Raw genomic sequence first — 72,089 nt, 5'->3', positions numbered from 1 at the left:
TACAGTCGAGTTTTTCGATAGGTATCTTGTTTAGTTTTTGAGAAAGCCGCTCTTGAATGTCTATAATTTTGCATTAAATTTCCATCAATAATATTCACAGTGCTCACGAGGAAAGGAACCCGAAAGATTTTAACAGTGTAGCAGATCTGCGAAATTGACTCCACACTCGCGTTCGCGGCTTCGTGCACGACTGCACGAGTGTGGAGGGCCCTATACAAGCCCCTCTTCAGACTATTGCGCGTGAATCGCGGCTCGACTTCGCGGAGCGAATATATCGCGACGTTAACGTATGACTCCACACTCGCAAAGTTCTCGGTGATTTCGCAGTTTAGTTCGCGCCAAGATGGCTGAAAAGCATCAGCTGATTGACTTAACTGTAATTTATCTACGGCAATGATTGCTGATGCTTATGATATCGAAAAACTGTACTAAATAAAACTTGTAGCAAATTTAATCAGCTTTCATTTTGTACAATGATCAGTCGTTAGAACGCATAGTTTCCGAGATAAGTATAAGCGAAAAACCGAAAAATGGGACCTTCAAATCTCCCTCTTTCCCCGGCTCATTAGCTACGGCCGGGAACTTTTGATATGTTGACCTCCTAAGTAGTTCAAACAAAGTTACGAAGTCAAAAATTGTGTTCCAAGCATTTCTCATTAAGGTCGGCAACGCGCATGTAACACCTCTGGAGTTGCAGGCGTCCATAGGCTACGGTGACTGCTTACCATCAGGCGGCCCGTATGCTTGTTTGCCACCTATGTGGTATAAAAAAAATTCTCTCTATACCTTTTTAGGGTTCCGTAGCCAAATGGCAAAAAACGGAACCCTTATAGATTCGTCATGTCTGTCTGTCTGTCTGTCCGTCTGTCCGTCTGTCTGTCCGTCCGTATGTCACAGCCACTTTTCTCCGAAACTATAAGAACTATACTGTTGAAACTTGGTAAGTAGATGTATTATGTGAACCGCATTAAGATTTTCACACAAAAATAGAAAAAAAACAATAAATTTTTGGGGTTCCCCATACTTCGAACTGAAACTCAAAAATTTTTTTTTCATCAAACCCATACGTGTGGGGTATCTATGGATAGGTCTTCAAAAATGATATTGAGGTTTCTAATATCATTTTTTTCTAAACTGAATAGTTTGCGCGAGAGACACTTCCAAAGTGGTAAAATGTGTGTCCCCCCCCCCTGTAACTTCTAAAATAAGAGAATGATAAAACAAAAAAAAATATATGATGTACATTACCATGTAAACTTCCACCGAAAATTGGTTTGAACGAGATCTAGTAAGTAGTTTTTTTTTATACGTCATAAATCGCCTAAATACGGAACCCTTCATGGGCGAGTCCGACTCGCACTTGGCCGCTTTTTTTGAGAATTCGTTGCCTATATATGAATAATTTTGTGCTATTTCTTGTTATCATCAGCGATTTTTTGCCACAATTTGCGCCCCTAATATCTCGCCGCCCTAGGCTCGAGCCTACTATGCCTTATGGGAAATCCGCCACTGCCTCCGATGTTACTTATGTCTAGGGGCAACGGTGATCGCTTGCCATCAAGGAAGGTGTCTGCGTGCAGATGTCCAGCAAACGCATATGCATCGCCCACACTGTTAACTGTACATCGGTGGACCTTATGCTTTTTGTAATAAGATCCACCGATGTACAGTTAGGAGTGTTGCCACAGAATAAGTAGGTAATAGTATGTATTATGAATATTATGATACAGAACGGCCACGCACCGCCCCGCCCCGACTCGAATTACCTCGCCCCGCGACATGAATCTGGCGGACTTCTGACGTACTCTCGGTAAAGCGACTTACCCACACATACACAATGACGCGTGTACAGACGTGCCATGCACACATATAAACGCAAATGATTTTTGATATATGGCGTGTCCACCCTGTGGTGTTGCTGTTTGTACGTATAGATATTAGGTAGTACTATATAGCTATACACAGCAATGTTAAAGAGTATTTCTTATAGTTATTACCTATCGTTTCAGAAACGGAATACGACCGTCTGCCGCCATTGTTCAAACTAGACGAGTTCTACCCGTGCCTGCGCAGACCGGGGGACCGCTACTGCTACGTCAGTGCCAGGCTGACTGCCAATGCCAGCAACCATCTGCTTCATGTCATACAAGTATGTCACTTGCTACCTACCGGGTCCTTGTAATGTCCCAACACTAGCGTCTTTTGAGCGTCGGAGTCTAGTCAGCGCTATAAAAAGTGGCGTAAACGTTGCGAGCAGCAAACATGGAGTGTAGGGGGTCCCTTAAGGGAGTCCTTTGGTGAAAAGGAGTACAACCATTAGCCGCTATACTTGATGAGAACCTCGCCAGATACGTCAACGTTTAGACTAAACATAGCAAGGTTCTTCATGCGATAAGTAGGTAATTCTCTACTTAGCTCATGAAACTGGCAATGTAAATTTGTAGACCAACGATCTGGAAAAGGTAGCGTTCTAGCGTTTCGCCCTATCCGGGTGTACAGTCAGCAGCAAATGTTGCTATGCGGGCGAGATTTTCAAAAACTTGGCCGGTTTTTAATCCTCCTGTACGCTGTTTCAGGAATATTCAGCCAACAACATCACACATTACGATCATACCTTAATACATTGGGGCGTCTGCGTGACGAAGACATGTCGGCAGTACCTCGGCAACCACACAGTTCACAAGGCCGTCGAGGCCTGCCTCAACTCCTCGCTCCAGCAGACCCACCAGCTCCAAGCGCGGCTGGTGGAGGACCAGGTGTACTGCACCGAGTTCGGGGCAACCATCCCCATAGACACCGGGGACATCGTTGTGGCTACAGTTTTGATTGTGATTCTTGCTTTAAACCTTCTTGGGAGTTTTTACGATTTCTATTTTGTCCGGAAGAAATCTGTAGGTAAATATTTTTTTATAATAATTTGTTCCATAATTAAATCTAGAGTCAAATCGAGAAAAGTCTGCAGCGATTTTGATATCCCAGCCCACGCAGTGCAAGTGTCATTTTAAACGTCAAGCTTCTATGAATTTATGACGTGTAAATAACACTTGCACTGCGTGGGCTATCAAAATCGCTGCAGACTTTTCTTGGTCTATATATATCTGTGTTAAAAATCTCGATCTGTGTTAAAAAAAAAAAAATACAAATACAAATATATAATTTGCCAAAGGACTGTCTCATTTGAAACATAGACAGAGAGAATCATACTATCTTTGTCTTACACTAGTACTAGCACCCAAAAGAAAACGATGAGTATTAGTTTTCCTGGTCTAATGGCTCCTCTACACGATAGCCCAGCGCTGAACCAGCGAGCTGGCCATGTGATGGTTATGGCTCCTCTACACGATGGCCCAGCGCTGGACCAGCGCGATGGCCATGCTATGGTTGAGAGCACGCACTATAGAATGGGCCACGTGTAGATGAGTGTTGATGTGCGGCCGAAAAACCGACACCGCGGCCATCCCACGCTATCCCGCCGCGCCATAAGCCGTCCGACACCACTACCCTCTCTACACGCTGGCCCATCTTAGTGGGCCAGTACCTATGATGGGCCATCGTGTAGAGGAGCGGAATTTCAAAGTTTAAAATGTTCTAATCTGATCCCGGATTGATTGAGGCTTTTATTTTACAGGTAGAAGAGTGCTGCTATGTTTTTCTGTGAAACGCAACTGGAAGCGCCTGTGTTTGCCGTCGGGGGAAGGCCCGGAGCCGCGGCTGCGACGGCTCAAGATGTTTAACGGTGTCAAGTGAGTGGTCTAACAACTTCATCTGTGGGTATAGTATGAATCGGTATATGTACTTACTAACAATTTTATGTGATTTCTCATTTAAGTGAAGTTTTGTTATATCTTCTTGAGAAATAAACATTCTTAAACCTGTGTGTATAAATATGTGGGTTTGGGTATTCCCAGCTGCGGTAGCACGATTGCATTTTTATCGCTTGTCACCATGCCTGTCACGTTCTAACAAGTGCGAAAGTGACGGACATAGTGACAGGCGATAAAAATAGAACCATGCTGCGCCCGCAGATTTGAATAAATCAGTCTTTGTCTCGAACTTGTTTTGACTTACGTGTCTCAGTGCATAACATGGCGCAGCCGGTAGGACGAACCTACGCTCCCACAGGGATCATTATTTTGTCATCAATTCTATTTTTGATACAAGTTTTTATCGCTGACTGTACTTCTGTTTCAACCGGCAAGTAATAATCATCGAGACAATTATAACAAACCTCAACACAATAAAGTTGCTTTGTTTTGTCACAGAGTTCCTGTTCCTAACTATGATCACCTGTGTTCATCATCAGATCAGCTCGATGATACCATTATATTTTATATTGCAATGTCACCCACGTATGTATTTGAGGTTACACAAGAAATGAATAAGTAGGTTTTATTACACAACACAACTCAATCACCTTACCCTGTTATGAAATAAGTAACCGAGAAAAGATATGCACTGCCTTTTGCCCTTAGTCTCGTCCTGGCGAGGGCACAGCCGTGTACATTCAGAAAATTGTTTACGTACCTACTACTTTTTTTTTAGATGTTTCACAACCTTCCTTGTAGTGTTGGGACACTCGCCAATGGCGGCGCTCATTACCTCAAATAACACACACTACATAGAGTTGGTAAGAAAATAAGTTAATACCTATACTGTCATTTTGTCCCATATATATAAAGAAGAGTACAGCAAGCTGCAAAATTGCATGGACAAGTCTGGTGTTTTTATAATTTCGGTACACAAATCCATATTGAGATTGAGACCGGTTGACGCAGACGTCATCACATTCTCTAGAAACGTTGTGTTTTTTATATACTTAGAAAACAGAGAATTGGTCAGCAGGAACTCTCGTGAGCTGAGGGCGAGTAGTATTAGTATCTATTTCAGTTTATAATTTATGTTCAACAGTAGTTTGACTACTCAAAAAACACAAATCAAAGTATTTGATAAAAATAATTTAGTTAGGTAGTTCCCAAATCTGACCAATGGCGGTACGGTCGCATTTTTATCGCTTGTCACCATACTTGTCACGTTATAACAAGTAAGTATGTAAGTGCGAAAGCGACGGGCATAGTGACAGGCGATAAAAATGGAACCATGCTTGCCCCACAAATCTATTTCTTCACTTACTGTTCACGGAAGACCAGCGTCAGGTACTACTCCAGTAGGACCCGGCATCATGCTGAGTGTTCACCTTTTTCAGTGTAGTTACAGTGTACAAAGTTAGTTATAAGTCTTTTCTTTCTTCCTGTGTATACATGTATTGTATAGTCTATTCTATACTTACAGACGTACTACAATGCAATATACCACATATTCCACAACGGCAACCTGATCGTGCAGAGTTTCTTCTTGATGTCGGGCTTCCTGCTCGCTTTCAACCTGCTGGTGGTCGAGGAGAAGGTTACACTAACCTGGAACAGGTTACCGAGGTGGACCATGCTGAGGTGGATGAGGTAAGATTAAAAATTTAATCTGATCGATGTAAACCGATATAGGGCCATCCACACTAGCGTCTCCCGAGCGTCGGCGTCTAATATAGTCCGTTAAACTAACCTGGAACAAGTTCCCGAAGTGGACCATGCTGAAGTGGATGAGGTAAGATTATAAATTTAATCTGATTGACGTAAACCGATATAGGGCCATCCACACTAGCGTCTCCCGAGCGTCGGCGTCTATAGTCCGTTAAACTAACGTGGAACAGGTTCCCGAAGTGGACAATGCAGAGGTGGATGAGGTAAGATTAAAAATTTAATCTGAATGACATAAACCGATATACACCCATAGTCCAGTCTAGTCAACTCTATGGCTGCTGCTCGACCTCGACATTTGCTGCCTTATCTTTATCTTTTATCATTGCTGCAGGAAACGTCTGAAAGGTTATTTTTATCGAAAAATATATATTAAATTCTCCATTTGCGACATCCGCTTGTTACATGTTACAAGCTTTTGAGAAACTGGCCCCTGGTATTTTTATTTATTCCATTGATTCTGGTTTTGCTTTTAAAAAGTGCGTCGTACTTAATAGAAATAGTTTGATCCAAAAACGCCGTGTCATGGAATGTTGTAAAATTTAATGGTGGTATGAATAAATTGTGATGTTTATTAGGTACAAAAAAAATAATGGATTATTATTCATGTTGTCTGTTAAATAAATTAATAATAATAATTTGCACAAACTTGGCGGTAAGAATGCACACATATACATACCTACTTAAGCTCTAACGGCCCAATTCGAAAAATGCTTATACGATGTCATTACGATACGTTTTTGGTAGAAAAATGTCACTTTTGACACTGACATATCGGTATCGTATCGATGTGACATCTTAAGAACATTGTTCTAATTGGGCCGTTAGCGCGGTCCGACTAGAGTCGAAAGTAGATTTTTTTGACCCTCTATTAAGAAAACACAAATATATAATACACGAAGGTCGTAATATTTCTGTTACTGTCCGACCCTGCGGCCGGCACAATTTTGAATTAGGATAAAAACTGGTTCAATGGTGGATAACTTGTTGAATAAAACGTTGATTTCTATAAAATGCACATTGTATTTCACTTTTTCATATACTTTTTGCTATGAATAGACATTATAACTAATTTTACTGGTTTTGTATAAAGAATTGCAACTTGCACGGGCAGCCATTTTTGGTAGAGAGAAAAACATAGATAATATATCTTTGACATAAACCTAGGCCGAGCTGTTTGAGGTATCAAAATAAACTATTTCGACAATGAATGGCAAATTACTCATAAATCTTATCGAACGAGCGAGCGAAGCGAAGCGAAGTTCTTACATTCAACTTGGAGCACACGGCTGGCTAGGGGCACGTCCCGGCATTTCGATGTTTTTAAGCTGAACTATCAGAGGATAGTTTGATACACAATAACTTAAGTAAATTTGTTCTAATTTAAATGAAATTGGGTAAACGTGTAGTTGAGGGTATTATATTTTAGTCATTAAATTATGAGCAGGCTCGATCCAGGGGTTATTGAGCTAGAAGAGTTTAGAAGGCTAAAACGCTATTTGTGAGGGGTCTTGCTATTCTGGTCATCTTTTTTGCAAGAAAGTATGGTCGAGTTTGGTATCAAATGAAAGTGCTCGGCTTATACATTTATAATATAGTTTTTAAATTTACAATTTTAAAATAATGATCTAACATTTTGGCGAACCGCGAGTTCTCAGTTCGGGGCGAACTACTAGTAATAATACATATAACGCTCAAACATCCCGCCCGCCAAGAACAGAATGTTCTTCTTACCGCCCGCCATGACATCACATCATACAGAAATAATAGAAGTACATACTTAACAAGGTTTAGGCATTGCACATTACTAAGTTAATAAACTAAAATTATTAACAAGAGTCAACATAACATCAATAGATAACTTTGAACTCTATCTAAAATTTTAAACAAAACAATACAAGTTAAAATGTTCACTAGTCTATAAGTAAGAGATCATGAACATCTTTGATAACAATCTATAGAGATAGAGATCACAGGCTTAACTAAGGCAAGTTACATTGTATGCTAAACACTTTTTAACATTCACTACTATACCCGTACAAAGTGAGTATCATCAATCATTAGGGGCTTTACCCTTTTATAACAACATAACATAAATGAAATTAAAAGAAAAACATTTATAATTATACCTATTAGGCACAAACAGTACTCTTTCCTATCAGTCATTTTGAATAAGTACACTAGCAGTTTTTTTTTTACATAACTAGTAGAAATTAGAAGTATAAATAGGAACTTTAGTGACAACCTTGTAGGAACTTCATTAAGTACCTAACGTTATACAGTAACAGTATGAACCATATACATTTGCTGTACCATTTGGGTACCTACAACTATATTAACACATTAATAACATACTGTTAGTCTTGCTCTGACTGGTAACAAGATAAGAATACAGAAAATAAAACAATAACTAGATTACAAATAATACTAGTTAGCAACCGGCAACACTATTAACTTGGAAACAGGTCTCACAAGTGTGGAATGTTTACATTTTAAGGTAACGACTCTTGTGACATTATCTGGACCAGGGTGTTTTTCTTGCACTAACCCGTATAACCACTTCGAGGGGGGGAGATCATCCTCCTTAACTAATACTACGTCACCTACCTGTGGCTCCGGGGTGACCTTAGTCCATTTGTACCTTTGATAGAGCGTCGTTAGGTACTCCTGAGACCATTTTCGCCAGAACTGCTGCATGAGCTTCTGGGTGAGCTGCCATCTATGTAACGGGCTGATCTGAGAATCTTCATAGTTGCGATCTGGAGCAATTACCAGAGCTTCGCCAACTAGAAAGTGACCTGGGGTGAGTGGACTCGTGTCCACTTCACTTGACGGCAGCTGGTACATGGGCCTACTGTTTAGGCAAGCCTCAACCTGGACCAAAACCGTTGATAATTCCTCGAACGTGAGAGTGGTGCCATCTAGGACTCGTTTCAAATGGTATTTAGTAGAAGCGACACCCGCCTCCCAGAGTCCGCCGAAATTAGGAGCACGCGGGGTGGAATAAAATGCCATTCGGTACCTTCATTCGCTAAGGCCTCGGCGACCTCTTTCATGACAGAAGACTCGCCCTGCTGGAAGAGGACTCGCAGTTCCTTGGATGCACCGACAAAGTTGGAGCCGTTGTCGCTCCAAATCTCCTTACAGGGTCCCCGACGTGCAACGAACCGTCTGTAAGCTGCTAGAAACCCTTCAGTGGTAAGTGAACTTACTGCCTCCAGGTGGATACAACGTGTTACCATACATACAAACAGTGCTATGTAACCTTTATAGCTTTTACATCCTCTACCTTTGGATATTCTAATATTTATAGGGCCTGCATAGTCGCACCCGGTGCGGTGGAACGCACGAGCAACAGTCACCCTTGTACTAGGTAAATCAGCCATGAAAGGTTGATTTTTGGTGGCTTTGTACTTAATGCATCTCACGCATTTACTTAGAATATGCCTAATCAAGCTTTTGGCACTGATAATTAGAAACTTGGATCTTACATAATTTAGGGTGAGTTGGGGCCCTCCATGGAGAGTCCTTGTGTGAGCGTCACTCACAATCAACTTCGATAAGTGATGGTCATGAGGCATTATTATAGGGTGTTTAACATTATAAGAATGATCGCTATGCTCTATCCTACCTCGAGTTCTCATAATGCCATCCTCGTCCAAGAAGGGACACAGTGATACTATAATGCTTCTCCGGGGGATTGGATAAGAATTGTTCAAGTTAGTTAACTCCCGAGAGAAAGCTGAGGATTGACTTGCTTTGATACCTACCTTTAAGGCATTATCGAGCTCCCTTGCGGTCAAATAGGATGGAAACGATTCTCCTTTCAGTTTTCTACAAAATCTGAGACAGTATGCTACTACTCTTACCGTCTTGGATAAAGATGAGTATTTCGTCCAAACACTCAACTCTTCGGATAGCTGATCAGCGGATAAAACAGTACATACATTTACTTTCATTTCTTGGCTTCAAGCTCAGTGGATACAGTTTCGGATGTTGGATGCTGGTAGTTGGGGTCTTGTAGCCATGCTGGACCCTGGACCCACAACTCGAATTGGATAAAATCGGCTGGTGACATTCCTCGACTTGCACAGTCTGCCGGGTTGCTGGTGGATTCTACATGCGCCCACTGATCATGGTTTAGTATGGATAGAATATCAGTGACGCGGTTGGCAACAAACGTTGTCCAGCGGTTCGGCTCCCCTTGAAGCCAAGCTAAGACTATAGTCGAGTCTGTCCAAGCCCTGCAATGACTGACTGGGATGGATAGAATAGCGGATACTTCTCCCAGCAGTTTGGATAAAAGAACTGCCCCGGACAGTTCAAGTCGGGGTATGGATATTTGGCGGATAGTTTGAGGAACATTTCAAGCGCTTGGCTCCGAAATTGCTGGCTGCAGCCGGAGCGCTTGGGCGGATCCTTCCAAATCTGGGCGGACCAGGAGGAGCCTGCAGGCGGCTCTACATGAGTGTGGTGCGCTCAATGGCGCTCTACGGAGCGCCAATATGGGCGGGCACCCTGGGAACTCGAAGTGCGGCCCTATTGCGTCGGCCGCAGCGGGCCATAGCTCTCAGGGTGGCTAGAGCGTATCGCGATAACTCGCACGCAGCAGCTGGCCTGCTAGCCGGCAGCCCGCCTTGGGACCTTGAAGCCAAGGTTCAGTCCGCGGTCTATTGGCGGGTGCTAGCAGCAAGGAGGGAGGAAAACTGGCCCGCCCCTCAAGAAGTTCGCAAGTGGCGGGAAGAAGCACGAGAAGTGCTCTATGAAAAATGGTCGGAGCGTCTGGAGATCCCGGGAGCTAGCCGGGACCTGGTGGCCGCTGTTCGGCCTGTTCTGAAAGAATGGGTCGAACGCAAGCACGGTGCACCCTCCTTCCACCTCACACAGCTCCTGACGGGGCACGGCTGCTTCGGCTGGTACCTGTGTGAGAGGGTGGGAAGAGAGCCGACGACAGCGTGCCACCATTGTGATGGAAGAGCCGTGGACACGGCACAACACACACGCGAGATATGCCCTGCGTGGGCGGAGCCTCGCGCTGCCCTATCCGCGGCTGTAGGAGGAGACCTCTCACTGCCGGCGCTAATACGCCGAATGATTAGCAGTGAAGAGGCATGGGCGGCAGTGGCTTCCTTTAGCGTCACCGTTCTGACACAAAAGGAAGCCGCAGAACGATCGCGCGAGGACGACGCGAACTCGCTCCCTCAGCGCCGAAGGAGGCCAGGTAGGCGGAGAAGAGCCTTCGCAGCAAGGCTAATGCCGCCTTAACGGGAACCTGCGGGTGATGGGTCGGGAGTTCCATCACTCGCCTGAAGAGGTTTCGAGCTGGAAGACCCTCAAGTGTTCCGAGGTGTCTTCAGCGGAGTAAGCTGCTAGAGCAGCCCCATATGGTGAGCTCGCAAGAGCATCGCCGACGGGGTATCGGAGGTCTACAATAGAGTTCCCGAAACCCCGCCTACAAAGCGCGCGGCGGAACACCCCAGGGGGTTTAGTCCGTGGAAGTCGGACATACCCACAGGGCTTCTCTCGGGCCAGTGGGATCCATAAGGGATTCCCCCTGGGTCATCAAAAAAAAAAAAAAAAAAAAAAAAAAAAAAAAAAAAAAAAAAAAAAAAAATGGATATTTGGCGGATTGGAGAAACCTTCGTCCTGGCTGCGACTAAATGGACAGTGACATTACCTTCATGATCCACTACACGAAGGTATACGACTGCTGCATAAGCGTCGTTGGATGCGTCGCAATAGCCATGTAGCTGGATATCACTCGCGTCTTGCCGGACACCGACCCATCTTGGCATGACGAAGCTGTTGAGAACCGGCAGCTGCTCCCGGAACTCGTTCCACTCCGTCAGCAAGTTGGAAGTTACTTCCTGGTCCCACGAGTGACCTGAAACCCACAGTTTCTGCATGAAAATCTTAGCTCGGATAATAACTGGGGAAATCCATCCCAGTGGATCAAAAAGACGTGAAATGTCAGACAAGATGTTTCGCTTAGTGACGGGGGTTGGTTGTGGAAGTAAGTTAACCTTATAGTGAAATGAGTCAGTCTGATGATTCCATGACAAGCCAAGGATTTTGATCATGTCATCCATTTTTATGTCTTTGTCAGAGCTAGTAACTGGGCGTGGATAAATTGTTTCCATTAATTTTTGGCTATTAGTTGCCCATTTTTGTAATTCAAACCCAGCTTTACTTAGCAAACTGACCATTTGTGAATAGATTTGGATGGCTTCATCATCAGACTCACACCCACTCATGAGATCATCCATATAGAAATCTGTCAGCACCCTTTCTGCAGCCAATGGATAATCTTTACCATCATCTTTAGCCACTTGCTGTAAACTTTTGACTGCAAGATAAGGAGCTGACGAGACCCCGAAAGTTACACGTAACATCCTGTAATCTTTTACAACATCATCAGAACTCTCACGCCACAGCAGGCGTTGGAAATCAGTATGTTTGTCCACGACTTTAACCTGCCTGTACATTTTTATAATGTCCGCTATAAAGCAGATTGGATGAATACGCCATCTCATAATGATATGACGCAGTTCTGGTTGTAGTCGTGGACCAACCAAGAGATCATCATTCAGAGACCTGCCGTTGACACCTTTAGAAGAGCAGTCAAAAACCATCCGAAACTTGGTTGTGGATCTGTCGTTGCGAATAACAGCATGGTAAGGCATGTATACACAACCTGGCTTCGCAGCTTCTTGCTGATCTTGGATAAGTTCCATGTGATCGAGTGATAAATATTCATTAATCACTTTGGTATATTCCTGCTTTAGGAGTGGATCGCAATTCATCTTTTTCTCCAAGGTGAGAAATCTCCTTAAAGCCACTTTCCGTGAATCCCCATACTGACATAACGGGTCATCATCACGAAATGGAAGACTAACAACATAGCGACCTGTACTGTCCCTAGTTGTAGTGGATGCATAATACTCCTCACACGCTTGGTCTTCCTTAGACAACAAGGTGCGAGGCTAATCAGTTTCAATTTCCCAGAATTGACGGAGTGTATCATTAATGGAGCTATCCAGAATATGTGCAGTTATAAAGCTATTAGAATGGTTACTCACTTGTGTTCTTCCTGAAAGGATCCAGCCCAAAGCGGTGTTTTGTGCTATCAGAGTAGACTTCGGATCCCGTACAATACCATCCGTCAGGGTCTGTCCATACACCTCAGCACCCAGCAACATGTCCACATGGCCTGGAGTCTCATATCCTGGATCTGCCATCTTTAATTTCTTCAATTGTGGCCAATCATGAATCTCAACTTTCTGTGAAGGAATGGGATTAGTAACCTGACTTACCACATATGCCTGAACAACACAACTAAAAGAGCCACAAGTGGATTGTATTACGAATTGAACCTTGTGCTTAATTGCTGTTGGCAATGGGACTTTCTCCCCGCCCAGTCCTGATGGATCAACACTACCATTTACAGGTATCTTGTGTAACTGAAGTAACTGAACAGTATGCTCAGTCACAAATGATATTTGTGAACCCTGGTCAAGAAATGCCCTAAGTGTATGACAATTGCCCTTATTTTCTACCTTAACTAATGCCGTAGTTAACATTACCTCACTATTGGAAGTATTGGATTCACACAAACCTTCAGTAGCATGCGCTACAATGTTACTAGGTACAGGTTCCTTCTGCTCTGGCTTCTCATGGATAGCTTCACGCTGTTTGGTGTGGATCTTTTCCCCTTCACTGACTCGACTCGATGGCACTGAAGGTGGTTGCTCACTATCCAGATGCAGCAGGGAATGGTGACGACGGCCACAACGCTTACATGATGTGTCGCGCTTGCACTGTACTGCAGAGTGCTTTGCTCCAAAGCAGTTGAAGCACAACGCCTTGTTTTTGACAAAGTCCCGCCGTTGTTGTACCGAGTCCTGGCTAAACCGCTTACATTGATACAACAAGTGAGCCTCTGCACAGCATGGACAGGATACAGATGACGCCGTTGTAGTAACACTGAACACTTTAGGACGCTCTGTTTCTTTGGGTCTTGTTTCTCTCTTGTTACTTGGCTCTAGGAACTCTAATGCTCTGAATCTGGATTCCAGGAACGTTGAAAATTCACTAAAAGTTGGTAGTGAATCTGAGTTATCACTGATCTTGTGTTCCCATTCTTTCCGGGATTCCTGATCAAGCTTCTGTATGATCAGGTGGATAATGATGAGATCCCAGGTTGAAACGTCAACATTCATGTTGGTGAGAGCACTTAAACATTCATTTGTTGTGTCTAATAACTGCTTGACTCCATAAGAAGATGCAGTGGATAAGGTCTTTTGGCTTATTAATCGGTTGAGTATGCATGATGAGATATAGCGTGTGTTGCTGTACCTTTTCTTTAATAAAGCCCAACATTGTTCATAATTAGCATCAGTTATAGGTGTGTGTCGGATCAATTGCTCTGCCTCACCTGTCAGGTGACCTTTCAAATAATGGAGCTTCTGCACAGGTGCTAAAGTTTGATTGTTATGGATCACAGATTCGAATAAGTCATGAAAGGTAGGCCACTCTGCATACTTGCCAGAAAACACTGGGATAACAATTCTTGGTAGCTTCACTGCACTGGATACGTTGGATACATTAGATTCATTTTGCATATTGTGTGAGTGAGCTGTGGATGCTGTTGGCAAGCTTGCTTGAGGGTTGATTTTGTCCAAAGCCTCTTTTAACTGACATTTATATTCGATGTATTTTTCTTCGACTCTATCATAAGTTTCAGCCGTGAAGTAGGTATTGTTAGGATCCTCGGCTTCTAACACAATAGCCTGATGATTGTTCTCGAAGCATTTCCAATAGCCTTCTAACAGTTCTAACCTTGTTTCTAAGTATGTAATTGTAATCCGCGACTTGGGTGATTTTTTGAGGTTAGAAGCGGCTTTATCAATCTTCTCTTCTGTATTTTTCTGTAATTTTATGTATGAGTCGACTTCCATCTTGATATTGGTGGTGAATTTTCACTGATTTCAATTGTTTCATAAACATCCGGTTCGAAGGACCAAATGTCCGACCCTGCGGCCGGCACAATTTTGAATTAGGATAAAAACTGGTTCAATGGTGGATAACTTGTTGAATAAAACGTTGATTTCTATAAAATGCACATTGTATTTCACTTTTTCATATACTTTTTGCTATGAATAGACATTATAACTAATTTTACTGGTTTTGTATAAAGAATTGCAACTTGCACGGGCAGCCATTTTTGGTAGAGAGAAAAACATAGATAATATATCTTTGACATAAACCTAGGCCGAGCTGTTTGAGGTATCAAAATAAACTATTTCGACAATGAATGGCAAATTACTCATAAATCTTATAATAATACATATAACGCTCAAACAGTTACTTCAAATATTTGCAACGTGTTCGTTGCTAAACTTATGTTTGTTCCGATTATACTAAAAACTAAAACACAAGTATTGAAACAGAAAAAGGTAAATCAATTAGCGGTGTGTATTCTTTTAAGTACATATTGTGATTCTGTTTAGCTAATTTACATAAATAGGTGATTCATGTTACACCGAGTACCGGTTTAAGTAAAGGTGCCGTTCGAATTTAGACTACACCAGCATTACGGCCGACTGCATTACTGCCACTTACTTTACTTACTGCTGTCGCGCAACGACCCGAAGTGGATCTTGGCCTCCGACACTAAATACCGCCTTGCTACTACAGGTCCAAAGCCGTTTCTGTCCAGTCGACGGCGCCGATTTCGCAAAGGTCTTTCTGCACCCAACACACACCTTTTTGCTGCATTACTGCCACGAATGTCTAAATCGATGTTGCTGCCCGGATTTGGCTTTTGCGGCCGCAATACAGTCGGCATTACTGTCGCGCTGCAGATGTCATTTTTAGACAGTTTTTGTTAGAAATGGACTTCCACTTGTATTACAACTATTACAAGTTACAAGCTTTTGACAGGGTACTTACAGGGGCCCGTTTCTCAAAAGCTTGTAACTTGTAATACAAGCGGATGTCACTTTTTGACAGCTTTTGTTTGAAAGAATAGAATAGAATAGAAAGCGGATGTCACTTTTTGATAGCTTTTGTTAGAAAGGGACTTCCACATGTATTACAACTATTACAAGTAACAAGCTTTTGAGAAACAGGCCCCTGGTCCAGTTTAATAACTAAGTATTTTATTATCTTAAGTAATTAAATAAATATTCACTTTATTGCACAGAACATAATTATTATTATTGATAAGTACCTATCTAAATAACAACGTAAAAAGCAGAGATACATTTAACAAAATCTTTATTGTAATCATATTTGCACCTTAGTACCTATACTCGTAACTCGTAAGTGTATCCGTAACTACTTTTAAGTTATTTCGCTTTTACTGAAGTTTGACGCGGTGGGCAAAGTTATGTTAAGGGGCAAAGTTTTATACTTTTACGGTACCTATTTATTATTCCAGATTAACCCCGCCGTACGCCGCAGTGCTAGCTGTAGTAGCTACTTGGATGAGACGTTTTGGGAACGGCCCCATGTGGCAGGTACGTCAGTGGAACCTTACGGTGTCTTCGTGTCATATTAGAACATTACATTCTAACATTTTGACCGGCAAAGACGTCTTCTGACGCGTGCGGTTACAGCCCAATATCAACCATCGTGCATTCCGACAAGGTTCACGTTGACAAACGCGATAGGCGTGGCGTTTAAAGGACTAAAGAAGACAATCGTTTATATAATACGCCCAAAAAATGTACGCATGAATAAATAAATAAACTTATTTTTGGGTGTGTGCTCATGAATAATATTATTTTTATTTTATTCTAGAGTCTGTGCGGAAAGAGAAGAGTCGTGGAATGTATTGGGCTCCATACATTCCACGACTCTTCTCTTTCCGCACAGACTCTAAATACAACGGAGCGCTAGAGCACGGGCGCATTTTTATCGCTTGTCACCATGCATGTCACGTTCTAACAAGTAGGGAAGTGACGGGCATAGTGACAGGCGATAAAAATGAAACCATGCTGCGCCCGGTTAACGAAAAATAGTGTGAGTAACGCTTACTGGCACGAACGCGTGCGACTGATTTCACCTAAAATGGCGCCCGCTCCGTGTACCCGCGCCAGCTAGCTCTAAAATCGATGTTGCTTTTTTCAGACGGCTGTGGGCGTGGAAGTGGACGCTTGTCGTCGGGACTGGTATTACCACTTGCTGTACGTCAACGACTACGTGGACTACTCGCAGTGCATGTCACACACGTGGTTAGTAAATAAAGATTCGAGTTAGACTCTTTTCGGAGCGATTTGTATGTATTCGGTCCTCTGCCTTCTCCTTGACAATTTTATAGTGTCATAACAGGTATCTTTTCTTTTCTCTCCTCCTTTATTTACTATCTTGTGTATATGTGAAGTAATTAGTAACTATAAAAATAAATAAATAATAAATAAATATTATAGGACATTATTACACAAATTGACTAAGCCCCACGGTAAGCTCAAAAAAGCTAGTGTTGCTGCTTAAATATTTGAATGATATTAAAGCGATTGGACCAGTGATCCAAAAGGTTGCGAGCTCAAATCTCGCCTAAAGCGGCGAATTTTCCCTTTAGTTTAAAATTTAGGAAGACAATTAGAAGTACCTAGTATATTTAGCAAGGAAACCTCATATTTTCAGGTACCTGGCAGCTGATTTCCAACTAACCATTCTTGGTCTTCTCCTCTTCTGCTGCCTGCGAAGTTGGCGCACCAGGAAGATCGCCATTGCCGTGACGTTCGCAGTGGGCGTCGTCACGCCCGCGGCACACACTTACTTCCAGAACCTGAGTCCTATACTCATACTTGCGCCTGAGTAAGCATCCTAGCCTTACCACGACTGCCTTATCACTGTAGAGCTGACATATTCGCTTACGTCTGCGTAACTTACTTTCTATACTCTGTGCGGAAAGAGAAGAGTCGTGGAATGTATGGGGCCCAATAAATTCCACGATACTTCTCTTTCTGAACAGAAAATACATCCAACCTTACTCAACGGCAGGAACAGAACATGAGCATATTTGGCTGCGGTTTTCTGTAAGATGATATTAATTTTGATATATTACCTATTGTTGATTAGTCTGGAACTCTGCATTGGATCTATAAATGTTTCAGAGTCGCTCGCCACTATTTCGTGGAAGACCCCACCTTCAACAACCTGTACAAACGTGGCCATACTAACATCGTCTGCTACGCCATGGGCCTGGCGGTCGGCATGTGGGTCTACAAGCTCATAAATATCAACTTTGACATCACCAAATATAAGGTACGTAAATATAGGTGAAAACGCGGTTTTACTAGTTAAGACTTTCTGAAACGCCTTGGTGAAAATGGCTTTTACTAGGACTTTTGTCAAAACTTGTTGTCGAAAAAAAATTTTTACCCCTCAGCTGTGATCGGACCCCCTAAGCCCGAGGAATTTTGAATTTTATATATGTCAAAGTTGATCGAGCCTGTCGGGCTTTCCCACAGCTTACGCTTGTAAAAGTATGAAATGTTATAAGCCAAGCTTATAACAACCTAACCTAGCCTTCTTTGGAACAGACACTTTATTTCTATAAAAAACTATGGAGGCACTTTATACCTCGTTCCAGAAATACCGCATCATCTACTGGTCCACGTTCCCCGCCGGGGTGCTGCTCATCATTTGCGGCGGCATCTTCTACATCGACGGCATCAGGGTCCCGCTGGCCGTGCGCGTCGCGTACGCGCCCATCATCAAGATCCTGTTCGGAATGGTTGGATTCATCCTGACGTTGGGGACCATTTTCAAGTTGGAAAGTAAGAACTATTTCAACCTTGGTCATTCTACAAATATTTTGTTCCCCTGGCTATACATATTCGCATATTCCCAGGAAATTCTGCTTTATTGGCATCTCATTTTTGATGACTGCGTAACTCGTGCCAAGTTCAACAGCTCAGCGGAATCTCTTGGGAATTTGCGAATAGATATAGCCAGGAAAATGAGAGTAGGTAGAATTACCCATCTAGACTTTGACAGAAAACCGGGTAGATTTAACCAACTTGACGCTCGTTGTTCGATAGTTGTAATTCTAGTTAGTTAAAAATTTATAGTTGTGTCCTGGACACTGACATTGGACTGGACATTGTCCAATTAAAGGTTAAGCGTGATCTTGAACCAAATATATATTATGATATCAATGTACCTACATTCGAATCTGCCTAAATGACTATTAATAATTTCTTCAAAGAAAAATATTTTGAATCCCTGAATGTTTGTTTATAATAGCCCACTTATCTCGCTAAGCTGGCCCTACATCCCATCAGCGTACACTGCGGCATTGTTTAAGAGAGGTTTTTTGAACACCAAGCCTAAAAACCTTGAAATACCTTGTTTCAGCGGTGTACCGCGGCCTGCTGGAATGGCGCGGCTGGGCAGTATTCGGCCGCATATCTTACTGCGCTTACTTAGTCCACGTGTCCGTGATACGGTACAGCGTGGCCAACCAAACATCTTTGCTGCACTCCAATTTCTTCCAAATTGTAAGTCAACTTCAATCCGGGGTCCAAGCGTCGCCGTACAATCGCCATCCGAATGTCACCTTTAAGCAACCCCAACCAACCTCAGGGTGTAATTTATGTATGTATACCTATATTGTATGTTCGGGTCAAATCTTGCAAGCTAAAGACCTACTTCCCATTATTTGATTGAGCTGAATCTTCACATTAAGGGATGACTCACGTTAGACCGGGCCGTGTCCGGGCCGGAGCTTCTAGAGCTTCGTTTTCTATGGAAAGCATCACGTGATCACCTGTCATTGTCATAGAAAAGTTAGCTCCGAAAGCTACCCGGTCTAACGTGGGGTTTTTAAGGTACCATCGACTTGATCTGATGATGAACACTGGAGGTGGTCATAGCATAGGAACTCTGTCATAAAACAACGCAACCTAATTATGTTTGGGTTTGTTAGAAGAATCCCAAGTATGTACCTACCTATTAGTTGCCCATTGAAAGAAAATTACAGTCAGTGATAAGAGTTGAACCAAGAAAAGTCTGCAGCGATTTTGATAGCATACGCAGTGCAACTGTTATTTTAAATGTCAAACTTCTATGACTTGACGTATAAATAACGCTTGCACTGCGTATGCTTTAAAAATCGTCGCAGACTTTTCTTGGTCTAACTCTAACAGCTTTTTTTAATTATAAATGGGCTTACTCATGGCCACAGACTAGCCGAGGCGAAGACGTGGCCTACGATGGAGCGAGCCTGCCCAAAAGGTGCCTGTTCACTCTTGTTTGTTGACCTAAAACTTATAATTCCAGCTCTTGACTTACTTCGGTCTGCTGCTGACGACCTTCGTAGTTGCGTTCCCCTGCTGGATGATGATCGAGGCTCCCTTCAACCAGCTGGTGAAGGTCTGCTTCTATCCAGCTCCCAAAGAACAAAAGGAGTACAAAGAGACGGAGCTGATAGGGACAGCGCATGTTATGGTTATCAACAACAAATAGATGATTTTGCAGACATGTATCTTAACAAATGCGGGGTACAGACAAAAGGATTTACAGTTTTACCTTACTCTGTACATATTTTGGGAATGACAAAGTTAGAAGTGTCACGATAAACTTCAGTAGGGCTAAGATGGCCGGCTCTTTATCATTTGTCACCATGGCTGTCACGTTCTAACAAATATGTAAGTGCGAAAGTGACGCATAGCATGACAGGTGATAAAAATGCGACCATGACAGCTGGTCAGGTATCCACTGAAAACGATGACTCACGCTAGACCGGGTCGGGGCCGGCCCGGAGCTTCCGGCGCTTCGTTTTCTATGGAAAGCACACGTGATCACCGATCTGCCGTTAATAAAATTACTTGTAGGACGCCTCGGCCTGGGCCCGGCCCGTTCTAGCGTGAGTCATCCTAAAATCAGCGCTGTAGTTTGCTGTGGCAATTATATGCTGAGTGAGGATCCTGTTTTAGCATAGCTAGTTTCTGTTGTGTGTTATTTTATAGTACCTATTGTCAGAGATGTGAAAAATACTTTATAAAAAGTATTTAAATACAAAATACAAATACTTTCTTGATATACTATTTCAAATGCAAAATACAAAATAGTTTTTGAATTTGTATTTAAAATACAAAATACGAAATAGGTATTTTCAAAATACATTTTAAAAATACAAATACTTTGCGATAAAAGGTACTCTGAATAGTGAATACCTAGTCTGAATTAAAAAGTAGGTATTACTCAGAATATCCGAATTGAAAAGACTCTCTTTATTCTTTGAAAACAGTGTGTCAATCAGTCCTCTATCTAAAGTGCAAATTTCTAGTTGTTTGCTCGTATTAACCGGAAGGATGGATGGATGATGGTTTATAACGAACAATTTTTAAAAGCATTAATTTAGATTTGTAATGTTTTACAGCTAGTATAATGCCTCTCGTTAGTGTGATGAAAACGTCTCGTTTGTGTTTCATCAGGGCAGAAAAGTTTGTTCTCCTCTCGTACCTTGAAACCCTCGCAACACTTAAGATTCCACTTTTTTAATGATGAGCGACGTTACTAAACAGATTCAACAGTTCCATGTTAAAAGAATGAGAGAGTTGCCAGGATTGTAACATCAGAAGAGATTGTAACTCCTACCAACATTACCTACTATAATAGTAGTTTATGCAACAGTGATATAATAAGGGTTCTTAAAATTCAAGGGTCGAAGTTACAAAACGAGACGTAGTCGAGTTTTGTAAAAAAAGACCCGAGAATTTTAAGAACCAATTATGAGCTGTTGCATACATTACTTTTTCTATGACAGCTGCAGCAAAAAAAAAAAAAAAAAAAAAAAAAAAAAAAAAAAAAAAAAAACAGAGTTATTATTTAAAAAAAATTGAGTTATTATTTAAAAAAAAAGAGTTATTATTTAAAAAAAAAAAGAGTTATTATTGTAAATGAAAACATACCTCTTTCAATCAAGATGATCGGAACTTGTATCTTTAAAAAAAATAAAGCAGTTGTATTATACTCATAAGATGACTGCTAGCAGTCATCTTATGAGCCTATAGACAAAGCATTCAAATGACATTGCTTTAGATATCACTGTCAGTCATTTAATTGACACATTTAAGTGCTGGAGTAGAAAAAGTATTTTGTATTTTGAAAATAGAAAATAGGTCTCAAAAACTATTTCAAATAAAATACAAAATAGTTTTCTTCAAAAGGTATTTAAATACAAAATACAAAATAGGTATTTTGCATTTTGTATTTGCATTTTAAATACAAGTATTTCAAATGTCACATCTCTGCCTATTGTCAAATTTTTGTACACAAATTATGATGTTAAATATGATGTGTATTTTTCTTTCTTACATACGAAAGCATTTTACCCAAGCTGTAACAGACACCTTCGCTAACGCTCGCTCAGTTACGAATTTCTAATGTCAAACGTGAATCGGACACATGACTGGGGGCCTAGCCAAGTTGATAATCGTATATCGACAAACGTCAAAGGAAAGAAAAATGTATCCGGATTACGGATGCTACAAAAAGTCACGTGACGTACCATACTATCAAAAACCAATATTAATTAATTATTTTATAAGCAGAAAACCGGATTCATTCTGAGGGTCGCGAAGTTGGAATCTCGACACAATGCGAATCTTAATTCGTTTGTGGTGACCGTTCCGACTGAACATCTAGCGACCTTCACCAAGGAGGAGTTTTGGCCGAAGGGTGTCAAGTTTCGGCGGTTCCGCGGCCGGCTCCCTGACACTGCGGGGTTGCGTAATGCATCGCAATCATAATGTTATTTTTAGTGTTTAGTTATATTTTTATAATATGTATGCTAGTTTTAAGGTATTTATGTATGGAAGTTACAAGTTGCCTGAAATAAAGATTTCATTTCATTTCATTTTAATTATTTATTTCTATTGGCGTTTTTCATCTACGATTGTCATGTTGGCTAGGTTCCCGTAGGGCAGAAACCTACAAAAACAAAGAAACATACAAAATGGGTGATACGATGCCATCGGGCGTTTTCTACCACCGCACCGCACTGTTTTACCCTCAATCCTTGGGGTTTTGGCTAACAAGCCTTCGAGTTTTAGTTATTCGATCTGTTTCCGATGATACTGATCTGTCAGTGTCAAAAGTGACATTTTTGGTTTAAATCAGATCAAATACTCTAATTGGCCTGTTTGTCGACCATGTAAATTTACAATGGCTGAGCGTAGAACGAAACACGTGGGGCAAAGTTAGTGTGAAGTGACTGCAGCTTGAATGAGGAAAAATTTCAATTTATTGATATAACTAGCGACCCGCCCGGCTTCGCACGGGTTAACAAATTATACATAACTCTTCCTCTTGAATCACTTTATCTATTAAAAAAACCGCATCAAAATCCATTGCGTAGTTTTAAAGATCTAAGCATACATAGGGACAGACAGCGGGAAGCGACTTTGTTTTATACTATGTAGTGATAATTATAATTCCTGATCAAAAAACTCCTTTTTAGGATTTCGTAGTCAAACATCAACCCATATCAGGGCCGATACAGACAGACTGCAACTCGACTGCAACTTGTATAGGAACTACACGCCGACTGCAACGTCAGGCTGTAAGACTTTTGACCGTAGTCAATTTATTCAGAGTGCCTTATATATATTTTTATTATAATATATCCCTTAGTTGGGTGTGCCGTAAGGCATAGCCCTCCTCCAACTGTCTCCATTGGGCTCTGTCTGTAGCAACCCTTATCGAGTATGGCCCCAGAGTCAGACGGATGTCATCTTTCTATCTTGTGAAAGACATTTTATTGCCTATGAACTAATCCTGCTAGTTCAAAATTATACCGACCTTAAAACTGATAAATCCTGATTCAAATATTGTAAAAAATTACACTGCTGTCAGGGACGTTCGTATGATTATTGGAGATATGGGCCAACAACTCAAAACTTTGCCACAAATGTGGATAAAATACAATTTTCTTATCAGTGTTTGAAGTAGACAAAGAGAGCCTTTACGAGCTGGGGCCCGTTTCTCAAAAAGCATCATAAATACCGTAAACATATAAAACTTTGCCTCTTAACATAACTTTGCCCACCGCGTCAAACCTCAGTAAAAGCGAAATAACTTAAAAGTAGTTACAGAGATACACTTACACTAAGGTGCAAATATGATTAGGTACAATAAAGATTTTGTTAAATGTATCTCTGCCTTTTACGTTACGTTGTTACTTAGGTACCAATAATAATATGTTCTGTGCAATAAAGTGAATACTTATTTAATTACTTAAGATAATAAAATAGTTATTAAACTGGATCAGGGGCCCATTTCTCAAAAGCTTGTAACTTGTAATACAAGTGGAAGTCCCTTTCTAACAAAACTGTCAAAAAGTGACATCCGCTTGTATTACAAGTTACAAGCTTTTGAGAAACGGGCAGGGTGTGGTGAAAATTAATAAATACTCTTGAATTCCATGAATCATGTCTCTATACAACGAAACCCTTTATTAAGCTATGATCTATAACCATCATAATTTTAATCAATTATTACCTACTCATGTATTAACAGTGAAACTTATCTGAACATTGTTCAACCTTAATAAGCCATCGCAATAAGGTTTAAGTTTAGTAAGCTTTGTCGGCACTGGGACCCATAAACTGGTTTGGTTATCATGCTATTCATGCTTTTTAAACGAAGATTTATCAAAATCTTTTTATGCAAATTAGACATTGATTTGATACACCATGTATTCACTACGATTGTGACAGTATCTAGTGAACGATAGAGTGAGGAAGAACTAAAAAAAAAGTGAACATGAAATTTTTTATATTGCTATGTGTGTGTTGGTTGCACCAGACTTCAGGGGTTATTTACAATTTGAACGGTAAAGTGTTTATTAATAAATAAAATAAAGTCGAAATTTCAAATAGAAACCAATCGAATATGAATTGAAAAATAAATGTAACTTGCTCATCAATGTTTGAAGTATGAAAAGTGCCTTACCAGCTAGTGGTGGAAAAAAAATTGAGGGTCTGCTCATAAAGTGAGGGTGTTTTTTTTTCACTTCAATAGTAGTAGTAGTGACTAGTAGGTATAACAGGTTACACACAGGTGTAGGTAATAGGTATAGGTACACTTTTTCCTCAAACTTGTAAATTTTTATGTTTTACATAAACTCCTACCTACTCATAATCACGAGCTCTTTCGATCCTAACAGGAGAAAAAAAGTGTCCCAAAATTTCAATACATTTTTTTCCTCCATTCCGTTACTGTCATACAAAATCTTTAAAAAATGGTAATGGAATGGAAATCACAATCTTGGGACACATTTTTTTCTCTTATGCTTGAAAGAGCTCGTGATTTTCCAACTTTGGGAACAAATCAAATAAGTTTTTATCAAATGTTATAATATTATGTGTTATATAAAGTAGTCATACACTGTCAAAAAGTGACGAAGCCTTCCAGTGGTGGAGCCCTACGCGGGGTCTGGATTTCGGCCTCCGCATTTAGACACGTATTATTGACAGACAGACACATTGGTGATTTGACTGGAACACCCTATTACAGATACAGAGTATGACCGTTTGCCGCCGCTATTTAAGCTGGACGATTACTACCCGTGCCTGCGCGGGCCCGGAGACCGCTACTGCTACGTTAACGCAATACTGGTCGCCAACGGCAGCAGTGAACTGCTTCATTTCATACAAGTAAGACCAAAAAACCTTTCGGGGATCTTGGTCCCCGAAAGATTGGTATCAAACTTAATGGAGCCATTTAGAGTGATACTTAAAATTTGTCATAAACAGAATCATTTCTTTATTGCATTCATGCACAACATATTAAGTAACTACAAAGTAACATATAATATGTGAAACATGAACCCTGAAAGGGCATGTTTTAGTTCTAAGCAAAGCAAATCAAAGGTTCTAAGCAAGAGGTGAAATTTGGGATAATAACGTGCCCTTAGTATGATATTTACCTAATCGAAACAGAGATGGCGCTGTTTGGGTCATATGTTTAGTGCTCACTGAATTATCTAAAGTCAACTGTGGACAAACAGAGAGACTCCATAATTTACGAAGCTGTACAGCTCCATCTCATTTAGCCTTCGAGCAACATCGGCTTCCGACGTATCGAAAGGTAGGAGCCCAAGCGATATCTTACCGTACAAATCGTTCTGCAGCCATTTTTAGCGGGGGGGAAACGTTATGCACGTTTCACTCACTACATAGAAAAAACTTTTGCTTCTAAGTAATCAGTATTATAAGCGTCTTGAATCCTGAATACATTTACTTTCTTTTTTTTCTTCTACTTCTAAGTGAGCCAGACCACTGATAGAGTCTGTGCGGAAACAGAAGAGTCGTGGAATGTATGGGGTACATTCCACGACTCTCCCTTACCGCACAGACTCTAGATGAGCTTATTTGCACGAGCGCTCCACAATGTTAAGCAAAATTATTGTGGGCCTAAATCTTCGGCTTAAATTAAATTATCCTCGTGAACTACAATACATATTCATTTCAGGAATATTCCGCCGCCAACACATTCACACATTACGACCACAATTTAATACATTGGGGCGTCTGCGTGACGAAGACATGTCGGCAGTACCTCGGCAACTACACAGTTCATGAGACCCTCGAAGCCTGCCTCAACTCCTCGCTCCAGCAGACCCACCAGCTCCAAGCCAGGCTGGTGGAAGAGAAAGTTTATTGCACTGACTTTGAGGAGAATGATAACGTAGAAACTGGGGAGATTGTTGTGGCTGTAATTCTTATAACTATCCTGATGCTTAATGTCCTGGGAACTTTATATGATGTATGCTGCGTTTCCAAATCTGTAGGTAAGTGGACGTAAAGGACTGCTAGTGCCATAATACATATACACCAAATACAATTTTATATATGTACCTACTTGAGGTATATAAATCACAATAAAACCAAAAATACATATAATTATACTTTATTGAAACTATATATTGGACACGCGTACGTAATGGGTGTTAATTAAGAATAGAATAGAATTTCTACTGAGAATCACAAGGAGGAAAAAAGTGTTACAAATTTTTCACATTTTTTCGTTCCTTCCATTCTGTTCCCGTAATACAAATTAAATTAAAATGGCATCAAAATGGAAACAAAAAGACACTTTTTTTCACCTATTTGGGTCGAACGAGCTCGTGATTCTGAGTAGAAATACGAAATACCATAAAATTTTTAACATTTCAAAAAACTAGTCTACAACATTTTAACGTAAAATGGTCCAACTGTGTTTTGTAAATCGCCCACACTGTGAACTGTCCATCGTTGGACCTTATGCCTTTTGTAATAAGGTCCGCCGATGTACAGTTAAGAGTGTTGCTGTTTGTATACAGGTGGAAGATTTCTGCTATGTTTTTCTGCGAAGAGGAATTGGAGACGACTTTTTGCGCCCTCGGGGGAGGGTAGCGAGCCGAGACTCTCGAGACTCAAGCTTTTCAACGGTATCAAGTGAGCGTTCGGCCTTTCACAAATTGATTTTTTCAAAAAATAAAAATTTCTTTGAGGTCAATGTGAAGAAGACGGGTATTTAAAACTCTTAGAGCCAATTGCACCATTCACTTAACCCGGGGTTAACCGGTTAAACCTGGAGTTACCATGTTAACCCATGGGGTGAATGGTGCAAGTGGCGCTTAGTTGATGGGCTATTTATATTTTTTTTGTCAGATTTTGATAAAAATTTACAAGGAACTTTTGGTATATTATTATTCGACTTTTAATTTCAGGGCTTGCACTACTTTCTTGGTCATACTGGGCCATTCGCCGTTAGCAGCGGTCATATCCTCCAATAACCCCCACTTCCTTGAATTGGTAAGGAAATAACAGTTTTAAAAACGTATTAATATTTAAAATATTAAAATTAACTATACCTACTCGTAAACTAAGTAAGATTAAAACTAAACTCAAACAAAGTCACAAATACAAAACCTAGTGAAACAACCCTTTCCGCGGCCCTTTCGGATACAAAGGTGCCCATCACGTCCGCCGCGTTGCCACGCTGAATCACGATCGCGATAGACAGTCGCTCCCGCGCCCTTCCGGACGCAAAGGTTCCCATTACGCTCGCCACGTTGCCACGTTGAATCGCGATAGACAGTCGCTCCCGCGCCCTTCCGGACGCAAAGGTTCCCATCACGCTCGCCGCATTGCCACGCTGAATCACGATAGACAGCCGCCACATCAGGAACGAGGGTCATGTCCTCTCTGTTTCTCTCTATGTTTAAAATAATATTATTTCTAGTTTAATATTTTTCCTGAGGAAATGATAAGCTCAATATGAGATTGAAAATTAACATTAAATAATTTAGGAATGGCTTTATTTACCTAAAAGTATATATTTTACGTTTACATATTTATGTTTCAGACGTACCACGACCCGCTGTTCCACATATTCTACAACGGCAACCTGATCGTGCAGACTTTCTTCGTCCTGTCTGGCTGTCTGCTGGCGTTCAATCTTCTGCTGGTGGAGGAGAAGGCGCAGCTGACGTGGCCGAGGTTCCCTAGATATGTCGCGCTCAGGTGGATGCGGTAAGTCAAAAAACCGGCCAAGTGCGAGTCGGACTCGCGCACGAAGATTCCGTACCATTACACAAAAATAAGCAAAAAAACACGTTGTATGGGAGCCCCACTTAAATATTTATTTTATTCTGTTTTTAGTATTTGTTGTTATAGCGGCAACAGAAATACATCATCTGTGAAAATTTCTACTTCCTAGCTATCACGATTCATGAGATACAGCCTGGTGACAGACGGACGGACGAACAGATGTACAGACGGACAGACGGACAGATGGACAGATGGACAGACGGACAGCGGAGTCTTAATAATAGGGTCCCGTTTTTACCCTTTGGGTACGGAACTCTAAAAAATACATAGGTAAAGTCAATGTAAAATTACGGAAAAGACCTTCATAGAAAATAATTGTATACCACATTTTCTGTGTTGTATACTATATCTAGGAGACCGAGCTTTACTCGGAAAACATATAAAAATACAAAAATGGGACAACGGGACAACGCGCATTTTTGAATTTTTGAATTTTTATATGTTTTTATATGTTTTATAAGATCGATTTTTCGCCCCCGAAAACCCCCATATAGCAAATTTCATCGAAATCGTTAGAGCCATTTCCGAGATCCCCGAAATAAATAAATACCTATACAAGAACTGCTCGTTTAAAGGTATAAGATGAGATAATATAAGATATATCTACCTACGTCTATCACTCAGACACAGAAAGGAAACGCTTCGTTCCTCCTGTTCTACCAACCTCCTGTGTAGTGGAGTATATAAACGCAAGTTAAAAGCGACGTTGGTGGCAAACAAGCATACGGCCTGCCTGATAGTAAGCAGTTACAGTAGCCTATGGACGCCTGCAACACCAAAGTCTAACACGAGTACGAGTAAAGTATTGCGTGCGATTGGCGTACTTCCAACCTCGATCTTATTGATGTTTTCCTTCAGCGAAAAGCGACTGGTGAATATCAAATGATTCAAAAAACTCGTTGGTACGAGCCTGGGTTTGAACCCGAGACTTCCGGATAAAAATCTCACGTCCTTGCCGCTCAGCTACCGCTTCTAAAATTATCTTACGTAATATATTGAAACCTCCAAGGTTACTTATTATATTTGCACTGTCATTCGGCCTGATTCGAACTTTAAGATACTTCAATCATTTGCTAAAGATACGATTCTTCAAACAAAAACGTCACTTTTGACACTGACATATATATCCGATCCATGTCGTATCTTTTGCGAAATTATTATTTTGAAGTTTGAATCAGACCCAATGTCACAAAACTACAAGGTGTTTGTTTTTATGTGGGGTCCAAACTTTATGTTATTATACATATTTATGACATGGGGCCTCACGAGGTTCGTGTTCGTATGTTATTAAATTAGCACGTTATATAACAATACCAATAAATGTAAATATAATGAGAAACTTTATTTGCAAGATTTGCATAAATCCGCCAACATTTGCTTGTGATTTATACGTTGCGTTATTTATTTATCAGCGGCACTCACTTGTAAAAATGAATTACAATAATAGTAATTACTTACTTAATTCATATACCAAAAAAAAAATATTGGACATTGTTACACAACTTGAGTAAGCCCTACCGTAGAGTAGAAGCCTTGTTGTGGATACTCAGACAACGATAAATACAGTCGTGTAATAATATATAAATACATACATACATAGAAAACTCAGGAAAAAATATCAGATTTTGATATTCAGGATCACAAATAACCCCAAAATCACCGAGTATGTCCGTTATCACACTGGTGGCATATCCTCTGTCCCGTAGCTGGATATTACACATTTGTCGTGTCGTGTCGTGTTGTTTTGTTTTGTGTCGTGAACTCATCAGAAAGGTAACCGGGGAGCCCAGCGGGCGCAGCATGGTTCCATTTTTATCGCTTGTCACTATGCCCGTCACTTTCGCACTTACATTCTTGTTAGAACGTGACATGCATGGTGACAAGCGATAAAAATGCGACGGTGCTACCGCCGCAGGCCACGCCGCAATGACCTTCGATCTGAATCCCTTAGTTAATGTTTTTGTAGCATATCATATTAATAGCAATGGCTTTAAGCAATTTAATATCCCATATTCCAGTTCACTGTCTTCGAGATATTTGGCATCAAAATTGAACAATTTTAGGCCCATAAACTGGTTTTCTCGTTATAACTTTTGTGTTAATTAGATTAAAATAAAAACCAGACCAGTTTTTAGAGACGTCAAGGACGAACCCAAATATGTAGATTTCGCATATAAATATGTAACATCATTCACAGCAATCGAGATACGAAAAAAGTGTTTTTTTAGAAAATGTTTTAAAAAAAAATAAAAAAAAAAGTATTCATTTCTTTCAAAATCCGGTGGACAAAGCAATGGAGATAAAAGATTGAAGAATCGATAGCTGTTTGTCTTATACATACCTAATTCTATCTGTAATGCAAAAGTAGGAGATACGATCGATTCAAAACTTGTCAAAAATCAATGAAAACCTCGAGTAGCCCCTTAATAGTATGGGTGTGTTGATGTGTTCACATTTCTGTGATTCAGCGTCTGTGAAAATGTGAACTGTTGACAACCACCTAATGTGATTAACTCCCTGTCTTTTCCCAGGTTAACCCCACCTTACGCTGCAGTGCTGGCGGTGATCGCCACTTGGATGAAGAGGTTCGGAGACGGACCTATGTGGAAGGTACCACCATAACCACCATACCATACCGTACCATGCTTCCAAAACCCACTTTAAAGCAATTAGGAATCGTCATCATCATATCAGACCTTAACCGCCCACTGCTGAGCATAGGCCTCTCTTCTAGTACGCCACTCGTCCCAGTCCTGAGCTAATCTCATCCAGAAGTGACCCATTAGTATTAGCGTAGTATTGCCCAGTTGACCCAGTAACTAGAGATTGAAATATGACCCCCTCTTCATATTTAATTTAAAAAAACCACAGACATGAGTCTTCCAGACTCGGTTTATGACTATTCCAAATTTCAAATCGATAGCTTAAGTAGTACTCGAGATATGTGCAAACCCCTAAAAAACACTACTGAAATTCCGCAACATGGCGATGGCCAAATAAAATCTCGTCAGGGTATACCTGTCTGCTAAATCGCGCGTGACCTTTCTATCGCGAGACTGAATGACGTAACGGCACGTGTCTTAGGACAATGGCCCTTAGGTATATGATGCCTATTATATAAAATTAATTTTGTATTAAGCAGAAACCTCTGCGAACGATGCTATTAAGCTTCGAAATAAATTAAAAGTGGAAAAATTCACTGTCTTGGGACTTGAACCCACGACCACTGGATCACTAGTACAGTGCTCTTCCATCTGAGCTACCAAGAGCGTACCCAATTCATTGAATATTTCCACCATATATGACCCTAGGGCCTACTAAGCAGAAAAGGCCTATTTATATACTTATGATCAGCGTTTTATTTAAATATTATTGATCAGGTTTTTAGCAGACGGACGCAAACCGGAATAACGGAGAGGAGTATGGCAACAGGAGTTACGCTCTTTATAATACTAATTGACCGAGTGAGGAGAAGGTTTCCATTTCATCTTGGGCCAAAATGCTTTCGTATGTCCGGATGTTCTCTACAGCTCGCATTTCTCAACAGATTCTCGTGAAATTTTGTGAGCAGGTTCAATAAAGTAAATAATACTATTGTTCTGTTACAGCCCGTGGTAGGCATAGAGACGGAGGCCTGTCGTCGTGACTGGTTCTACCACCTTCTGTACTTAAACGACTACGTCGACCACTCACAGTGCATGGCGCATACCTGGTGAGGCTTGTTATTGTCCAGCAAAGAAAGCTAGGCAAAGTTTTGTCATAAAACATGTATAAAATACTTATATCTACTCACAAGTTGTAAACATAATATATAGAGTGAATTTTATAGTAAACCTATTCCTTAATATTTACGCAGGCGAACAACACACGAACGTGAAGCGAAGCGATGCGATGCGGGGTAAATCAATCCTTTGATACCTATTAGAAGTGTCCTACGTGGGCGATCTCGTTGAACGCGAACGCCGTGGACCCGCCGCGCCGCGCCGCTTCGCTTCGCCACACTGCATTCAAATTTTTGATCAGAAACCGCAATGTAACGAAAATTGCATCCAAGTTCTTACTAGTCTACCTTCTAATCTTCGCTTTAAATCCCTATTTGTTCCCAGGTACCTTGCAGTAGACATGAAGCTCACAGTCTTGGGGCTGCTGGTGTTCTACCTGATGAAGAGTTGGCGTGCGCGGAAGATCGCGATTGGCGTGGCGTTCGTTGTTGGCGTCGTCGCGCCCGCGGTCTGCACCTACTTGCAAAACTTGAACGCTATACATATCGTTTCGCCTGAGTAAGGACCACCCCACACTTAAGCGTCTCCCGAGCGTCGGCGTCTAGACAACTCTATGGCTGCTGCTCGACGCAGCGTTGACGCAACTGCGCAGCGACGCCGTGTTCCATAGCGCTGATTAGACGCCGACTCTCAAAATTAAATTAAAATTATGTTTGAGTTTGATGAGTATTCGTTGCCTGTTGAATAAAAAGTATAGTCAGCGTAGTCAACCTACCTACCAAAAATATTTTTTTTTTCAGAGTCGCTCGCAACTACTTCGTGGAAGACCCGACCTTCAATAACTTGTACAAGCGGACGCACACCAACATGGTGTGCTACGCCATGGGCTTGGCTCTCGGCATGTGGGTCTACAAGAGGATGCAGATGGACGTAGACGTTACTAAGTATAAGGTAACTTCAGACCGATGAGACCGACCATCAAACCTCCCAAGAAAAGAGCTCACATCGGCAACACAATAATAACAACCCCTCTGGTTTTATTTTTTTTTACAAGCAGAAACGTCTGCGAACGATGCTATTAAGCTTAGAATAAATTTAAAAGTGGAGAAATTTACTGTCTTGGGTGAGACTTGAACTCACGGCCTCTGGATCGATACTCCAGCACTCTGCCATCTGAGCCACCAAGACCTCATTCAAAGCCAGCAAATCATTCCACCATATATATGGGTCAAGGGGACCCTAGCGACATCTACCGGAAGAGCTTTACACTTCTTAAACGGCAACTTCGTTTTTTATTACTTTTAAATTTATTCTAAGCTTAACCCCTCTGGTGTTGCGCGTGTCCATGGGTGACGGTAAAACCATGACGTAAACATATTATAACGCCTTATAGGGGCACATTTTTTTCTTAGACTTACCTCTTCCACAATCAGTATCTTTTTAATATTCAAAAAATTTCGAAAACTCGTTAATGACAGTGTAATGTTAAAATCTGTCAGAAATACCGGCCCATCTACTGGGCAACGGTCCCCATCGGAGTACTGCTGTGTGCCCTCGGCGGCATCTTCTACATGGACGGTCTCCAGGTGCCCATGCTGGCGCGCGTGCTGTACTCGCCGGGCATCAAGCTCATGTTCGGGATGTTGGCGTTCGTGCTCATTACTGGGACCATCTTTAAACTGGAGAGTAAGTATGAGTGGACACTCGAGCGGCAGTTACCAGCAGGCCGTCCAGCCCGGCGTCCATGTTAAACAAAAGAACACATATGCGAGTAGTCTCAACGCACGCTGGTCAAAATTAAAGCCCTTGGATATTCGACGCACAGCTGGATGCCATACCAAATGCGCCGCTGGTCGCTCGCCACTGAGGCTGTTTAAAGTAAGAAGACAATACTAAATAAAGTTAGCTCTGTTTTTGTAACCCAGTAAACATTTTAATACAAAGCTTGAAAAAAATAGAAGTACTTGGTTTAAAACATGGTAAGGTTACAAACTAAACTCTCACTTCCTTCTGTTTCTCGCTCGCTAGACTATCTCTTAGTTGCAGTTCAGAGCAGTCTTAAGCCGAGCTTACCCAAATTATTGAGCTGAGTATACCTATTAAAGCAAATCGGGAAACACAATTTTAAATTTCTTTCCGCTGATATCTTTCTCTGAATTTCCAGCCGTGTACCGCGGCTTTCTCGAGTGGCAAGGCTGGGCGGTGTTCGGCCGCGTCTCCTACTGCGCATACATCGTGCACGTGGCTGTCATTCGGACGACCACGGCCAATCACGCCACCTTGCTGCACACTAACTTCTTACAGATCGTGAGTACAGTTAGATAATATTTGTAACTTCAACTTTCAATGTTCACGGTAGCCTCTTTAATGTAAGTATAATAATACTTGCAGGTTTTGACATACTTCTCCCATCTCGTGACATCCTTCGTGATAGCGCTGCCCTGCTGGATGATAATCGAAGCACCCTTCAACCAGCTAGTCAAGCTCTGCTTCTACCCTGCCCCCAAGGATGAACCCCAAGATACCCTCAAAAATATGCCCCGAGAAGTTACCCTCAAAAATATGTCCCGAGATATAGACACAACAGATGTGAAACCAGTTTTTGTGGTTAGAAACAAAGAGAAAGACTTTGATGGAACGGTGGTGTTGAAATTATAATTTTATGAGATTTGATTTACTAATGTGATTATATTCATATTTCCGTTTTTTTAAACCACGACGCAAAAAGAGGGGTGTTATACGTTTGACGCCAATGTCTGTCTGTATGTGGTATCATATCTCTCAAATGGTTGAAAGAATTTTGATGCGGTTATTTTGAGGCGTCTCTTACCTATATTTGATAAAAATTTATCTAGCAGTTTGAAGAGTATCAGCTGATTTCCAAAATGATGTAAGGAGTTTTCGGCATAAAATGTTTAAACCGTTTTATGATTAGATTAAATCTTACGATTAGTGTAGGTCTTAAAATGAATAGTTTGGCTGCCATATTACCTATATATCTATTTGTCAACTTTTAAAGTGTACATGTTGTGTTTATGTGTAATTCTTGTATGTTTATTGTTTTGTATATCTATGTGTTTAAACCACATGAAATAAATAAATTTGAATTTGAAGAGTATTTTTTTAATATTGACCCGCGCGTTACTATCTCTACGCTGCGTCTTACGTAAGCGAACAACTCGCGAACACGAAGCGAAGCGGCGCGGCGCGGCGGGCCCACGGCGTTCGCGTTCGCGACGAGATCGCTCACGTAGGACACTCCTATAGGCATCAAAGGATTGGTTCACCCCGCGCCGCATCGCTTCGCTTCGCGTTCGCGTGTTGTTTGCCTACGTAGTACGCTGCGTAATGCGCGCGCATAATTATATTGCTGCTCCGCCCATGGTGCGGGTTGTCGTGTCACTGTGCGAGCTTGAACTTGACAGCAAAATTATGCACGTGCAATAGAAATAGTAACAGGCGGCAATGTACGAAAACCTATGTCGAAAGCGTGTCTTCTTTATAAGCGATTATTTACAGAGCGACTATGTGTATGGGCCCTATTCATACAATTTGACAATGTCATGTCTACCTACTGTCAAAAAATGAATTGGGCGAAAGAGGCTGACTGCCCGATTCGAACTTTAAAATACGTCAATTAAAACCGCGGCTGCGCCCGCGATGGATTGAAAGCTTCAGTCAATAAATTACTAGTTAACGTATCACACGTGTGTTTCACTATCTCCGAACTCTATTGCAACCTTCAATATTAGGCCTTGAGACTAATTAATATACGTACACAGTACTTAGTACGTACACTAAAGTTTTCTGTAATGGATTTGTGATACATAACGATTTAGAAATGTAACAGACTTTTTTAAATAAAAAGCATCAATCGTAGTATTTATTTTATTTATTTACTTTTTTTCTAAACATTTAAACATAAATTATTACTATTACATATATTAAAAAATCGTATGGCTACAAACCTGCAAGTGGCGGAAAATTTCTTAAAAGTTGGAAACATTGACATATATATCTCAGGACTAGCCTTTTACGGGCAATAAGAATGGAGCATGAATGGGGCCAGTACAGCGGTGTGAAAACGCTGCAACGCGATCGGTTGATGAGTTCGCATCACGCGCGCGCAGCCGCGTGATTGGTCGCAACTAGTTGCGTTAGACTACACGATTGGCTCGAATTCGTGAGTGACTCCGCTGAACTAATTCCTTTTTAAGTGCACGTAAGGCCAGTCCTGAGATATATATGTCAATTTTTGGAAAAGTTAAAGTCGGGGAAATTTCACAATAAACAAAAGATCCAATTTTTATAATGGATAACTTCTTACCCCAAAAAAAGTCAAAAGTGATTATAACTTGCAGAATTTGGCAGTTTTGGAAACTTCACTTCAGTAAGTATAGCCATTCAAAACAATTGAGTATATTTATAACAGTTTTAAATAGATAGTGACCGCCAAATTGACCAAATATATATCGCTATATACACATCCTAAATTTAATTAGCACTAGCTTTTGCCCGCGACTTCGTCTGCGTGGAGTTAGTAATTTGGGTAAGTAGCTTATTTTTACCCAAACTGCTTTTTATCGATTCCCCATACAAACTTCCACCCCCCTTTTCACCCCCTTGAAGGGTGATTTCTGGGATAAAAACTATCCTATGTCCTTCCCCGGGACTCAAACTATCTCCATACCAAATTTCAACTAAATCCGTTTAGCGATTTTTTAAGCGTGAAGAGGTGACAGACAGACAGACACACTTTCGCATTTATAATATTAGTATGGATTAAATCTGCAAACGATACTATTAACCTCCTAAGGCCAGCCATACAAATGATAAACCCAAAATTTGCCACGAAATTTGAACCTATAGTGCAGGGAATAGAGTTGATTTTAAACTAAACAAATGAAATGCAACTCTGTTCCTGTTGAATATGGTTTAAATTTCTTCGAACTAAAGAAGTAAGTACTATAGGTAGGACCTTGGGCCTTAGGAGGGCTAAGAAATAAATTAAAAGTAGAAAAATTCACTGCCTCAAGCGGGGATTGAACTCTCGACACTGGATCACTAGTCTATTCTCTACAAATGGTAGGTACACATTTTAACTTCTATGGTAACAAAGGTGTGTTACTATGTATTTGGTCACTTTGACAGTCACTATCTATTTGAAGCTGACCGTACCTATTGTACCGTCATCCAAACTGTTAACTGGAAATTAAAATATTATTTTGAACACCTTGGTTTTAATATATCGACTAGGAAGTATTAAATCAGTTACGCGCTATGAGACATAAAAATCATTGTTACGTAAGAAACGGTCAAGGAATTTAATTTCAGTACTTTATTGTACCTTGTCACAGTGACAATAGTATGAGGTCTCTAGCGACTTTCATATTGATTGTCACTGTGACAAGGTACCTACGAAATGGTGCGGAAAATAAATTATTTGACTGTAGGTACCTACTTCTTTTGAATAATATTACTCACGTATAAAACTTATGTTAAATATATTAACTAACCTATAAATAAGTATTTACATAACTGGTGAAATCACTTCGATTTTTGTCCTTAGTAAATTATATGTAAGGGCAATGTGGCTAATTCCGTCATAGGGACTATTCCGTCCACGAGTGTATATTTCTTTGATTTTCAATCGTAGGAAAAAACCCGGCCAAATGAGAGTGGGACTCGTGTTCCAAGGGTTCCGTACATTAAGTCCGACTCACGCTTGACTGCACATCTCTAATGGTCGGACAGACAGACAGACGCACGAGTGATGCTTTAAGGGTTCCGTTTTTTCCTTTTGAGGTACGGGACCATCTGATTTTGATTACTGAAACTAAGCAATCGCTGCTTTGTCGATGAATTAATTATCATTTTTTTTCGTTGTTCGAGAAAAACGTTAATTTGACTTAGGAAGTTTGAGTAAAATATATTATCAAGCGAAACTCAAGCAATCTCAGCCCGTTTGGTGACCACAAGGCCCAAGTCCACCGGCGCTGGTACCCGCTCCTTCTCCGTGAAAGCCTTAAACAGCTCTATAGCCGGCAACTCAGCCAGCAGACACAGAGGAACAGCTGCCAGGTGCGACAACACAGATGCAGTTATTAGCAGCGATATCTGAAATAGAGCAAAGGATTTAAGAGTCAAAGCCTTGAACAATTCGGTAGCTGGCAGTTCAGCCAGCAGACACAGAGGGACAGCTGCCAGGTGCGACAACACAGATGCCATTATTAACTTATTAGCAACGATATCTGCAAGAGAATGAAGGATTGAGTATCGTTCTAAACTCTGCACACACTTTGTAGCGACAGAGTGTGGACGTGCCATTATAAAAACTGTCTCCCGGGTGTCCAGAAGCTTCGCTACACAAACATGACCAAAAAAACAGTATCTTACCAAAGATAGTGTAGTAGGGTGACCAAGCTGCGGGTTACTGGTGACCAGGACACGTAGGATGACAAAGTACGTCAGAAACAAGCGATAAGACTATCTCTCAGGTGTACAGAAACTTCCCTACACAAGTACACATGCATCGACCTTAGGACCAATCTTAGAACATTATCTTACCAAAGATAGTGTAGTAGGGTGACCAAGCTGCGGGTTGCTGGTGACCAGGACACCCTCATAAAACCAGGACACGTAGGATGACAAAGTACGTCAGAAACAAGAAACAGGTGTACAGAAACTTCACTACACAAGTACACATGCATCGACCTTAGGACCAATCTTAGAACACTATCTTACCAAAGATAGTGTAGTAGGGTGACCAAGCTGCGGGTTACTGGTGACCAGGACTCGTAGGATGACAAAGTGCGTGAGGAACACGCAGTAGGACAGTCTCCCGAGTGTATGGAAGCCTTTCCACGCAAACATGGAGCGTAGAGCCGCTGAAACAAGGTCACACTGTTAACTGTAGCCTTACCACGAGCTTGTCACTGACATGACACTGACATATGAATCGCTAGTGTGCGTGTACTTTCTATGCATCTCGCTCGTACTGGCATATTAGTCTACACATTATATTAATATTATTACTCTATCTCACTGGCGACTGGTCTGGCCTAGTGGGTAGTGACCCTGCCTGCGAAGCCGATGGTCCTAGGTTCGAATCCCGGTAAGGGCATTTATTTATGTGATGAACACAAATATTTGTTCCTGAGTCATGGATGTTTTCTATGTATATATGTATGTACTTAAATAAGTAGGTACATATGTGTATCGTCGCCTAACACTCATAGTACAAGCTAAATATGCTTAACACATTAATTGCCACCCAGCCAAACAAGACATCCGCACCAGGCCACAACAATTTCGTCATATAAAGCTGTAGTACCACGATCCCGACTATCGGGTCGTCCGGAACGAAATCATGAAATACCCGATAGTCGGGTTTTCTGCACTGAATGTGTTAATTTGGGGCTAGGTTGATCAGTGTAAGATGTCCCCTAATATTTATTTTAGCTACAGTCCAAAATGCAGACATATTCGCAGACAATTAAGTTACCGTCCTTACAACATAGTATCAGGATTTTTTTAAACCCAACCTATGTAAATTAGTATGTATCAGGTTTTTTTTATCTATACCTATGTAAAGATAAATAAAGATCCTAAGAGATAGTTATGTATTTACTATGTTATTAACAGTATAAGTGTTTTGGCATAATTTATTTTACAATACATATGGTGCTACATTCCCGAACTAGTGCGGAGCACTTCGTATGTCAAAAGTTTAAAGTGCCATATGTACTGTAAAACGTTGTACGATACACGTGCGAATAGGAATTTCTCTTTTCCGCACGTGTATCGTAAATAACTATTTACTCACATTTGCATTTAGTGACACAGCCAAGCATGAAGATAGCGAAGCAGATGGCGACGAGCGGACGGTCGAGCGCGCTGTAGGCGATAGCGGCCCACCGTGGTGGGGTCTCTTCTCGGAGGAACGACACACCCAGCCACACGACCACTGTGCCCACGGGTAGGGACAGGTGGAAGATTAGGTTGAAGAGCTGGAAAATACCATCTTATCAAGGTTTTAACTAGAACAACCCTGAGACGAGTTCGTGTTTGTATAATTTGACTGACGATTTAAAAATGATAATATAATTTAACTAGCGAAACACCCCAGCTTCGCACGGGTTAACAACTTAACAAATTATACATAAACCTTCCTCTTGAATCACTCTATCCATTAAAAAAACCGCATCAAAATCCTTTGCGTTGTTTTAAAGATCTAAGCATACATAGGGACAGACAGACAGCGGGAAGCGACTTTGTTTTATACTATGTAGTGATTTTAACAAGCAGAAACGTCTGCGAACGATGCTATTAAGCCTGTCTCAAGTGGAAAATTACTGTCTTGGGTGAGACTTAAACTCACGACCCTTGGATCGATACTTACTCCAGCGCTCTGCCATCTAAGCCACCAAGACCTCATCCATAGCCAGCAAATTCTTTCACCATATGTGTCAAAGGGCTAGGGTCCCTTTTTTTCCACTTTTAAGTTTATTCTAGGCTTGAATGTGTTGAAATCTTACAAAAATCTATTTTCGTACTGCATATAGGTAAAATTGAGAGGAGATTCCGAAAATTTTGCAAATGCAAAATTTCGTTATTATGGAAACTTTTCACACCTGTTTCACACATGTTGAACACGCATTGTCTCATACAAACGCATGTTTTCTTCATTGAATTGTTACATTTATTATGATCTTAAAAACTATTGAAATATCAAAACATATCAAGCTATAGCCCTATTTCAATATGTTCATATTATGTCTTAGTAGTTAATGTTTTCTTGTCATCGCTACTAATCGAAGCTTTGTGTTGTTTTATTTTGATTAATCATTAGCGGACATGAATGAAAAAAATAATCCAAATATAGAGATTGTAACTGAGATTGATTGTACAACTAACATCTTGATTGAAAATAAACAGATTTTTTTTTTTTTTTTTTTTATATTTACGAGTCCCAGTTTACCTTGCTGTCTCTAAGCTTGATGCCTTTCCTCTGGATCTCATACAGCACGAACGCCGCCGCCATTCCGCACGCGTAGCCCGCCAGGTTCATCCACATCGGCAGGTACAGCTTCGGCAGAATCAAGGATTTGGAGAAGAGAGTACGGAGGTCTCTGTGAATGAAACACTAGATTATTAAGAACTAGCGACCCGCCTCGACTTCGAATAGGTTAACAAATTATACATAAGCCTTCCTCTTGAATCACTCTACCTATTAAAAAAAAACCGGCCAAGTGCGAGTCGGACTCGCGCACGGAGGGTTCCGCACCATCAACAAAAAATAGAGCAAAACAAGCAAAAAAACGGTCACCCATCCAAGTACTGACCCCGCCCGACGTTGCTTAACTTCGGTCAAAAATCACGTTTGTTGTATGGGAGCCCCACTTAAATCTTTATTTTATTCTGTTTTTAGTATTTGTTGTTATAGCGGCAACAGAAATACATCATCTGTGAAAATTTCAACTGTCTAGCTATCACGGTTCGTGAGATACAGCCTGGTGACAGACGGACGGACGGACGGACGGACAGCGGAGTCTTAGTAATAGGGTCCCGTTTTTACCCTTTTGGTACGGAACCCTAAAAACCGCATCAAACTCCGTTGCGTGGTTTAAAAGATCTAAGCATACATAGCAGGGCAAACAGACAGCGGGAAGCGACTTTGTTTTATACTATGTAGTGATGTTGAAAACTGTTTGAGGTTCGTGAACACCATAAAGGACGACTCACGCTTGACCGGTCCGGGCTTCCGGAGCTCCGTTTTCTATGGCCAGCCGTCATAGAAAAGGACATATCGGACGCCTCGGCCCGGGCCCGGCCCGGTCTAGCGTGAGTCATCCTTTAGTCGCTCTATACTGGAGATTTTTCCATTTAGACAAATTTTTAGCCTTGCTAAAATAATTCTGACTCACATGATTACCAGACTGAATAGCCGAGCAATGCTTTTTCAAGACTGTCAGGCTGAGGACTCCAGAATTTCCCCACAAGCCCCACAGCAGATAGCGGAGAGGCGATTCATCATGAGCGTATGCAGAATACTTACGTTGTTGCGACGAAATATTTACCTCTATAGGTATGGTTAGAGCAAACCATTAGAACTTTACTTACAAACGCTACTTTATACTTTCTAAAACATGTACAGTCGCCATCAAATACATCCGAGCGGCTAAGGTGTTCACAAATATCTGAGCACGCCTCTATTGTCAGGGCATTAAAGTGCGTGGTCAGATATTGTGAACACCTTGGCCGCTCCAATATATCTGATGGCGTCTGTAGTCTGTACTAGCAAGCCGATATTTGAATCGATAAGTTACTTCATGGAAACAAAGGACCTAAACCAGTCTGATACTACAGTATCCTAGTAAGCAAAGTTCATCAAAACACTCACAATAAAGAAAACAACAAACAAACACACATTTTTTTTTACAATCAAGTTATCTTATCTTATCTTAAAACATAAAACTGGTATTAACTTACTCAGGACTTTGCGCAGTGATGATCGGCGTCAGCTGATACCAGTAGACCACGAAGCCAGCCGCGCCGGCCGAGCACGCCAGCAATATCCCCAGGATCGGCAGCGCCACGCTCCGGTAGCGCACCAACACCAGCAGTAACAGCATGCCGAGGATATGGAGCTGCATGTCTACTGCTAGGTACCTGGCAGGTTCAAAAGAGAAATGAGTCTGACCACGAGATTGGCTGTAAGGGCTTACCTATAACCAGTGATCGTTAATTTTCCAGCAATTTTGGTGCAGCATTTTTGGTTAAAAGCATCTGTAGGTATACCCTACTCTAGGTGGAATAGATAATTAGGGTTAATAACAGTAATATTAACCTTAACCAATCCTTTCCCTAGAAAAAAAATGAAGAATATCCTTTATTTTTACTATGCTGCACCAAAATTGCTGGAAAATTAACGATCACTGCCTATAATTACTTAGAATTTGTGAGTTTACTCATACAATACATACATATAATCACGCCTATTTCCCGGAGGGGTAGGCAGAGACCACGGATTTCCACTTGCTACGATCCTGACATACCTCGCTACCGTTACTTTCATAACATTCGTCATACATGCTCGCCGGTTTAGGGTGCTCTTGACATGGCCTTTCAACACCTGGTCTTTCTTTGACTTTCGTAAAATAGTGAAGATTACAACTGTTCTATTGATTTGGGATGTTAAAGGATTTAATGGATGTTCTCAGGAGATGTCTAAATCCAGTAATAAATATTGGCTGATAAGTGTGTCCCATGCAGAGTTTGTTCAATGGCAGATGGTTGTGTTGTGGTACCACCAGCGTTCGCTGCAAGCTTCAGCTTCGCTAACCACGTACCACGCCCATAGATTAGCCCAGCAGCTAATGGTCAACAAAATGATGCACTGTGAGCTTACCAAGTGTGTCCCATGCAGAGTTTGTTCAATGGCAAATGGTTGTGTGTTGTGGTACCACCAGCGTTCGCTACAAGCTTCAGCTTCGCTAACCACGGACCACGCCCATAGGGGCTTACAAGACACCAACCCTGTGAGCTTACCAAGTGTGTCCCATGCAGAGTTTGTTCAATGGCAGATGGTTGTGGACATACAGTATGTGGTACCACCAGCGCTCGCTGCAGGCCTCAGCTTCGCTAACCATGTACCACGCCCATAGGGGCTTAACCCTGCTGCTAATGGTCAACAAAATGATGCACTGTGAGCTTACCAAGTGTGTCCCATGCAGAGTTTGTTCAATGGCAGATGGTTGTGGACGTACAGGATGTGGTACCACCAGCGCTCGCTGCAGGACTCAGCTTCGCTAACCACGTACCACGCCCATAGGGGCTTAGCCCAGCTGCTAATGATGCAACAAGAAACCAACCCTGAGAGCTTACCAAGTGTGTCCCATGCAGAGTTTGTTCAATGGCAGATGGTTGTGATGTGGTACCACCAGCGTTCGCTGCAAGCTTCAGCTTCGCTAACCACGTACCACGCCCATAGGGGCTTACAAGACACCAACCCTGTGAGCTTACCAAGTGTGTCCCATGCAGAGTTTGTTCAACGGCAGATGGTTGTGGACGTACAGGATGTGGTACCACCAGCGCCCGCTGCAGGCCTCAGCTTCGCTAACCACGTACCACGCCCATATGGGCTTAGCCCAGCTGCTAAGGTAATGATGCAACAAGAAACCAACCCCGAGAGCTTACCAAGTGTGTCCTATACAGAGTTTGTTCAATGGCAGATGGTCGTGTTGTGGTACCAGCAGCGCTCGCTGCAAACTTCAGCTTCGCTAACCACGTACCACGCTCATAGATTAGCCCAGCAGCTAATGGTCATTAAATTATGCACTGTGAGCTTACCAAGTGTGTCCCATGCAGATTTTGTTCAATGCCAGATGGTTGTGATGTGGTACCACCAGCGTTCGCTGCAAGCTTCAGCTTCGCTAACCACGTACCACGCCCATAGGGGCTTACAAGACACCAACCCTGTGAGCTTACCAAGTGTGTCCCATGCAGAGTTTGTTCAATGGCAAATGGTTGTGTTGCGATACCACCAGCGTTCGCTGCAAACTTCAGCTTCGCTAACCACGGACCACGCCCATAGATTAGCCCAGCAGCTAATGGTCAACAAAATGATGCACTGTGAGCTTACCAAGTGTGTCCCATGCAGAGTTTGTTCAATGGCAGATGGTTGTGGATATACAGGATGTGGTACCACCAGCGCTCACTGCAGGCCTCAGTTTCGCTGTCCACGTACCACGCCCATAGGGGCTTAGCTAATGGTCAACAAAATGCAACAAGAAACCAACACTGTGAGCTTACCAAGTGTGTCCCATGCAGAGTTTGTTCAATGGCAGATGGTTGTGTTGTGGTACCACCAGCGTTCGCTGCGAGCTTCAGCTTCGCTAACCACGTACCGCGCCCATAGATTAGCCCAGCAGCTAATGGTCAACAAAATGATGCACTGTGAGCTTACCAAGTGTGTCCCATGCAGATTTTGTTCAATGGCAGATGGTTGTGTTGTGGTACCACCAGCGTTCGCTGCAAGCTTCAGCTTCGCTAACCACGGACCACGCCCATAGATTAGCCCAGCAGCTAATGGTCAACAAAATGATGCACTGTGAGCTTACCAAGTGTGTCCCATGCAGAGTTTGTTCAATGGCAGATGGTTGTGGATATACAGGATGTGGTACCACCAGCGCTCGCTGCAGGCCTCAGTTTCGCGGTCGACGTACCACGCCCATAGGGGCTTAGCTAATGGTCAACAAAATGCAACAAGAAACCAACACTGTGAGCTTACCAAGTGTGTCCCATGCAGAGTTTGTTCAATGGCAGATGGTTGTGATGTGGTACCACCAGCGTTCGCTGCAAGCTTCAGCTTCGCTAACCACGTACCACGCCCATAGGGGCTTACAAGACACCAACCCTGTGAGCTTACCAAGTGTGTCCCATGCAGAGTTTGTTCAATGGCAGATGGTTGTGTTGTGGTACCACCAGCGTTCGCTGCAAGCTTCAGCTTCGCTAACCACGTACCACGCCCATAGATTAGCCCAGCAGCTAATGGTCAACAAAATGATGCACTGTGAGCTTACCAAGTGTGTCCCATGCAGAGTTTGTTCAATGGCAAATGGTTGTGTGTTGTGGTACCACCAGCGTTCGCTACAAGCTTCAGCTTCGCTAACCACGGACCACGCCCATAGGGGCTTACAAGACACCAACCCTGTGAGCTTACCAAGTGTGTCCCATGCAGAGTTTGTTCAATGGCAGATGGTTGTGTGTTGTGGTACCACCAGCGTTCGCTGCAAGCTTCAGCTTCGCTAACCACGTACCACGCCCATAGGGGCTTACAAGACACCAACCCTGTGAGCTTACCAAGTGTGTCCCATGCAGAGTTTGTTCAATGGCAGATGGTTGTGGATATACAGTATGTGGTACCACCAGCGCTCGCTGCAGGCCTCAGCTTCGCTGTCCACGTACCAGGACCACAGAGGCCCGGAGCCTAACTGTGGGAGCCAGCTGATGGTGAACCAGAGCATGATGCCTGCGACTGGCGTTAGTCTGGAAATGATGTGACGTTTTAAGAATAAGAATAAGAATAATTTATTTATAATAAAATAGGTAGGCAATCACAAAGGTGTCCGGTAAGCACCAAACTAGGCTGAGCCTGTATCTTGGGGCTTACAAAAGAGTAGGTAACATACGGTAACTAGGTGATTTAGGTGGTTTTTATTGAAAACGACACAAAAATGCACTTGTAGTAGGTAAGTTTCAGCTTCGGTCAGGTGTAATCAGCTTGAGTCACGTGATTTTTTCCGCTTCGTACCTAAATTAGCTTTACAAATAGCTGAGAGGATTAGAAGCTCGTTCAAATAATGACTTTAATCTAATACCTACTTAATTCAAAATCATTAAAGCTATTTTAGCAAAAAAGACGTTTGATTCTTCAGATCCAGATAATTTTGTACTAGTTGAAATAGCACGGATATTATGGTCGTATATGTTTACGTGACAGCGTGATAAAAACAGTGTCCGTCTCTTTCAATCACGTGGTGTTAAAAAGTGACCCTTATTTCATCACGTGGATAAAACTATCCATGATTCGCTTGCTGGGATTGCAAACCCTTAACCACTAAACGACACGTTTGGATATGAGCGTAAGTGAACTTTAGGATTGTACTACCTTATCCATCTGTTAACAACAGCAACTAGGGCCTTCAGCGGAGTGAAGGGGCTGCTCTCGACGCCAATGAGGGTAGAGTAGGACAGCAGGAATCCGGAGAGACAGAAGAACGCTTGCAGCCACACTGGGGAGTTCATTACTGCTTGTCCGGCGAATGTCTCGTAAATCTGGAAGTTTTAGCATAAGGCGGAAGACCGTCTAGGGAAGCCATTCTCAAAGTGTGCTTCGCGGACCTCTAGGGCTCTGCAAGGCCTCTGTGTGTTCTAAGCTAATGTAGAATATACAGGGTGTCCCAAGAAGTAGTGATATACTGAAGCTGCTTCTCACAACTTCAACTTCAAGGGCGCTTAGAAAAATAAAACATACTGGGTAATTTTATCTTTCTTGGCATTAAATTTTTTTTTTAATTCCATTCAGAGATCTAACGATAGTAAATGTTACCATACTGAATTGGCCTATCTATCAGCTTAGCACACAAAAAAAATCAAGCATCTACCGCAATAATTCACGTCACCATAAATAAAAATCTCATCGTACTCGGCGATAGGTGAAAAATTAAAAAAAAATCATAACTCCGAAAATACGAAAAATCGCGGAACATACATGGGGGTGATTCAGATAGCCGTCTAGGTCCTCTACCTCCCAGCTTCAGTATATCAATACTTCTTGGGACACCCTGTATAACCACCAATATACAATTCCACACATACGATGTCGCAGGCAACAGTTAGTAAAAATTAAATCAAAAACCAGCTGCCAAAGGGCAATGGAGCACATCAAAGTATGCTCAGAGTTTCTCAGTGAGATTAAACCAGGAATTAGATCCTTATCCTTGCAGTGCAGCTTAACCCTGTAAACAGCTAACTCCGACCTCTCAGTTAGTTGGCTAACCCTGGACCGCAAGTGGCCCTAAGAGAAGTAAAGTTGTTGTCATGTATTAAGTAGGTAACTCAGAGGATTTCCAGACTTTTTAAAGCCTGACCAGGAATATATGATCACGCGCCATGTTGCGGGATTTCACTGGAACTAATTTTTCATACTATACCTACTGAACTGTCACCATATACATGAGAATAACAGCGCCCTCTTGACAATTATCATACTAGTCAGGCTTTAAGTGGTAGTGGATGGGACTTATTATTCTAAAAACCGGGGTCAGGTATTACTTACATGTTCGAGAAATTGCGGGTTGTCGATAAATGAGGTGCCTGTCAGCAGCAATACGTGCGCGAAGATGACACATTGCATGCCCATCACTCTGGAATTAAGGAGTTAGAATTGCAATAATGAAACTTCGCTATCATAAGACACTTGTTAAAAATTACATTCAGAGAAAAGTTTAATTAGTTACAGCAGTTACAAACTTTAATTTAGGTATACTACCATTTCTTTATCGATTAAAAGAAATTCATTTGAAGACGATCATTTAATTTTAAGTCTTGATAAAGAGTCTCTTAATTATGTATCTAGAATTTCTTCAGGCGAACTCTATGACTTGATGTTGAGCTTTTCATAGTTAAAACTTGATAAAAACGCAAATGATAACGCTTTTTAATAATAAGCAAAGAGAATAGAGTGAATAGAGAGTTACTGTCATGGTAAATTATATAGCACTAGTACATTTACTGCCATTTGACAAAAGATTAAAACTGTTAGAACGCCATTTGACTTTGACCTTTATTCTTTCACTGATATGTGTTAATTTGTTAAATATTGAAATTAATGCCTTCTACCCGAAGGTTATGGCGCCATCGCTCGAAAAGATCGCACCATACCTTTGACATACTCTCGGGTAGATACTATATATGTCGGCGGCCGATCGTAAGATCGGTATATCGTGAAATTCCTAGGCATATCGTGAAACGTGAAAATCTTTGACCCGTTTCCTGAGTCGACGAAGCCCCGCTACGCGGGGCTCCTATTTCTGGGCAGTTTGCCCTTCGGGCATCTAAAGCAACCTAACGAACCTATCCTACCTATATATTGGTTTCATGTCACTATCGTCAAAACATTACACAGGAACATTACGATCTGCCTGATCTTACGATCGGCCGCCGACATATATACTCTTTGATAATAAGTAAGTATAGTGTACCTGATACCCTCCATGCAAGCCACGCCTTTCATCCGCTGGTCGCTGCGCGGTTTCGTGCGGTCGTACGTCAGGATATGCCAGTTGCGTCGCAGAGAAAACGCGACCACGAATCTGGGGCCTGAAAACGATAGGAAACGATAACGACAGAAGTTTTTTAGGGTTCCGTGCCCGTATTACTAAGACTCCTCTGTCCGTCTGCCCATATACTGTCTGTCTGTCACCAGGCTGTATCTCATGAACCGTGATAGCTATATAGACAGTTGATATTTTCACAGATGATGTAGGTACGCTTTGCTTCCTCGTCTCTTATGCGCACTGCCAAGGAATGGAATTCCTTGCCGGCGTCTATATTTCCGAGCTCATATAACCCGGCAACCTTCAAATCAAGGGTGAACAGGCACCTTCTGGGCAGACTCGCTCCATCGTAGGCCACGTCTTCGCCTCGGCTAGTCTGTGGCCATGAGTAAGCCCATTTATAATATAAAAAAATAAAATAAAAAAATGCTGGTGCCAGGCTGGTGCAGATTCAATTCGAACGTCACCTAGGTCAAATTCCTATCAAAATCTTAATCTGTGGCACAAGGATTAAACGCATACAGGTACTCAAAGGAATTGAATGCATCTGCTCCATTGCGGTGAAGATTATATTCTTCCTTTATCGACTTACATTTGACATCAAACCGGTCAGTGATAATATGCGTCGCAGTAGCCAGAGCAGCCAACACCACCAGCGCAAGTAGCACTACCGCCAGCGCCCGCGCATCGTCACCAGTTGAGTGTTTTGCTGACACACATAGGGAGCGGGTGTTGTCGAACTGTGCCTGGACAAATATGGACAAAATGTTCACTTCAAATAAGTCATAAAAGGTCACAAAAGGTCATTAGGTACTGACCCAGATCAGTGTCAGATGTCAAGTTTGTGAAATAGACGCCAGACTAAGTTTTCATGCCAAGTAGCAAGTATTAGTTATGGCGGAAAAAAAAGTAACGCACCAGACCCTTATTGACGCAGGCCTCCGACGGCACCTTGGCCTTGCAGCGCGTGGCCATTGACGTATCAGTAATATCTCAGGACGGGCCTTACGGGCACTAAAAATGGTACTAAATAGTTCAGCGGTGTCACTCACGAATTCGAGTTATCGTGCAGTCTAACGCAACTAGTTGCGACCAATCGCGCGCGTGATGCGAACTCATCAACCAATCGCGTTGTAGCGGTGTCACACCGCTGTACTGGCCCCATTCATGCCTCTGCATTCTTACTGCCCATAAGGCCAGTCCTGAGATATACGTCAATGCGCGTGGCGCACACGTGAAGTGGCGTAGCAAATAATATCAATTCCTTCGCCATAAGCATCAATTCCTTCGTATAGTTACCTGTACACCGTAAGGCCGCAGGCCCTCATTGACGCAGCTCCGCGCGCGGGTCTCCGCCTGCCCCTCGGCCTCGCAGCGCGTAGCGCACACGCCGCGATGGACTAGCGTGCGGTTGAAGTGGCGTAGCGATTGTGAGGAGTAATCCTGCAATCAATGTCAGAATATAATATTGTGTAGATTAAGTCTCTTGGACAGGTCTCCATGGAAGACCAGCGTCAAGATACCTGAAGGTAACTTGACAGTTGACACCTAGCTGAGGGGAGACATTTTCAGTCACGTTTATGCGTTATATTAATAAAAGTGTAATAATAGATATTGTACGCGCCCTGAAAAAAAAAATCTTTTCTTTCTTAAGTTTATCGACTAACGCCATCTAATCTAAAGGTAAACATGTAAGTATCAGGACGACACAATATTATTATTTTGTTAGTAGGAATCTTAGCTTAAATCATGTTTACAGATACCTAGTATTTAGTGCGGGTTCGTACATTAGCCACTATTACCTAAACGTATGAACTCGCACCAAACAATAATCGTAGCCCATGGCTCGATTTACACATTAAAGGATGAAAGAAAATTAAGCGCCGGAAGCTCCGGCCCGGTCCCGGTCCGGTCTAGCGTGAGTCATCATTAACTTGATACATTTCAACAAACCCTAAATAAACCCTACACAAATGTAAACTCGCACTAAACACTAAGCGCCACTTGCACCATCCCACTAACCCGGGGTTAAGCGGTTAAACTGTTAACCCAGTGTCAAATTGTACTGTTAACCATGGTAGCTCCAAGTTTAACTGGTTAACCCCGGGTTAGTGGGGTGGTGCAAGTGGCTAATAGGAACGCGCATGCACTTGCCAGCGCAGCGAGCGTCGGCGGCGCCCGCGCACGGGGTTAAGGCCGCTCACGTAACCATGTGGTAATCTGGCCAACTTGATGTAATCCTAGAGACATTGACATTTTACTAATGATTAAGTTAATATTTTATCATAATAACAAACAACAGATTGGGCGCCGTTAACCTTTTCGACGCCGTGTCAAACACAAAATCTGTCACGCTGACGCCACGTCACCGAAGTGTCAAAACTGAAATTGAACTTTATGCATATACACGTAGGTCTATGTTGCTCTGTGATATGTGACCGATTAATCCGTCTTTGGCGTTGAACCTACGTTGCGGATATATCGGTCATTGGCGTTCAAAAGTTTAAAGGACAGGGGCTGCGAACCCCGGGCTGGCTCTTATCGGGTCCAACAAATATCTTTTAGCTATGCATCGTGGCAACGCAGCTGGCATATTTGGAACGCTTGGGAAAATGGCAAATGGGTAATTTTTGACGAGACTTGTTTCAGGTTTTTTTTTTGGTTTTTTTTTTTGAAGAAGCATGCTGTGGAAGTGTGGATAGGATATACTAATTTTTGGGTGAAGCAACTATGACGAAGCCTGTACCCCTAGTGTAAATTTCATTCGATAGCGTGACGTGACGTAAGTACGTGTTTGCGTTAAGTGTCTAAGGAATTTGAGTTTCCAAAACGTCCCGCTTGGCGCGCTATTCAAAATCCCATACACAACACAAATAGACATAATGCAAACGCGAGCGCTCGTCACGCTATCTAATGATTAATGAAATTTACACTAGGGCACACTAGGGGTTCTGTGCTATGGATTGATATTGTATTCTGTGGAATGAAGTTTAAATAAAAGAATACGCAACTTTTTCGAATGATAACAAATAATACACAACTTTTTTTAAAGATAACACACATAGTCACATTATAGGTAAACTTATAATTCCTAGTAGTTACCAGTGGTAAAAGGTGGAAAAAAAATCCCAGTAGCTACCAGGTGGTAACTAGAACTAGTGGGAATAAGTGTAAGTGTAAGGCCTGAGTGGACGCTCGAGTTGGGCGTGCAGCGGGGCGGGGCGTGCGGCATGCATGTTATACAAATGCAAGCGTATAGGAGCGGCCTTAGTGCACGCTGCTTAAATTACGACGCCACGCTGCACGCCCCGCCGAACGCTCCGCTTCGAGCGCGTCCACTCAGGCCTTATACTAACCCTAATCTTCGGAATGTGCATGATGTGCGTGAAGGCCGCTCGCGTAAACATGTGGTAATCTGGCCGACTTGATGTAATCCCACGGTTCCACATTGAGCGTTTGATAACAAATACATTGACGTTTTTCTAAATAATGATTAAGTGGGCGCGTAAAGCCAAAAAAGCGGCCAAGTGCGAGTCGGACTCGCCCATAAAGGGTTCCGTATTTACGGGATTTATGACATATTAAAAAAAACTACTTACTAGATCTCGTCCAAACTCGTTCACCATCATACATACATCATATATTTTTTTTTAGTTTTATCATTCTCTTATTTTAGAAGTTACGGGGGGGACACATTTTACCAATTTGGAAGTGTCTCTCGCGCAAACTATTCAGTTTAGAAAAAAATGATATTAGAAACCTCAATATCATTTTTGAAGACATATCCATAGATACCCCACACGTATGGGTTTGATGAAAAAAAAAATGTTGAGTTTCAGTTCTAAGTATGGAACCCCCAATTTTTTTTGTTCTTTTTTTTCTATTTTTGTGTGAAAATCTTAATGCGGTTCACAGAATACATCTACTTTCCAAGTTTCAACAGTAAAGTTCTTATAGTTTCGGAAAAAAGTGGCTGTGACATACGGACGGACAGACAGACAGACATGACGAATCCATAAGGGTTCCGTTATTTGCCATTTGGCTACGGAACCCTAAAAACTGAAAGAAACAAAAGTAAAGCACGCCGCGCGAATCTTGCAACGGAAGGCCGTCGCGCGAGCTTTTACCTTTCATCTCAATTACTATGAAAATATCCTTCTGTTTACAATTTTGCTCGTCAGATTCCTCGGCTATATTACTAGCTATTTTATTATTAAAGAATATTCCTTCTAATGTTCTATTCCGTCATCATAACATTCATAACATAACTTTTTAGGTGTAACTTTACGCTTGAGATAAACTTAATACCACTAAATATAGGTACAATAATTATAAAAGATTATTCCTTCAAATGTATCTTTTTTAACGCTTGTGATTAACTAAATAGCACTACCTACCAAGAGCTAATGCATTTCAAACATTTGTTTGATACATAATATATCTATTAATAAACCTGTTTAAAGTAACGATTGAAGGCTAAATTTGCCGTAAAGCTATGCAATAAGATAATGATCACTAAGAGTATTAGCTATCCGATATTATAGACGTCAAAGATTATGTTTACATTTTGTACCTTAATGCATGGTAATAAAGGTGGTACACATATATATATACTATCTATTACGTCGACTGTGTCTATTTAATATGCAATTCTAATTAAAGTTAAGGCTACATTTTACGACTCGCTGCACCTTGTTTTGGTTTGCACTTCATCATAATTCTTCATTTTACAAATGAAATGAAAATTTTATTTTGGGGTATTATGTTCCTTATGAGTTTCCGAAACATTCAGGCACAGCGATTCGAAGCGTCTCTAGTGGAATAAGTACTATACTCGGTTGGCCTTATGGGGGCGTAGTCAAGATGATAACAGTTAACATTTTCGCGGACACGAATGTTATAGCAGTCGCGTTGTCTTTTGTTTCTTTTGGCCTAAAAGGTTAACAAAATCTCGAGATTCTTTGCTACATATACCTTTAGCAGTTGCAGCGTCGTCTCATTCCCGGAGACTAGGGCAGCCTCCAATACGCAGTACACATCACCAGGACGCCGACAACGCGCCCAGTCCTCCAAGTCAAATAGAGGCGGCACGGAGTCCAGCGTGTCTGAAATATTTTTCAATACTATATCCTCCTAGGGCCCAGCCATACAAAAAAAACATCCAAAATTTGCCACTGAAATTTGAACCTAAACTGTAGGAAATAGAGTTGATTTTGCTTTGTTTGAAAATGGAACATGGTTTAAATTACATCGAACTGAATAAATAGGTACTATAGGTAGGAAGTGGACGACAGCGCGTAACCACCCTTTTCATAGAAACGTAGTCCCCGTTTTTCTTTCTGGATATTAATACTAAGTATGGAAAAAATAATATTTATGACTTTATCAGACAATGCCGTTTGTCAATATTACATACAAAATAGCCAGGGAGGCTCGCGGGCCACAAGTGACAGGTTCACGGACCGCATGCGGCCCGCGGGCCGCGGGTTGCCGACCGCTGACCTAAAGTGTCATTCTATGGAACTTTGCTAGCAATAATTAATAGTAAACAAACCGCCACATTGAAATTATCTCGGAATGATGAATATACTAGTGACTTTTGTTTACATAGCATGTTCCATAGAATGACACTTTAAGTATGTATACTTTTAATTATTATAAGAGTTAGGAGCATAATTTCTATGGAATTTGTTTTTTTTGTTTCTAAATCAGAAGGTGACAGTCCATTTCCAACCGCAGCTGCACTACTGTCAATTTTACTATGGAAATTGACAGTAACAGCGGCGCGTTCAGTACCAGTAGTGCAGCTGCGGTCAGAAATGGAATGTTACCCTTATAAGTACTAATCAAAAAATAGAAAAAAGTCAAGGGGCATAGCTATGCTTAACATACGATAAATTGTGTGAAAATATTTTCCATAATGTTGTCGTTTGTATGGAGAAGCAGTCTTCCACTATTCTCTTAATTAATCCGTGTCGTTAGTAAATGGCCCAAGACCATGAGCATAATGTAATGTAATGGCCTAAGTTCTAGCCGTGACCCTGGGGTCAGAAAGTTTGAAGACGAACTGTAGAACAGTGAGCGCACGTAACCTAGACCTTTCGCATTTGGATACGTCAATGTGGTCAGTTCATTCTAAAATTCACCATTAGTAAGTAGGTATATAAGTACCTACTAGAAAAAGTGATTGTTTGAAAGCGTACCCATCCCCAATAAGCGTGCTTATTGGTTGTATCTGGCCGGCCCTGTTTGCACCAGGGATGTTGCGGATGCAGATTTTTTGACATCCGCGGATGCGGATGCGGATGCGGATATTTAAAGGCTCACATCCGCGGATGCGGATGCGGATGTCAAGATTAGGTACTTAGAAAACGTCAAAGATTACATTTTTAGTATTTTTTTATTAAAAAAACGAAACGTTTAGTATTTGAGCAAGAATATAAGTGCGTTATTTTTAATAAACAGTAACTTGGCCGACTTTTCTGGATCTAGACGATTTCGTTAGGTATAGGTAATGACTACTAATGACAAAATTACCTAGCACCATGGTCTAATCTATATATATAAATGCAAGTGTCCTGACTGACTGACTGACTGACTGATTCATCAACGCAGAGCCGAAACTACAAAAGCTAGAAAGTTGAAATTTGCACACTAGGTTGAATTTATAAAGTGTACAAGAGATAAGAAGCGATTTTGAAAAATTCAACTCCTAAGGGGGTTAAAAAGGGGATGAAAGGTTGTATGGGGTGCAAGTTTTATTTTAAGCTAGGAATTTGAAACTTTGTAAAAATGTACTATATTAAAAAACAAGAAAACTAATTTCTGCGTTTTCGAAAATTCGTCCCCCAAGGTGATGAAAAAGGGGTTGAAAGTTTGTATGGAGATCAAATATTTTTGTGAGTGTTGGACTTGAAACTTTGTATATAGGGATATTATTATAAGACGGGAAAAGTAATTTCAGCGTTTTTGAAAATTCATCCCCTAACAGGGTTAAAAGTTTGAATCCATTACAAATGATTTGAAACTTTTTAGAAAGGCATAATAGCCGATGACAAAAAAAAGTAATTGCGAAGTTTTAGGTAATTCAACCCCTAAGGGGGTAAAAAAGGGGATGAAACTTTGTCTTGGGGTGCAAATTTTATTTTAAGCTAGGACCTTGAAACTTCGTAAAAAGGTATTAAATTAAAAAACATGAAAACTAATTTCAGCGTTTTTAAAAATTCATCCCCCATGGTGGTAAAAAAGGGGTTAAAAATTAGTACGGAGATCAAATATTTTTGAGAATGCGGGACTTGAATCTTTGTATTTGGGGATATTATTAGAAGACAGGAATAATTATTTCAGGGTTTTGTAAAATTCATCCCCTAACAGGGTTAAAAAGGGGTTGAAAGTTTGTATGGAGTTCAAATTTTATTTTAAGCTAGGAACTTGAAACTTCGTAAAAATATATGTTATTAAAATACAAGAAAACTGATTTCAGCGTTTTTGAATATTCATCCTCTAAGGTGGTGAAAAAGGGGTTGAAAGTTTGTATGGATATCAAACAGTTTTTCGAACGCGGGACTTGAATCTTTGTATTTCGGGATATTATTAAAATACAGGAAAAGTAATTTCAGCGTTTTGTAAAATTCATCCCCTAACAGGGTTAAAAAGGGGTTGAAAGTTTGAATCCATTACAAATGCATTGAAACTTCTTAGAAAGGCATAATAGCCGATTACAAAAAAAGTAATTGCAACGTTTTTGGAAATTCAACCCCTAAGGGAGTTAAAAAGGGGATGAAAGTTCGTCTTAGGGTGCAAATTTTATTTTAAGCTAGGAACTTGAAACTTTACAAAAAGGTATTAAATTAAGATACAAGAAAACTAATTTCAGCGTTTTTGAAAATTCATCCCCTAAGGTGGTGAAAAAGGGATTGAAAGTTTGTATGGATATCAAACATTTTTTCGAACGCGCGACTTGAATCTTTCTATTTGGGGATATTATTAGAAGACAGGAAAAGTTATTTCAGTGTTTTGTAAAATTCATCCCCTAACAGGGTTAAAAAAGGGGTTGTAAGTTTGTATGGGGTTCAAATTTTATTTTAAGCTAGGAACTTGAAACTTCGTAAAAAGGTATTATTTTAAACGGGCAATAAACTAATTTCAGCGTTTTTAAAAATTCATCCTTTAAAAGGGTTAAAAAGGGGTTGAAAGTTTGTATGGGGTTCAAATTATATTTTAAGCTAGGAACTCGAGACTTCGTAAAAAGGTATTTTATTAAAAGCGAAGAAAACTTATTTAGTGTTTTCGAAAATTCATCCCTCAAGGTGGTGAAAAAGGGTTAAAATTTAGTATGGAGATCAAACATTTTTGTGAGTACGAGGCTTGAATCTTTGTAAAATGGTATATTATTAAAATACGAGAAAAGTAATTTCAGCGTTTATAAAAATTCATCTCTTAATTAAAGGGTCGAAAGGGGGTTGAAAGTTTGTATAGGGTTTAAATTTTATTTAAAGCTACATACTTGAAACTTCGTAAAAATGTATTTTATCAAAAGAGAAGAAAAGTAATTTCAGAGGAGGCCAAACAAACAGTGCGGGACTAGAATCGTTGTTTAAAGGCATATTATTAGAATACAAGAAAAATAATTGCATCTTTTAAAAAATTCATCCCCTAAAATGGTTAAAAAGGGTTTGAAAGTTTGTATAGGGTTCAAATTTTATTTAAAGCTAGGAACTTCAAACTTCGTAAATAGGTAGTTAGGTAGTAGGTTTTATTAAATAAAGGACATGAAAATCTTCTAAGGGGGTTTAGAGGGATTACATCGAGGACAATTTTATTCAGTTAGGGGCTTGAAACTTCGTAGGTTGTGAAAGACAAGTCTCATGCGTTGTATAATATTAATAATTAAGAAATGATTAACCGTCCTACCGCAATCTCTTGCTGCATAATGTTCTAAGCTAATGTAGAATATATAACCACCAATATACAAATCCACGCGTACGAAGTCGCGGGCAACAGCTAGTAAAACATGGTCTTCTCTTCCCAGAGTGTCACTTGCCTACGTCACAATAACATTGCCACTTTATTTCAACATAACATGTTACATGGGTACATTATATCTATGGTTAATAAGTTAATTTATTTCTTTATAATTTAATAATTTTCATTTATATGTATTTTATCTTAAATTTTACAATAACACGTCATTTTTAATTATTCGTTAGCAATATCTTCCGATTCACGAAAGAAATTTCAGACGTTCGGGTAATTCTGTTTACACTACTGGCAACACAGGATAGCGCTGTCACATTTGACAATCCGCCATTTTGTCCCTGACCCACCGTCCTTGTCGAACGCGTGTTAATTGTTATTTCCTTCTCGCTCAGTGTCAGCAGTCGCAGTGTTTTCCAAACTTTTCACGTCGTAAGCTTCGTAATTAATGTTTTGTTACGAAAATGGTTGGCTGCTCTATTCGGAACTGTAAGAGTAGGAGTGAAAAGTGCAGTATAGATTTGTTTTATTTTACTATGTTTCTACATGAATAACTTAAAATTAATGCCGTTAAAATAATTTTCACTGTTGGTTAAAATTCTCCCACATTTTAAAGTTTGAGAACCTGTAAACAGCATGATGACGTAGGCAAGTGCCAGTTAGGTCATTCGCGAATCTCGGAAGAGAGTACCAGGCGGAGTATATTATTATACCATGCCTAGCACTTACGCCGCCGCTAAGACGTTCCTGTACCGACTTGTTCGACATCCGCATCCGCATAAGCTCCACATCGATTTCATGCGGATGCAGATGCGGATGTTGAAAATAATGCGGAAGTTCCGCGGTTGCGGATGCGGATGTTCGCAACATCCCTGGTTTGCACCTATCGTTTGAGCCAAAATTGTGGACATTTACTTAGATTAAGGATGACTCACGTTAGACCGGGTCGGGTCCGGGCTGGAGCTTCCGGCGCTTCCACCTGAACCATCTCGTGATCACCGGTCATCTCATCTGTGATAGAAAAGTAAGCGCCGGAAGCTCCGGCCCGGACCCCGCCCGGTCTAAAGTGAGACATTCTTTAATTTTCCAGTGCCAAAACGATGAAAGATAATACAAACTCGAACTCAAATGCTCAAATCCTTAATTCTGGTTTATAATGATTTATTTATTCACTTCCGATTTTCCGTTTTGTGACGAAACGTATGGCTTTTTACATAATCGATATCGGTGTCAATGTCATGCACAGATTTGTCTTTTCTAAACCAGAAATGAAGAATATACCAATACAAATTAAAACAACTTTGGCCTAATTGCATTAATCTTCCTAGCGTTGTCCGTACCTCAAAAGGAAAAAAAGGAACCCTTATTTGCCCTTATAGGATCACTCGTGCGTCTGTCTGTCCAAGCATTGGCCCTATTATCTCCGAAACTACTGGGGTTCAAAATTTTGAAAAAAAAATACACATAATAGTTCTTTACCTAATATATGACAGAAATGTGCAGTGAAGCGTGAGTAGGACTTAATGTACGGAACCCTTGGAACGCGAGTCAGACTCGCACTTGGCCGGTTTTTAGCTACGGGTCGCTAAGTTACTAAAGGCTCGTCTGAGGTCTGCTCAGCCACCTAATCCCATTAATTTAAATCCTATGGATTTCTCAAATAAAATCTTAACTTAATAAAAATTAAATGACATGCATGTTTGTTTGAAATAAGTTTGGATGGATTTTAACCGTTTGGTCGACTTATTTCAAAAAAAATTAGAAAAATAAACTCACCGCTAAACTCCACGCTCCCAACCATCCACAAGTTCACCACAATCAACAAAAACACAGCGCGCACCATATTGAAAACACAAAAGTCGAAATCACAAATTAAGTCAAAATTCCACGCACATCTTCCACTCACGCGCACGCAAGACAAGTGGCAGCGCTAACCGACTTACGAGCGAAGTTGCGTAATTGCCAGGGTAAGGTCGCCTTGCCAAAACCCAAACAATCTCCTTAACACTACGAGTTAAAGACGGTTTCTACTATACATAAGTGTGCTTGTTTCGTCAGCTTTCGATTACGTAGAAATGGGGTTTTTATAATCCTGTTGGGATTATGTCATAGTAAGTTGGTTATCTTTGGCGGAGGATGAATTATGCTCATATCAGTTTCTAATATGGTCAGCACTTTTCATAGACGATTGGTCTGGCCTAGTGACCCTACCTGTGAGGCCGCGGTCCTGGGTTCGAATTCCGGTAAGGGCATTTATTTGTATGATGAGCACAGATATTTGTTCCTGAGTCTTGGGTGTTTTCTATGTATTTGTTTATTATATATATCGTTGTCTGAGTACCCACAAGCGAAGCGCTGGTGGCTGAGTTATGTAGGTACAATAATTAACAATGTCTTATTTAAGTAAACGCTGACCATCAGGTGACCCGTCTGCTCGTTTGCCTCCTATATCATAAAAAAAATCCCTATATATTCCGAATATTTCGATGTCTGCATTGACATAGATATCTAGGACTGGCTTTACGGGTAATAATGAGGCATGACAGGGGCCAGTACAGCGGTGTGAAATCGCTACAACGCGATTGGTTGATGAGTTCGCATCACGCGCGCTAATGGTTGACGAGTTCGCATTACGCGCGCTATTGGTCGCAACTAGTCGCGTAAGACTGCACAATTGGCTGGAATTCGTGGGTAGCACCGCTGAACTAGTATGATGTTTAGTGCCCCATTAGCCCGTCCTTAGATATTATACGTCAATGGATGTCTGTGTCATTATGCTCACGTAAAGTTGTACCTAGGTACTTACATTATAAGGCTGGAAGTTAATGACGTGAAAAAAAAAATGAACTGTATTTACTAAGAATTATATTTACAATACAATCATATTACCTACGTTACAGTATAAGCTAAGGTCAATGTGGCTAATTCCGTCATAGGGACTATTCCGTGCATAGCGTTTTTCTCGAACAACGAACAAAATTGATAAATTCATCGACAAAGCAGCGATTGCTTTTAGTTTCAGCAATCAAAAGCAAATGGGTTTTTTTCCTACGGTTGAAAATCAAAGAAATATAGTACATAATATACGTTCGTGGACGAAATAGTCCCGGAAATATGACGTAATTAGCCACATTGACCTTATAAATAGTATTTAATTATATACATAATGGCATTGGCGATGCTTTCGCCCCGAATAAAATTAACTTGCCTCTAGTCTATTGTTCTTCATCAATTCTCATTTACTCAAAGGTTAACTGGTAGAAATCCCTTAAAAGGATAAGTTCGCCTTTGTACTGCCTATCCTGTGCCATAAATTTGTGTTTTGTGTTTTGTACAATAAAGAGTTTATACATACATACATACATACTTACCTACCCCGTGACGGCAGTCTGATTTTAGATCTTAATTGTCTACAAAAACGTCCATAACAAATATTGATGTTCTAATCATACTACGAATAAACAGTAACTATGCACTACTTTACCTAGAATACATTAGTTAACATTTCATCGAACTCGTTAGAGCCGTTTCCGAGATCCCTGAAATATTATATATACGTATAAATAACACTTGCACAGCACAGCGTGTGCTATCAAAATCGTTGCAGACTTTTCTTGGTCTAACTCTAGTATATGTTTGTATCCTGGATCACTTTTAGAATGACTAGCATAGGTACAGTCGCATGTTTTAATTTATGACCCATTTTTGTATCTTGTCACAGTGACAATAGCATGAGGTCTCTAGCTACTTTCACTGTGACAAGGTACAAAAAAGGGTCATAAATTAAAACATGCGACTGTACATAAGAAAGCTCCCAGACAATTTGTCAACCTCATTTTTGAAACACAGAACGGTCAGGGAATATGATTTCTGTGACAGTAATAGATATAGATCCCTAGTTTTAGTATTGACTGTTACTAGGGCATAGAATAAAGTTGCAGAGAAACCCAAATTCCTTCCTATGAATATCATAGATGGTAGGATCCTAATAGATGCGCTATACGCGTGCGTCCGTGAGGGACAAAACATACGCAATGCGACACTATGATTGGTCGAATTTATTTGTTGCTCACCATAATCCATACTAAATTTACGGTGGGGAATAAAAAAAATGTGAGACTGTGACAAGGACAAACAATACTAGCGCTTTCGCTGATATATAAGACTATCCCGTTCGGTCATTTCCCCCCACCCCTCATGCCTGATCCAGTTAAGTATACTAGATTCATGAAGAATATAGGTTTTGTACATTTTTTTTCCTTTCAACCCTTAGCGCCACTTGCACCATCCCACTAAACCCGGGGTAAAGCGGTTAAACCGTTAACCCAGTGTCAAATTGTATTGGTAACCATGGTAACTCTAGGTTTAACCGGTTAATCCCGGGTTAGTGGAATGGTGCAAGTGGCCCTTAGACATATATTATCTATCCCATCAAAAACATTTTCATGTAAAATGTTGCCAAGACGAAACTGTCAGGCTCGCACTGTCAAAAAGTTATCATATCTCTTGAGCCAAGCTTCTAACTCTACAAGCCCTAACTTCACTAACTTTACACCTTAGTCAATACAGGGTGTAATCTAAAACGTGATACAAGATAATCAAACCTGAATCTTTTCATGATTTTGAACAACTTTTACTATGGGGTCAATTTTGTAATATTAAAAAAAAAATTGAGCTGTTCCATAGAAATGGTCAAGGGGAGGTAGACAAAAATGTATGGCAAAGATTTTTTTTATTGTTAATTTACAAAGTTGACCCCATAGTAAAAGTTGTTCAAAATCATGAAAAGATTCAGGTTTGATTTTCTTGTATCACGTTTTAGATTACACCCTGTATACTACAAGAACTAATTGTGTAAAAAAGTTAATTGTTACATAATTACTTTTTGTATATAACAACCAACATGTGATGGTACCGAAACTTTATACGTTTAATAAGTTCACTATAGGGTATTTGACTACTAGTAAAATCAGTTTCTTTTTTCGAACTGTCAAAACGATTTTGCTACTATGGAACGAGCAACTTTTAGTACAGGCCAGAAACTTGAAACAATAGTACCTACAGAAGTAAATAAATTTAAAACTGAAAAAAATACTGTCTCGGGTTCCGCTAGACCCATATGGGGGAAGGATTCGCTGGCTATAGATGAGGTCTCGGTAGCTCAATTGGCAGAGCGCTGGAGTATGGATTCAGAGGCCGGGGGTTCAAGTCTCACGCGAGGCAGTAATTTTTCCTTTTTTTCAATTTTAAGCTTATAATATATAGAATCGTTTGCAGACCATTCTGCTAGTTAACACATTAATTGCCACCCAGCCAAACAAGACATCCGCGCCAGGCCACAACAATTTCGTCATATAAAACTGTAGTACCACGATCCCGACTATCGGGTCGTCCGGCCTGGGAACGAAATCATAAAATACCCGATAGTCGGGTTTTCGACACTGGATGTGTTAAAAAATAATAGGGGATATTACGCGAAAGTCTGCGTAGGGGGCGCCACTGCCACAATAAGTCACAATCTAAGGGTCTACCGCAAATGAGAGTCGAAATTTTGTTATCTAATCTATCACTCTTGCATATTCGAGTGATAAAGAGGCAGATAGGTGAGTTTCGATTTCGCGTTTCCCGGTAGGCCCTTTGTAAACAAACCGCCTTGATGTATCAATGTCACATTTGATTGTCTGTGAAAACTTGTCAAAATACAGTGTAAGGTACAGTATGTAAAAGTTACTCTATGGTATACTAATGTCCCTAGTGCTGCACTCTGGTGGCAAAACATTGCAGTATAGTCCCTATTGATAAGTAAATAACTGAGTCACGCTTGACGCTTGCACACTATATTACAGTTCGTTTTTTTTTGCATTAAAAAAAGGTAAACAATCTTGATGTATCTTTTAATTGAAAAACATGTTTTAAAAATAAGTCACGGCAAATATGTAACAATTATGAATCTGATACAATCATTTATATTCTTCCGCTTTCATAAGTTTATACTTATCATTTTAAAAATCAGTACCTTAACGGTCCTGATTTTTAAAATGCGTTTTTCAATTTTTTTTTTTTTTTTACTTTATTAGGTACACTAAACAGACATCGTACAATATCATGGGTAATACAATTGTACATTATGGCTTAAATCTAGCACGAGATCCAAAACAAGTGTACACAGCATGTTTTACAATTTAGCGGAAATATTACAAACTAGTTAACACCATATTATAGCTACAGTGAAAAATATCAGAGAAGAAAAAACTATTTAAAAATTACAAGACATGTCAAGATCGCTTACCTTCTTTCTAATGCTAAAAAAATCGAACTATAGCACTAGCGCCTATATGTGGCACCCGCGAGTATAGTTTATATAGTCCATCTTGTGTTGCAGGCGGGTGTATGGGCCGCGTCTCACACGGCCGTCTCGTCGGCGGGGGCGGGCGCGGGGGCGGGACACTTCCACACTATATTAGCAGTAGCGCTTGTATGTGGCACCCGCGAGTAAGTGTTATATAGTCCATCTTGTGTTGCAGGCGGGTGTATGGGCCGCGTCTCACACGGCCGTCTCGTCGGCGGGGGCGGGGGCGGGGGCGGGACACTTCCACACTATATTAGCAGTAGCGCTTGTATGTGGCACCCGCGAGTAAGTGTTATATAGTCCATCTTGTATTGCAGGCGGGTGTATGGGCCGCGTCTCACACGGCCGTCTCGTCGGCGGGGGCGGGCGCGGGGGCGGGACACTTCCACACTATATTAGTACTAGCGCCTGTATGTGGCACCCGCGAGTAAGTGTTATATAGTCCATCTTGTGTTGCAGGCGGGTGTATGGGCCGCGTCTCACACGGCCGTCTCGTCGGCGGGGGCGGGACACTTCCACACTATATTAGTACTAGCGCCTGTATGTGGCACCCGCGAGTAAGTGTTATATAGTCCATCTTGTGTTGCAGGCGGGTGTATGGGCCGCGTCTCACACGGCCGTCTCGTCGGCGGGGGCGGGCGCGGGGGCGGGACACTTCCACACTATATTAGTACTAGCGCCTGTATGTGGCACCCGCGAGTAAGTGTTATATAGTCCATCTTGTATTGCAGGCGGGTGTATGGGCCGCGTCTCACACGGCCGTCTCGTCGGCGGGGGCGGGACACTTCTACACTATATTAGTACTAGCGCCTGTATGTGGCACCCGCGAGTAAGTGTTATATAGTCCATCTTGTGTTGCAGGCGGGTGTATGGGCCGCGTCTCACACGGCCGTCTCGTCGGCGGGGGCGGGCGCGGGGGCGGGACACTTCCACACTATATTAGTACTAGCGCCTGTATGTGGCACCCGCGAGTAAGTGTTATATAGTCCATCTTGTATTGCAGGCGGGTGTATGGGCCGCGTCTCACACGGCCGTCTCGTCGGCGGGGGCGGGGGCGGGGGCGGGACACTTCCACACTATATTAGTACTAGCGCCTGTATGTGGCACCCGCGAGTAAGTGTTATATAGTCCATCTTGTGTTGCAGGCGGGTGTATGGGCCGCGTCTCACACGGCCGTCTCGTCGGCGGGGGCGGGCGCGGGGGCGGGACACTTCCACACTATATTAGTACTAGCGCCTGTATGTGGCACCCGCGAGTAAGTGTTATATAGTCCATCTTGTGTTGCAGGCGGGTGTATGGGCCGCGTCTCACACGGCCGTCTCGTCGGCGGGGGCGGGCGCGGGGGCGGGACACTTCCACACTATATTAGTACTAGCGCCTGTATGTGGCACCCGCGAGTAAGTGTTATATAGTCCATCTTGTATTGCAGGCGGGTGTATGGGCCGCGTCTCACACGGCCGTCTCGTCGGCGGGGGCGGGGGCGGGGGCGGGACACTTCCACACTATATTAGCACTAGCGCCTGTATGTGGCACCCGCGAGTAAGTGTTATATAGTCCATCTTGTGTTGCAGGCGGGTGTATGGGCCGCGTCTCACACGGCCGTCTCGTCGGCGGGGGCGGGGGCGGGGGCGGGACACTTCCACACTATATTAGTACTAGCGCCTATATGTGGCACCCGCGAGTAAGTGTTATATAGTCCATCTTGTATTGCAGGCGGGTGTATGGGCCGCGTCTCACACGGCCGTCTCGTCGGCGGGGGCGGGGGCGGGGGCGGGGGCGAGGCGAGTTACGGGGACTCGGATCAGGTCTTCCTCTATCTTTGTATCCGCTGGTAGGTTCTGAAGAAATTATTTATGTATAGTATAGTATAAAATTCACCACAAATTACAATATTAACATCTAAAAATAAATAATTGGTACATTTTAAACTGTAGAAGGACGTGCATCCATCTTCTCACAAAACCTCAAACATTCATCACGCACACAACACACACAAACAACAAGTTGCCTGTTGAAATAAAGTCTGTCGAAGGTAACCAATTTAAAAACATTTAAAAAAATGGCTTATTAGTAGAGTCTTCTACAGCATGAAAGAATTAGACGATTATGATAATAGTGTATGCATGTATTAGTTTTGTTATTTAGTTATAGGTTAGCCATTAATATATTGTACGTCCGTGATGGATAGACTGTTGGTTCCTAATTGTATTATGTCAACATCTTTGTACACAGTTATACAATAAATAATATCTTATCTTATCACAACCACCTGTCTGTATGTGTCTGTATCAGGGATGTTACGGAGCTCTGTTTCCGTTTCCGTTAAGTCGGAACTTCCGTTTGGTATTACACATCCGTTTCTGTTCCGGTTCCGTTACTTTTGAAACGGAAGTTATATCGGATGTCAATGCTTAGCGCGGCAGCGGGACATGAGCGATGTACATCAAAAACAAACAGGTTTATACCAGTCATTCGCTCATAGCCCCGCTTGCCACGTGCTGCAGTGATTAGATGTTCTGGTATATCCGTGTTTTTGAATTTTAAGTACCTATTCGTATGTGTTGTGTTGTGTAATGTATACCTACTGATAGTACTGACTCAGGCTCCGGTTCTGGTTCCGGTTCCGTTTTCGGTTCCGATTCCGTTTCTGGTTCCGATAAACTAAATTTAAAACATCTGGTTCCGCTTTCGGTTCCGATAAAACCACATCCGTTACATCCCTAGTCTGTATGATACCTCTAGGGCTGTGTACTGGTTGTTGAGTTGTCTGGGCGCGCCGCCGCGGCGCGGCTCGAGCAGGCGCGCGCGCCGCACCGGGCTGCAGCGCGGCGACGACCGGCAAGCACCACCGCCTACGCTCTTTAGGAGGCGAGCACTGAAGTATTAAAGAAAACATTTGTTTTGATTCACAACGACCCGGGTAGGTATGTCGTTTTTAGGGTTCCGTACCCATAGGGTAAAAACGGGACCCTATTACTAAGACTCCGCTGTCCGTCCGTCCGTCCGTCAGTGTTGGCCGAAAGTTAATGCAAATTGAAAATGCTGGCCATTAACCATTATAAATTGAATCGTAAACTATAATCGTCCGATACGGTTTAAGGTTCAATTTATAATGGTTAATGGCCAACATTTTCAATTCGCATTAACTTTCGGCCAACACTGCCGTCCGTCCGTCCGTCCGTCCGTCTGTCACCAGGCTGTATCTCACGAACCGTGATAGCTAGACAGTTGAAATTTTCACAGATGATGTATTTCTGTTGCCGCTATAACAACAAATACTAAAAACAGAATAAAATAAAGATTTAAGTGGGGCTCCCATACAACAAACGTGATTTTTGACCGAAGTTAAGCAACGTCGGGCGGGGTCAGTACTTGGATGGGTGACCGTTTTTTTTGCTTGTTTTTTTACTTGTTTTGCTCTATTTTTTGTTGATGGTGCGGAACCCTCCGTGCGCGAGTCCGACTCGCACTTGGCCGGTTTTTTTTTAATGTTCGGGAAATGCGTTTACGCATGCCACCTGGCCCGGGGGAACCGGGAGCGATGACGGACTAACCAGTGATAGGACTACCTTCTAAAACCACCAACAAATGCCGACTCCGCACTATCAGCAATCGACTGCGTACGCCCCGGGTATGTCCTTTACGCCTAAAAGAGAGGTATGGGCACTGTGAATGTCATCTCGCTTTGTGTGGTAGGGCACAGCTCAGCGAATATCATCTAGAACAGAGCCCGACTTGGGAAGTCCATTAGTCCACCTTACAGAAAACCGCAGCTAAATAGCACTAGGGTCGGCAACGCGCATGTAACACCTTAGGAGTTGCAGGCGTCCATATTCTACAGAGACTACTTACCATCAGGCGGGCCGTATACTTGTTTGCCACCGACGTGGTATTCAAAAAATGATATTTAGTATATTTAGTTAACAGAATTGACCATAATATAATATCTGCCGGAGCCCATCCTTTGAGAGATAAAACTAAGTAGGTACACTAGGTACTTAAAGATAACAAGTTTAGGTACTTCAAAAGTTAAGAAAAAATTATAGTAGGTACCTACTTATCGAAAAATATGTAAGTAGGTACCTACCTATTCAGACTAATAACAAAAAATAGACATACAAATACTACAGTTTATTAAAATGAGTAAAACACTCACGCATCCAGCAATTTGAGCAGCAATCTCGAATACGCCCTGTACTCATCGTCCCCAAACTCCCCGGGGTGATGCCGTGCGAATTCGTATGTGTCGCAGAACTGGTGTACCAACTTCTGTCCGCGGCCGTCCAGAGGGGCCGCTAGCGAGGAGAGGAGGAACCCGCGGAGGGACTCGCGGGGGTGCCGGCGGAGGCACGGGTCTTGGCGGGCTATTTCCTCCTCTGGAAATAATCCAATTGGTTACTTTTATTGTTAGCAGAATAGTCGTAAAAATTAAAGGACTATCTACTGTTTATGGTACAAACTTCAATCAGGTTTATATATTATTTTAAGACAAGACAAGACATATTATTTATTTGTAAACATAGGTAACAGTGTTGGATAGGTATATAATCTGTGACATACATCATATAAAACCGCCACATCTGTCTGTATGTTCGCGATAATCTCAAAAACTTTTCAGTACCATGACTTTACCTAATGTCTTGACATCATCTACAGCCTTAAACCGGTAGTGGTATGGCTGTTGGGGCTCCAGGATATAGTGTGACGGCTCCGAACTGATCAGCCGGGGCTCATGCATGATTCTCGGGACTGCTTCTATGCGCCGCTCTATCTCTTTCTTTAAACACTGCAATAGAATATTATGGTAAGAATGGTAAAAAAAACAGTTCTTGTGACAATATAAAGATCTTCATTTCCCAACTAGTTAGACTGCATGATTGGCACGAATTTGTGTGTGTGACACCACTGTACTAGCACTATTCTTAGTGCCTGTATGGGCCACCTTTAGATAGGTATATGTCAATGATTATTATGCTTAATTATTTAATTTAAGGGCATGGGATATTTGCCCTAGGACCAAAAGGAGCTTTTGGGGGGGAGGAGCTATGGCTAATGTTAATTATGCATAGCTGGGGGCATACCTTTATCCCTTAATGCAAATTCTTAAAATATTTACACACACACAGCTGATATTCACCAACAAATGATGTAAATGTCGCTAATAAGAGTAATCTACATAGCAATTTATTCTTTACAGTTTATTGCAGTAAATTGTAAATTTTTGGCCAATAACCAAATAATAATTAGGTGCAAATCAAAAGTACTTACAGTAACAATGTTAACATACAACATTTCTAGACAGTAACTGAGTGACAAATTCATGACTGACTATTTAGAGTGACTAGGTTCCTAATTATTACTTTATTGAAACCAAAATCCACAACACCAGTATTTTTAAATGATATGACTATTAACGGCTTGGGTGATAAACAAAACCATGTAAATTTTTATATTAGTAATAAAACTTAAGGAATAAAGTAGAAGGAAGAGATGAGGAGGCTACAGTAGTTAAAAGACAGCACTTTTATGTACCTTTTTAGCATCAGCACCAATGGGAACGTGAGGTCCTCTCCGAGACCTCAGCGCAAACCTTGTAATTTGTCGTTTTGCGAAAATAAACAAAATGATAACTGTCAGCACACCACCGCTTATTATAAATATGATATGTAAGCTTGTGAAATCGCTCCTTCCTTGTGAAGTCATATTGGAATCTTAGAAAATATAAACAATTTGTAATTAAGATCAAAACAAGTAGACAATGTAATGTATTGATTGATATGACAGTGACATTGACATTTGACATCACGTAATATGAATAATTTTAGTCATAATATATTGAGTTCTCGCGTTTCATTTTATTAAAAAGTATACCTTAATGCACAGGGTTAAGGTACACATTTGCTTTTTTTTATAAAACAAAATTAACTACATTTGCTTCTTGCTCAATGGGTTTTTTAAGGCGTTTTTCCAATTTACTCAAGTTAATGCAAGCTTCTAAGCATGCGTTTATAATAAATTAATTAAAAATTAAAAAACACGACTGCAGTTTAAAAGCGAACTGAAAAGCTAGAAATAATTTTTAGTTAAGTTAGGTACTCAACTTAATGAATGTAAAATAGAATATATAAGTGTTCAGTCAGGGTCGTAAACAGCAAACGGTAAAGTTTAGGCTCATTTAGGATCGTGACTGTACCTGTATATTTTATTTCGATGCAGTCGGGGACCTGTGAATGGGAAAATTTCAATATATCAAGGTCCCCGACTGCAATCGAAATAAAATATACAAGTACAGTCACGATCCTAAATGAGCCTAAACTTTACCGTTTGCTGTTTACGACCCTGACTGAACACTTATATATTCTATTTTACATTCATTAAGTTGAGTACCTAACTTAACTAAAAATTATTTCTAGCTTTTCAGTTCGCTTTTAAACTGCAGTCGTGTTTTTTAATTTTTAATTAATTTATTTTATTTTATACATTTTAGTGACCATACAAACCAACCACATTTTTTATATGATTTAAGGCACTTAAGTTGCTTCAAGGAGCTTTCATCATGTTGATGTTTGATATGCTATCATAAAACGTGCTTAAAAACCTAAATAGGTCGGACCCAAAAACCAGGCGTATTGAAAAGTGCTATGGCTTTAATATGTCTGCAACTACATAATTATTTACCATTAGTTGGCTTTCGGCCTTCGCAATTAAGATACTTGAGGAAGCTGCAGAAAGCGTGCACCTTTCTTACGCTCTGGGCCTTTGGCCGTACGCGAAGGTCGGCCTTCGGCCTTCGCAATGAAGAAACTTGGAAAAGCTGCAGAAAGCGTGCACCTTTCTTACGCTTCGGGCCTTCGGCCCTACGCGAAGCTCGGCCTCGGCCTAAGCAATTAAGATACTTCGAGCTGCAAGAAACCGTGCACCTTTCTTACGCTCCGGGCCTTCGGCCCTACGCGAAGCTCGGCCTTCGCCCTTTGCAATTAAGATTCTTGGGGAAGCTGCAGAAAGCACGCATCTCTCTTACGCTCCGGGCCTTCGGCCCTACGCGAAGCTCCGCCTTCGGTATTTACAATTAAGAAACTTGGGGAAACTGCAAAACCTTCGGCCTTCGCAATTATTAAGATACTTGGGGAATTTACAGGAAGCACGCACCTGCCTTACGCTTCGGAGTGTCGACCCTATGCGGAGTTCAGCCTTCGGCTTTCGTTATTAAAATACTCGGGGAAGTTGCAGGAAGAGCCCATCTGTCTTAAGCTACCAGACTTTGCTTCTCGTAAAATATTGTTTCACATTCACAACAGTATATAGCACGTGTGCTCCTAGATTTGCAAAATTTGTCGTGCAAAATTAAAATCATCATCAAAGACCTGCCTTCTACAGTCATGGTAATAGTGTCGCATACCTGAGAGACTTTCTTCACGAGAAGAATTAAGGCTCATCTGAGTCAGCCTTGTAGAACGCGCAGACAAGGATTCCTCTTGTCGTCTTTGTGACATTTGTGAGCGATTTGTAGCTAAACTTGCTTCTTTTTGGTTGTCTGTTTCACGCCTTACTAGGGAATACCTATTTTGGGCAGATTTTTTGGAAATACTCTGCTTTGGTTCGTTAGACAGTTGAGAATAATGTTTAGACATGATTCTTTCACGCTGTCTAGCCTATTTTTGCGAGAACGCGGCGATTCATTCATACGCTTATCGAAAGCTTTACGTGCCCTACTTGTTTTTTTCGAAAGAGCCATTTTCCATAGAAAACTGTTACATTCTATTCAAAGTCTCAAGTTAAATCTTATAATAAACAGCACAATATGTTTATTCAGAGTATGTACCTAGTCAATCGTTCAAACCGTTCCTTTCGTATTTGACACTTTCGCAATTGAAAATAACGTAAGCGCCACGTATGACGTTGTCGTATATAGCTGCAAAGAGAAATGTCATTAATAGCGCGATGTAGAACATTTCGTATTTTCTCTCCAACGATACAATTAAATATATAACTTATATATATTCGTATGATCGCCTTAAATAGTTATTTGTACAACAAGAGATCAAAGTTTGATATTT

General features: G+C 41.3%; 4 protein-coding genes across 4 annotated transcripts; 2 read left to right on the top strand and 2 right to left on the bottom strand.

The window, feature by feature from the left end:
- Positions 1 to 22,712: 22,712 nt before the first annotated feature.
- LOC134655472 (nose resistant to fluoxetine protein 6-like) lies at positions 22,713 to 34,524 on the top strand. Its single transcript, XM_063510936.1, has 11 exons — positions 22,713 to 22,746; positions 25,065 to 25,204; positions 26,022 to 26,264; positions 27,900 to 28,066; positions 30,676 to 30,754; positions 31,753 to 31,856; positions 32,251 to 32,424; positions 32,667 to 32,817; positions 33,366 to 33,556; positions 33,972 to 34,173; positions 34,258 to 34,524. Exons 1-11 carry the CDS (start codon positions 22,713 to 22,715, stop codon positions 34,522 to 34,524), a joined length of 1,752 nt encoding a protein of 583 aa, XP_063367006.1.
- A 3,288-nt stretch (positions 34,525 to 37,812) lies between these two features.
- On the bottom strand, positions 37,813 to 58,758 carry LOC134655471 (nose resistant to fluoxetine protein 6-like). The gene is made up of 14 exons (XM_063510935.1): positions 58,663 to 58,758; positions 53,682 to 53,840; positions 50,007 to 50,150; positions 49,893 to 49,971; positions 49,300 to 49,479; positions 48,633 to 48,750; positions 47,708 to 47,795; positions 46,538 to 46,704; positions 45,730 to 45,915; positions 42,358 to 42,537; positions 40,847 to 40,997; positions 39,692 to 39,875; positions 38,611 to 38,753; positions 37,813 to 37,983 (listed from the first exon to the last, which is right to left on the bottom strand). Exons 1-14 carry the CDS (start codon positions 58,756 to 58,758, stop codon positions 37,813 to 37,815), a joined length of 2,046 nt encoding a protein of 681 aa, XP_063367005.1.
- A 3,934-nt stretch (positions 58,759 to 62,692) lies between these two features.
- On the top strand, positions 62,693 to 65,717 carry LOC134655470 (fibroin heavy chain-like). Its single transcript, XM_063510934.1, has 12 exons — positions 62,693 to 62,749; positions 64,066 to 64,158; positions 64,208 to 64,300; positions 64,350 to 64,442; positions 64,492 to 64,572; positions 64,622 to 64,714; positions 64,894 to 64,986; positions 65,036 to 65,128; positions 65,178 to 65,270; positions 65,320 to 65,412; positions 65,462 to 65,554; positions 65,604 to 65,717. Exons 1-12 carry the CDS (start codon positions 62,693 to 62,695, stop codon positions 65,715 to 65,717), a joined length of 1,089 nt encoding a protein of 362 aa, XP_063367004.1.
- A 48-nt stretch (positions 65,718 to 65,765) lies between these two features.
- On the bottom strand, positions 65,766 to 69,781 carry LOC134655469 (protein C1orf43 homolog). Its single transcript, XM_063510932.1, has 5 exons — positions 69,565 to 69,781; positions 68,665 to 68,818; positions 68,189 to 68,408; positions 66,769 to 66,907; positions 65,766 to 65,870 (listed from the first exon to the last, which is right to left on the bottom strand). Exons 1-5 carry the CDS (start codon positions 69,733 to 69,735, stop codon positions 65,766 to 65,768), a joined length of 789 nt encoding a protein of 262 aa, XP_063367002.1. The 5' UTR covers positions 69,736 to 69,781.
- Between the last annotated feature and the right edge of the window lie 2,308 nt (positions 69,782 to 72,089).

Source organism: Cydia amplana, chromosome 16 (genome assembly GCF_948474715.1).
Source record: "Cydia amplana chromosome 16, ilCydAmpl1.1, whole genome shotgun sequence".
NCBI classification, from domain to species: domain Eukaryota; kingdom Metazoa; phylum Arthropoda; class Insecta; order Lepidoptera; family Tortricidae; genus Cydia; species Cydia amplana.
Note: the sequence above shows the minus strand (reverse complement) of the source record. Positions and strands in the feature narration are given on the sequence as shown.

What these genes read in the sequence shown, in the direction of transcription:
- LOC134655472 (XM_063510936.1), top strand. Translation starts at nt 22,713, where the DNA reads ATGGCTGAGCGTAGAACGAAACACGTGGGGCAAA. An exon ending in AACGAAACACGTGGGGCAAA is followed by an intron (nt 22,747 to 25,064) that starts GTTAGTGTGAAG and finishes ACCCTATTACAG; the next exon opens with ATACAGAGTATGACCGTTTG. An exon ending in TAGACGTTACTAAGTATAAG is followed by an intron (nt 32,818 to 33,365) that starts GTAACTTCAGAC and finishes AAAATCTGTCAG; the next exon opens with AAATACCGGCCCATCTACTG.
- LOC134655471 (XM_063510935.1), bottom strand. Translation starts at nt 58,758, where the DNA reads ATGTCTCACTTTAGACCGGGCGGGGTCCGGGCCGGAGCTTCCGGCGCT. An exon ending in CGACGCTGCAACTGCTAAAG is followed by an intron (nt 50,151 to 53,681) that starts GTATATGTAGCA and finishes CATTGATTGCAG; the next exon opens with GATTACTCCTCACAATCGCT. An exon ending in TGCGGCCTTACGGTGTACAG is followed by an intron (nt 49,972 to 50,006) that starts GTAACTATACGA and finishes CTTATGGCGAAG; the next exon opens with GAATTGATATTATTTGCTAC.
- LOC134655470 (XM_063510934.1), top strand. Translation starts at nt 62,693, where the DNA reads ATGGAACGAGCAACTTTTAGTACAGGCCAGAAACTTGAAACAATAGTA. An exon ending in CTATATTAGTACTAGCGCCT is followed by an intron (nt 64,715 to 64,893) that starts GTATGTGGCACC and finishes CTTGTGTTGCAG; the next exon opens with GCGGGTGTATGGGCCGCGTC. An exon ending in CTATATTAGTACTAGCGCCT is followed by an intron (nt 65,413 to 65,461) that starts GTATGTGGCACC and finishes CTTGTATTGCAG; the next exon opens with GCGGGTGTATGGGCCGCGTC.
- LOC134655469 (XM_063510932.1), bottom strand. Translation starts at nt 69,735, where the DNA reads ATGACTTCACAAGGAAGGAGCGATTTCACAAGCTTACATATCATATTT. An exon ending in TTGGTGCTGATGCTAAAAAG is followed by an intron (nt 68,819 to 69,564) that starts GTACATAAAAGT and finishes ATTCTATTGCAG; the next exon opens with TGTTTAAAGAAAGAGATAGA. An exon ending in ACCAGTACACAGCCCTAGAG is followed by an intron (nt 65,871 to 66,768) that starts GTATCATACAGA and finishes TAATTTCTTCAG; the next exon opens with AACCTACCAGCGGATACAAA.